Raw genomic sequence first — 71,736 nt, 5'->3', positions numbered from 1 at the left:
ATTTCTTAAAGTTGAGATAATACTGCTAGCAAGACTAAGGCTAGGTAACTTTCCAACTAGCTAGTTGTCTGATGTTGTATTGCACAACCATGACAAGTGTTTACATAAAACCTTCTCTTACTGGCACATAGTTGGTAAGAGGTTGTCCAAGGTGCTTGCTGCCATGGTAACTTGATCTATTCGTTTCTTTAGTCACAAAATGCCGTCTTCAGGAAGACATTGTACGCCAACACAACCATCTTCATGACATGTAAGTAATGAACCTTGGACGACGACAAAACGAAGATCATTTGCTTAAAAGGCCCAAAAATATTTGATTTGACGGCTGTAGTTAAACAGGGTTTTCCTGTTACTCCTGTCGTGCAACTGACTTTACTCGTGGGCTTAGTCTGAAATGGCACCCTGTTCCTTATCCGCTCCCTAGTCAAAAATAGTGCACTATTACTGTATAGGGAATATAGCCCCCCCCCCCACACACCTCTCTTTCCCTGTGTTTCTGCCATTGACTCTCCTCTCCTCCTCCAGTCCAGGGCGACTTGGCTCTATGTGATTCCACCCTGGCCTTCAACATCAGTTGGTACCTCCGTTCCTCGATCTGCTACAATGAAGTCTTTAATACTCCAGTGAGTACAATCCCTTCTTCTTCTCCCCATTCTCACAGGCAGACTCGTCATAAACCCTGCACACAAACCACACATAGCACACAGAGAAACAGTACGACATATCCAACTGTGCCATCACATTAATGTTGTAATAGCGGAACCACAAAATAGTGTGTTGCCTGTAATGTATTAGACACCATCATTTCTACATTAGAAGAGACATACTCCTTCCTGTTTCTGTTTCTACTTCCTGTAGGACAACAAGGCACTGACTATGTTTGGTCTGGATCACATGCTGAAGGAGGACTGGAGTGGCTTCTACAGCCAGGGATACATGTACTTCGACAACTGCTCGACTCTTTTACTACCCAAGGTCGGCTCTTCTGTTGTTGTTGTTGTTGGGGTTGGGGTTGTTGGGGTGTGTGAGGGGGGGGGGGGGGGGGGTTGCCATACACTGACTTATAATTCTTGGTTGATGTATTATATCTCTGTCCCCCCCCCCTCCCCCGCCTCCAGTCCTCCGTCCAGGTGTACTACACAGACGTCAGCCCCTATCAACCCCTCATCAGCCCACAGGTATTATATTATTGTATTCAGACACCTTTTGATTTTAAAAGAAAAGTGTTGTTACGTTACAGCCTTATTCTAAAATAAAATAACACATGGTACCCCATAATGACAAAGCAAAAACTGTTGTAATAACAAAGCAACAACATTTTTTTTTAAATTTACTTAAGTATTCAGACTCTTCACTCAGTACTTTGTTGAAGCACCTTTGGCAGCGATTACAGCCTTGTGTCTTCTTGGGTATGACGCTACAACCTTGGCACACCTGTATTTGGGGAGTTTCTCCCATTCTTCTCTGCACATCCTCTCAAGGTGTCAGGTTGGATGGGGAGTGTCGCTGAACAGCTATTTTCAGGTCTCTCCAGAGATGTTTGATCGGTTTCAAGTCCGGGCTCTGGCTGGCCCACTCCGTTACATTCAGAGACTTGTCCTGAAGCCACTCCTGTGGTGTCTTGGTTGTGTGCTTAGGGTTATTGTCCTGTTGGAAGGTGAACCTTCACCCCAGTCTGAGGTCCTGGGCGCTCTGGAGCAGGTTTTCATCAAGCATTTCTCTGTACTTTGCTTCGTTCATCTTTCCCTTGATCCTGACTAGTCTCCCAGTCCCTGCCACTGAAAAACATCCCCACAGCATGATGCTGCCACCACCAGGCTTCACCGTAGGGATGGTGCCACCACCATGCTTCACCGTAGGGATGGTGCCAGGTTTCCTCCAGACGTGACGCTTGGCATTCAGGTCAAATAGTTACATCTTGGTACCTCCGTTCCTTTATCTGCTACAATGAAGTCTTTAAATATTTTAATCTTATGGTCTGAGAGTACTTTAGGTGCCTTTTGGTAAACTCCAAGCAGGCTGTCATGTGCCTTTTACTGAGGAGTGGTTTCCATTTGGCCACTCTACCATAAAGGCCTGATTGGTGGAGTGCTGCAGAGATTGTTGTCCTTCTGGAAGGTTCTCCCATCTCCACAGAGGAACTCTGGAGCTCTGTCAGAGTGATCATCAGGTTCTTGGTCAAGGCCCTTCTCCCCTGATTGCTCAGTTTGGCTGGGCAACCACCTCTAGGAAGAGTCTTGGTGGTTCCAAACTTCTTCCACTTAAGAATGATGGAGGCCACTGTGTTCTTTGGGACCTTCGATGCTGCAGAAATGTTTTGGTACCCTTCCCCAGATCTGTGCCTCGACACAATCCTGTCTCGGAGCTCTACGGACAATTCCTTTGACCTCATGGCTTGGTTGTTGCTCTGAAATGCACTGTCAACTGTGGGACCTTATATAGACAGGTGTGTGCCTTTCCAAATCCACAGGTGGACACCAATCAGGTTGTAGAAACACCTCAAGGATGATCAATGGAAACAGGATGCACCTGAGCTCAATGTCGAGTCTCACAGCAAAATGTCTGAATACTTATGTAAATAAGGTGTTGCTGTCCGTGGGCAAATATGTAGAGAATGTTTTGTTCAGATCAAGAGGTTCGGTCAAAAAGTGATTGAAATCAAATGGATCCAAACCCATCTGTATACTCACTGTTACTCTGTTGTTTAGAGCGAGGAAGGCAGGCCTTCCAATCAGAGTGCTCCGCAGGGGTGGCTGGAAAAGCCGGTAAGCCAATCAGAACTCTGTTTTATAAGATATCTGTAAACAGGTTGTACATAGTCATGCCTGTTTCTAAATGTGTTTTGCATTGAAAGTGTGTTTCTGAAATGGCAGCATATGGACCCTGGTCAAAAGTAGTGGACTAAGTACTAAGTACACAGGTGTAAAGTATTTAAGTCAAAAATACTTGAAAGTACTACGTAAGTAGTTTTTTGAGGTATTTGTACTTTTATCATTTTATATTTTTGACAACTTATTTTTATGTCACTGCATTCCTAAATAAAATAATAATGTACTTTTTTTTACCCCGTACATTTTCCCTGAAACCTTAAAAAGTACTCGTAACATTTTGCATGCTTTTAGTAGGACAGGAAAATGGTCTAATTCACACTCCTATCAAGAGAACATCTCTGGTCCTACTGCATCTAATCTGGTGGACTCAACTAAACACACACGTCTGAGTGTTGGCGCGTGTCCCTTCTTATCCATATATTAAACAAAACAAGAACATGGTGCCATCTGCTTTGCTTAATTTAAGGAATTTAAAATCATTTATACTTTTGATACTTCAGTATATTTGAGCAATTACCTTTTCTTTTGATACTTAAAAGAAATTCGTTTTTTAAAATATATTTAACTCCACACTCGACTCTCAATTGGGCGACGTCATCCATTTGGGTTCCAGGCGTGTCCGTCCGTATGGTGACTCACTTTGACTTGAGTCATTCTATATTAAGGTGTCTTTTACTTTTACTCAAGTATGACAATCGGGTACTCCCCCCCCCCCCCCACCACTGTCTAAAATAGGGAACAGCGTGCTATTTGGGATGCGTTCGAAGTGTCTTGTCATGTGTCCCCTTGAAGGATATAGGTGCGGTGGCCAAGGCTTGGTCCGACAGCCCCTACCTGTTTATAGTGAAGGTACAGCCGCAGCAGCGTGGAGATGCCAGTGGGGGGCGCCCTGGAGCAGAGGAGGAGGAGCCTAATGATGTCCAGGGAAACTTGGCCTTTATCAGTCAGTATTACCGTAACTGACACTCTCTAATATGAACATAGGCCCTTTTGACTGAGTGCTTCGTCATTGAAGATCCCTTCTGTCTGCAGAGCGATGAGAAATCTGACTGCCTGTGTCTGACTGCCTGTCTCTGACTGCCCTGCCTGTCTCTGACTGCCCTGCCTGTCTCTGACTGCCCTGCCTGTCTCTGACTGCTTGTGTCTGACTGCCTGTCTCTGACTGCCTGTCTCTGACTGCCCTGCCTGTCTCTGCCTGTCTCTGACTGTCTCTGCCTGTCTCTGCCTGTCTCTGACTGCCCTGCCTGTCTCTGACTGTCTCTGCCTGTCTCTGCCTGTCTCTGACTGCCTGTCTCTGACTGCCCTGCCTGTCTCTGACTGTCTCTGCCTGTCTCTGCCTGTCTCTGACTGCCTGTCTCTGACTGCCTGTCTGTGACTGCCCTGCCTGTCTCTGTCTGTCTCTGCCTGTCTCTGCCTGTCTCTGACTGCCTGTCTCTGACTGCCTGTCTGTGTATTTACAGTGACCGTGGAGATGAAGGGGCCTCGTGAATACTCCTCTCCTGCAGACTGGCCTCTTATGATGGTGTGTTTCAGCCCGCCCCAACAGTACAGTATTCAATATCAAAATAGTGTAACTGGAAAAAAGTACACAAGAAATAAGAGAAACAGGTCTAGGGTCAGGTCTAGGGTCAGGCCTAGGGTCAGTGTCAGGTCTAGTGTCAGGTCTAGGGTCAGTGTCAGGTCTAGGGTCAGTGTCAGGCCTAGGGTCAGTGTCAGGTCTAGGGTCAGGTCTAGGGTCAGTGTCAGGTCTAGGGTCAGTGCCAGGTCTAGGGTCAGTGCCAGGTCTAGGGTCAGTGCCAGGTCTAGCGTCAGTGTCAGGTCTAGGGTCAGTGTCAGGTCTAGGGTCAGTGCCAGGTCTAGGGTCAGTGCCAGGTCTAGGGTCAGTGCCAGGTCTAGGGTCAGTGCCAGGTCTAGGGTCAGTGCCAGGTCTAGGGTCAGTGCCAGGTCTAGCGTCAGTGTCAGGTCTAGGGTCAGGGTCAGGTCTAGGGTCCCCAGTTCTACATGGTGATGTGTTTGTTCTTCCCCAGTTCTACATGGTGATGTGTATAGTGTATGTGTTCTTCGGGGCGCTCTGGCTCTTCTGGTCGGCCTGTTACTGGAAAGATCTGTTGAGGATCCAGTTCTGGATCGGAGGAGTGATCATCCTGGGCATGCTGGAGAAGGCCGTCTTCTACTCCGAGTACCAGAGCATCCGCTACAGAGGAGACTATGGTCGGTTAGATTCACGCTCTTATTTTGAAATGCACATGCAAATGTCATTTTTTTGTTGTTGTTGGGGTATGTCGATTTGGTTGATTTGATGGAGAGTTGCATCATGGTCATTCTCTTTTTGTAAATCTGTAAATTTACTTCAACTCACATCTACTTTAAAACAATAATAATAATAATAATATTTTTGAATGTTTTCCCTCCACAGTCCAAGGTGCTGTCATCTTTGCCGAGTTGCTGTCTGCTCTGAAGAGATCTCTGGCTCGCATCCTGGTGCTCATAGTCAGTCTGGGCTACGGCATCGTCAAGTGAGTTCATCCTGTCATACTTATTCCCCTTTTTAATAGTGAACTAGGGTCCACGGTCAAAAGTAGTGCACTATGTTTTAAAGGAATAGAGTGTCATTTGGAAAGCGTACAATATGAAGACTGACTGTGATTACACTATTCTATGGGTTCAGAACTGAACTGTTGTCATTGTCCATCACCTACTGACTGTATGGTGTGAGGATTCACCTAGCGCTCATGATTTGGGGCGGTACAGATGTTTGATGTATTTTAATAATTGATTATGCTTATGTTATATAAACAGAAGGAGAGGTTATAAGACTTACATTTATAGGGTCCTAGACTATAGATTAACATATATATATATATATATATATATATATATATATATATATATATATATATATATATATATATATATATATATATATATATATTCATTAATTATATATTCATTAATTATATAGTTTTGGAATTGTTCCACAGTTTCTCTCGCTCTCTCTCATAATGTGCGACTGAGACAGAACTCTGCAGGGGAGTGTGGGAGAGAAGACCAGTTAGACATTCAACAATAAATCAACGTTCTGGGGAGGGGGACATTTTATTGCCTAGCTTTTAAATAAACATTTAAAACTCTATGTTTGTATCGCCATGGATACAGGGTTTTGGTCTCAGGAGTAAAAAGGTAACGGCGTGGTCAGTGACATCACGAAGGCGGGACTATTGGGTTTTAATAAAAAATAACTTGAGACTTTTTTTTTTGTTTGACGCAGAACTTACTCAGCAACATGCGTGCTCTGTTCCTGTTCCTGTTGTCAACTTCTGTCTGCAATTGCATTAAATAAAGGGTTTTGAATGATTTAATTCAATATATTGTCATAATGCTAATTTCACCAATGAGCCAAAGATGGTACGAAATAAACTAACCCTAACATTAATGGAGGATTCCCTCACACTACAATCTTGTACAGTGTTTACATGTACAAGGAGTTGTGACACACACACACAGCGCAGGTTTTACTATCCTTGTGGGGACTTCTGGGGATTTCCCATACCCATGAGGATACTAATACACACACACACACACACACATCAACGCCCTGGTTTTATGGCCTAGCTTTGACCACACATCTGGGCACGTATTCACGAAGCGTCTCCGAGTAAAAGCGCTGATCGAGGATCAGACCCCCATTTTTTTCCAGTGTGATCTAAAAAAAAAAGGGGGGGGGGGGGGGCTGATCCTAGATCTGTACTCTGAGACTGTTTTGTGAGTTCAGGCCCTGATTTTCCCTGTTTTCCTGCTCTGTCTCTCGCAGACCCAGGCTGGGCACCACAGTCCACCGGCTAGCAGCAGTAGGCCTGCTCTACCTGCTCTTCTCTTCCGTGGAGGGAGTGCTGCGCGTCACAGGAGTGAGTAGCTACAGTTTGGATTAATCACTACACTTCTCATCGAGTGCAATCACTACACTTCTCATCGAGTGCAATCACTACACTTCTCATCTAGTGTAATCACTACACTTCTCATCGAGTGCAATCACTACACTTCTCATCGAGTGCAATCACTACACTTCTCATCGAGTGCAATCACTACACTTCTCATCGAGTGCAATCACTACACTTCTCATCGAGTGCAATCACTACACTTCTCATCTAGTGTCATCACTACACTTCTCATCTAGTGTCATCACTACACTTCTCATCTAGATCACTTTGAGACACCTTGTGAAGTTTGGATGCACCTGTCTCGTTCTTTGAACTGTCCCTCTGTCCTCAATATTTTTATTTCTCTTTCTCTCTCTTTCTACCTTTCTCTCTCTCCCTCTCTGTCTCTCTTTCTGTCTCTGTCTCTTTCTCTCGCTCTCTTTCTCTTTCTCTGTCCTGTTAATCTCTCTCTCTCTCTCTCTCTTTCTCTCTCTCTTTCTCTCTCTCTCTGTCTCTCTCTCTTTCTCTCTCTCTCTTTCTCTGTCTCTCTCTCTCTTTCTCTGTCTCTCTCTGTCTCTCTCTGTCTCTCTCTGTCTCTCTCTTTCTCTGTCTCTCTCTTTCTCTGTCTCTCTGTCTCTGTCTCTCTGTCTCTCTCTGTCTCTCTCTCTCTCTTTCTCTGTCTCTCTGTCTCTGTCTCTCTCTGTCTCTCTCTTTCTCTCTCTCTCTCTCTCTCTCTCTCTCTCTCTCTCTCTCTCTCTCTCTCTCTCTCTCTCTCTCTCTCTCTCTCTCTCTCTCTCTCTTTCTCTCTCTGTCTTTCTCTCTCTCTCTCTCTTTTCAGGGTTTCTATGGGACCGTAGCCCTGGTGGCTAACCTGAGTCTCTCTCTCATTGACTCCTGTGTGATGTGGTGGATCTTCATAAGCTTGTCCCAGACCACTCGTCTTCTGAAGCTGCGTAGGAACGTGGTGAAGCTGTCTCTGTATCAGCATTTCACCAACACACTCATCTTCTCTGTTCTGGGTGAGTTGAAGGGAATTATTTATGGATGCTTTTAATGTCACAGTGGTATGAAAGGCACAGCTTTTCAATTTGATATGAATTTTGTTGTACTCGGGTACTTAATGAAAAAAAGTTTCTGTAATCTCAATATTGACTTATTGAATAAATGATAAGTTATTTATTTTATCTTTTCACTTTGTTTTGTTCCCGTAGCTTCTATTATCTTCATCATCTGGACGACCAAAGTGTTTAAGCTGGTCGACTGCCAGACGGTGAGTTGGTAGATTTTACACTGAACAAAAAACAAAGTCCCATGTTTCCCAGGAACAGGAAATAAAAGATCCCAGAAAATGTTCCATATGTTCCAAAAACTCTTATTTCTCTAAAACAAATGTTGTCTACAAATTAGTTTTATATCCCTGTTAGTGAGCATATCCTCCTTTACCAAGATAATACGTCCGTCCACCTGACAGGTGTAGAATGTCAAGAAGCTGATTAAACAACATGATCATTACATAGGTGCACCTTGTGCTGGGGGACAATAAAAAGTCACTCTAAAACGTGAAGTTTTGTCACACAACACAATGCCACAAATGTCTCAAGTTTTGAGGGAGCGTGAGATGGCGTGCAATTGGCATGTTGACTGAAGGAATGTCCACCAGAGCTGTTGCCAGAATGTACATTTTTCTAACATAAGCCGCCTCCCAACATATTTTTTAGAGAATTTGGCAGTACGTCCAACTGGCCTGTGTATGGCGTTGTTTGGGCGAGCGGTTTGCTGATGTCAATGTTGTGAACAGAGTGCCCCATGGTGGTGGTGGGGTTATGGTATGGGCAGGCGTAAGCTACGGACAACGAACACAATTGCATTTTATCAATGTCAATTTGAATACACAGAGATACTGTGACGAGATCCTAAGGCCCGTTGTCGTGCCATTCATCTGCCACCATCACCTCATGTTTCAGCATGATAATGCAAGGCCCCATGTCGCAAGGATCTGTACACAATTCCTAGAAGCTGAAAATGTCCCAGTTCTTCCATGGCCTGCATACCCACCAGACATGTCACCCACTGAGCATGTTTGGGATGCTCTGGATCGAGGTGTACGACAGCGTGTTCCCGTTCTCACCAATATCCAGCAACTTCCCACAGCCATTGAAGAGGAGTGGGACAACATTCCAACAGGCCACAATCAACAGCCTGATCAACTCTGTGAGAAGGAGATGTGTCGCGCTGCATGAGGCAAATTGTGGTAACACCAGATACTGACTGGGTTTCTGATCCACGCCCCAAGCTCTGAGACCAACAGATGCACATCTGTATTCCCAGTCATGTGAAATCCATAGATTAGGGCCTAATGAATTTTTTTAAATTTACAGATTTTCCTTATGAACTTCAAATCTTTTGAAATTGTTGCAGTTTGCGTGTTTTTTTTAAAATTATTTTTGCTCAGTGTATAGCTACATATTCTAAACAAATGATACTTGATTATGCTGTTGTCTTGTGTTTTTAATAGACCGTGTCTCTGTCTCTGTATCTGCCACTGTGTGTCTCAGGGTTGGAGGGATTTGTGGGTAGACGATGCCTTCTGGCGCCTCCTCTTTTCCACCATCCTCCTGGTCATCATGGTGTTGCTACGACCCTCCGCCAACAGCCAGAGGTCAGAGGTCAACATTTTTTTTTTTAACAGACTAATGTTTTCATAGAGGACAGAGGTCATTTGTAATAACACTTCTAATATATACATATCTAATAGGAAGTGTATACATTACAATAGTAACAGTGTAGTAATATACAATAGTATATAGCACCTGTCTGAGGCTGTGTTGTGTTCTCGCAGGTTCTCCCATTCCCCTCTGATCGATGAAGACGATGAGGAGGATGACGCCAAGGAACCCATGCTGAATGAAGCCTTTGGTGAAAGACTTTAACCAGTTTAACGTTAGGATTTCCTGCTGTATTGATATAATATATGACAATAGGGATCTCTAGCGGGGTTGGGGTCAACTCCAGTCTAGCAGGGTTGGGGGTCAACTCCAGTCTAGCGGGGTTGGGGGTCAACTCCAGTCTAGCGGGGTTGGGGGTCAATTCCGAAAGTAAACCCAATTCCACATTTTCCTATTTGAAAAGCATTGAGGAGAATTGGAATTTCAGTGTACTTCCTGAAATGACCCCGAATCTGGTCTCTCCGGTGCCTTCAGAAAGTGTTGTGTTACAGCCTGAATTCAAAATGAATTATATATATATATATTTTTTTTAAAATTACATTGGTGAGAAAAAAATTGATTTAAACCATTTGAATTCAGGTTGTAACACAACAAAATGTGTAATAAGTCAAGGAGTATGAAGACTTTCTGAAGGCCCTGCATCTAACTCCACATTTCTGTTCCAGAGGGGATGAAGATGAGAGGCACCAAGGCTGAGACTAATGGATCCCAGTCACAGAAACTACTCAGTAAAGAGGTCAGTCCATTCAATTCAATTCAAAACTACTCAGTGAGGCGGCGAGTCCAATTCAATATAAACATATATATATATATATAATATCCCAGAGGGGTAATTACTTTGGGCATGTCTGCAGCAACAAAATCAACAGTGTCTAGGGCTCCAAGGGCTCAGGTCCTCCGAGAGAAAGAATTAGAGGGAGCAGACACCGGATAGGACAGGAGAAATACTCCAGATATAACAGACTGACCCTCGCCCCCCGACACATAAATTACTGCAGCATAAATACTAGAGGCTGAGACAGGAGGGGTCAGGAGACACTGTGGCCCCATCCGACTATACCCCCGGACAGGGCCAACCAGGCAGGATATAACCCCACCCACTTTTTCAAGGCACAGCCCCCACACCACTAGAGGGATATCTTCAACCACCAACTTACAAGGCTGAGTATAGCCCACGAAGATCTCCCCCATGGCACGAACCCGAGGGGGGCGCCAACCCGGACAGGAAGATCACATCAGTGACTCAACCCACTCAAGTGATGCACCCCTCCTAGGGACGGCATGGAAGAGCACCAGTAAGCCAGTGACTCAGCCCCTGTGATAGGGTTAGAGGCAGAGAATCCCAGTGGAACGAGGGGTACCGGCCAGGCAGAGACAGCAAGGGCGGTTCGTTGCTCCAGAGCCTTTCGTTCACCTTCACACTCCTGGGCCAGACTACACTCAATCATATGACCCACTGAAGAGATGAGTCTTCAATAAAGACTTAAAGGTTGAGACCGAGTTTGCGTCTCTCACATGGGTAAGCAGACCATTCCATAAAAATGGAGCTCTATAGGAGAAAGCCCTGCCTCCAGCTGTTTGCTTAGAAATTCTAGGGACAATTAGGAGGCCTGCGTCTTGTGTAGGTATGTACGGCAGGACCAAATCAGAGAGATAAGTAGGAGCAAGCCCATGTAACGCTTTGTAGGTTAGCAGTAAAACCTTACTGTCTTTCCAAGCTAGTCGGAAGACTTCCAGTTTGGTGTGGCACCATTTCCGTTCCAATTTTCTGGAAGCTTGCTTCAGAGCTCGGGTATTTTCTGTGTACCAGGGATCCTAGTTTATGACAATTGTTTTTTGTTTTTAGGGGTGCGAATGCATCTAGGGTATTACGCAAAGTTCAATTTAGTTCTTCAGTTAGGTGGTTAACCGATTTTTGTACTCAGACATCCTTGGGTAGGTGGAGGGAGTCTGGAAGGGCATCTAGGAATCTTTGGGTTGTCCGAGAATTTATAGCACTGCTTTTTGATGATCCTTGGTTGGGGTCCGATGACTTAACTTAGTCATCTTTTCACAGTCCAATCTGATTCAAGACACTGTTTTGCGTATATCCCAATAAATGAATGTATCCTTTCTCTTGTTCTCAGGACGAAGACCTGAAATGGGTTGAGGAGAACATTCCCACGACTGTTGCTGATGTGTGAGTAGGAAAGAAATGAAAATGTTGAAGATGTATTGGCCCAAGTTACTGCTATGTTCATAATTATATACAGTACCAGTCAAATGTCTGGACACACCTGCTCATTCAAGGGTTTTTCTTTATTTGTACTATTTTCTACATTGTAGAATAACAGTGAAGACATCACAACTATGAAGTAACACGTATGGAGTCATGTAGTAACCAAAAAAGTGTTTAACAAATCAAAATATATTTGAGATTCTTCAAAGTAGCCACCCTTTGCCAAGAGTATGCAAAGCTGTCATCAAGGCATTCTTTCAACCAGCTTCAATTAACAGGTGTGCCTTGTTAAAAGTTCATTTGTGGAATTTATTTCCTTCTTAATGTGTTTGAGGCAATTAGTTGTGTTGTGACCAGGTAGGGGTGGGTGTCTATATTATTCTCTCTGGTATGCAATCTGGTTTCTGCTCAGGTTATGGACGTGTCACTGCAACCTTAAAAGGTCCTCAATGATGTCACCATGGCCCTTGATTCTAAGTAATGTTGTGCTGCTATTTTTATTGACTTGGCCAAAGCTTTTGATACAGTAGACCATTCCATTCTTGTGGGCCGGCTAAGGAGTATTTGGTGTCTCTGAGGGGTCTTTGGCTTGGTTTGCTAACTACCTCTCTCAAAGAGTGCAGTGTATAAAGTCAGAACATCTGCTGTCAGCCACTGCCTGTCACCAAGGGAGTACCCCAGGGCTCGATCCTAGGCCCCACGCTCTTCTCAATTTACATCAACAACATAGCTCAGGCAGATGATACAGTTTTATAGTCAGCTGGCTCCTCCCTGGATTTTGTGTTAATTGCTCTACAACAAAGCTTTCTGTGTCCAACAAGCTTTCTCTGCCCTTAACCTTGTTCTGAACACCTCCAAAACAAAGGTCATGTGGTTTGGTAAGAAGAATACCCCTCTCCCCTACAGGTGTGATTACTACCTCTGAGGGTTTAGAGCTTGAGGTAGTCACCTCATACAAGTACGTGGGAGTATGGCTAGACGGTACACTGCTCTTCTCTCAGCACATATCCAAGCTGCAGGCTAAGGTTAAATCTAGACTTGGCTACTTCTATAGTAATCACTCCTCTTTCACCCCAGCTGCCAAACTAACCCTCATTCAGATGACCATCCTACCCATGCTAGATTACGGAGACGTAATTTATAGATCGTCAGGTAAGGGTGCTCTCGAGAGGCTAGATGTTCTTTACCATTCGGCCATCAGATTTGCCACCAATGCTCCTTATAGGACACATCACTGCACTCTATACTCCTCTGTAAACTGGTCATCTCTGTATAGCTGACGCAAGATCCACTGGTTGATGCTTATTTATAAAACCTTCTTAAGCCTCACTCCCCCCTATCTGAGATAAATAGGACCAAGTCCATATTATGACAAGAACAGCTCGAATAAGCAAAGAGAAATGACAGTCCATCATTACTTCAAGACATGAAGGTCAGTCAATCTGGAAAATTAAGAACTTTGAACGTTTTCTTCAAGTTCAGTCGCAAAAAACCATCAATGCTGAATTTGTCTCTCATGAGGACCGCCACAGGAAAGGGAGACCCTGAGTTTTGATTTGATTTAACTAGGCAAGTCCAGTTAAGAACAAATTCTTATTTACAATGACGTCCCCAACGACCCGGACGACGCTGGTCCTATTGTGCGCCGCCCTGTGGGGCTGTAGTATCGAATCAGTGTCTGTAGCTATGCAGTGCCTTAGACCGCTGCGCCACTCGGGAACCCTTACCTCTGCTGCAGAGGATACGTTCATTAGAGTTCACTGATGCACCTCCGATGATTGCAGCCCGAATAAATACAGACACAGACACATCTCAACATCAACTGTGTGAATCAGGCCTTCATGCTCATATTGCTGCAAAGGAACCACTACTAAAGGACACCACTAAGAAGAAGAGACTTACTTGGGCCAAGAAACACGAGCAATGGACATTAGACCAGATGGAAATCTGTGCTTTGGTCTGATGAGTCCAAACTGGAGATTTTTGGTTCCAACCGCCGTGTCTTTGTGAGACGCAGAGTAGGCGAACGCATGATCTCTGCATGGTTCCCACCGTGAAGCATGGAGGAGGTGGTGTGATGGTGTGGGGGTGCTTTGCTGGTGACAGTCAGTGATTTATTTAGAATTCAAGGCACACTTAACCAGCATGCTCAGCATATGTGGAAACTTATTCAAGACTGTTGTAAAAGCATTCCAGGTGAAGCTGGTTGAGAGAATACCAAGTGTGCAAAGCTGTCATCAAGGCAAAGGGTGGCTACTTTGATGAATCTCAAATATAAAATATTTTGATTTGGTTTAAAACTTCTGGTTACTACATGATTCCATATGTGTCATAGTTTTGATGACTTCACTATTATTGTGCAATGTAAAATTTAAAAAAATTAAAAAAATAAACCTTGAATGAGGTGTTCTAAAACTTTTGACTGGTACTGTACATTTAAAAAAATCATACATGAACAAATAAGCAATTATCTCTGTCTTCCTCTCTCTCTGTCTCTGTCTCCCTCTCTCTCGGTCTCTGTCTCCCTCTCTCTCGGTCTCCCTCTACAGAGCCCTCCCAGTAATGCTTGACGAAGAGGAGGTAAATAAGGAACTTCTCTCTTTTTTAAAATGTTTACCTTTATTTAACTAGGCAAGTCAGTTAAGAACAAATTCTTATTTTCAATGACGGCCTGGGAACTGCCTTGTTCAGGGGCAGAACGACAGATTTGTACCTTGTCAGCTTGGGGATTTGAACTTGCAACCTTTCGATTACTAGCCAAATGCTCTAACCACTAGGCTACCTGCTGGTTGCTAGTCCAACGCTCTAACCACTAGGCTACCCTGCCGCCTCTAACCACTAGGCTACCTGCCACCCCTACACTCTAACCACTAGGCTACCTGCCCCCCCTACACTCTAACCACTAGTCTACCTGCCCCCCTACAGTCTAACCACTAGGCTACCTGCCACCTCTACACTCTAGCCACTAGGCTACCTGCCGCCTCTACACTCTAACCACTAGGCTACCTGCCACCCCTACACTCTAACCACTAGGCTACCTGCCACCTCTACACTCTAACCACTAGGCTACCTGCCTCCCCTACACTCTAACCACTAGGCTACCTGCCACCCCTACCTGCCACCCCTACACTCTAACCACTAGGCTACCTGCCGCCTCTACACTCTAACCACTAGGCTACCTTCCGCCCCTACACTCTAACCACTAGACTACCTGCCTCCTCTACACTCTAACCACTAGGCTACCTGCCACCCCTACCTGCCACCCCTACACTCTAACCACTAGGCTACCTGCCACCTCTACACTCTAACCACTAGGCTACCTGCCACCCCTACACTCTAACCACTAGGCTACCTGTCTCCTCTACACTCTAACCACTAGGCTACCTGCCACCTCTACACTCTAACCACTAGTCTACCTGCCGCCTCTACACTCTAACCACTAGGCTACCTTCCGCCCCTACACTCTAACCACTAGGCTACCTTCCGCCCCTACACTCTAACCACTAGTCTACCTGCCGCCTCTACACTCTAACCACTAGGCTACCTTCCGCCCCAATGTCTCTAATGACTGCCGGTCACATTTTTTGTCTATTTTTTTTAAAAAATACAAAAAAATAAAGCTCAGTCAAAAGTTATATTTTGTGTTACTATCATTCAACAGAGACACATGTTTCTCTCGCTTTTTGTCCCCAGGAAATTCTGAAAACCAAGATGGAGAGATCCAAAATGGAATGACCGAGGGGAGGGGTTTCACTGAGGGGAGGGGTTTCACTGAGGGGAGGGGTTTCACTGAGGGGAGGGGTTTCACCGAGGGGAGGGGTTTCACCGAGGCAGCCATTGATGGAGTCAAATGAAGTGATCCATCAGATCCTATATTTATGTACAACACTTTTATGTTCCTTCATTTTGAGCACCGCCATGCAGCCGCTAATAAACTCTACGGCTTTGCCAAATGGCCCCATATTCCCTCTGTAGTGCACTACTGTTGACCAGGGCCCATAGGGTAGTGCCCTACTGTTGACCAGGGCCCATAAGGTATGTGTACTACCCTATGGGCCCTGGTCAACAGTAGTGTACTCCATTTGGGATGTCACTTGGCCCAGTGAGTCAGTCAGTCTGCCATTGACACCTATCTATAATAGTATTGACACAGGGGCAGTCTGATAATTTGTCAGATTTGCTAAATGCATTATTATGTGTCACTGTGAGGCTTTTTATGTTAGTTTCTGCCACCACCTCCCAAGATAATTAATTTGACACCCCCCCCCCCCCCCCCCCCCCCCTCCCTCCCAAACACTGACACAGTGCAAGTTAAACACAGCCTGTGAGGCCAGACTAGGCCCACTCCCTCCCCCCCCCCCCCCCCCCCCCCTCTCCCCAACACTGACACAGTGCAAGTTAAACACAGCCTGTGAGGCCAGACTAGGCCCACTCCCCCCCCCCCCCCCCCCCCCCCTCTCCCCAACACTGACACAGTGCAAGTTAAACACAGCCTGTGAGGCCAGACTAGGCCCACTCCCTCCCCCCCCCTCTCCCCAACACTGACACAGTGCAAGTTAAACACAGCCTGTGAGGCCAGACTAGGCCCACTCCCTCCCCCCCCCCCCCCCCCCCCCCCGCTCCCCAACACTGACACAGTGCAAGTTAAACACAGCCTGTGAGGCCAGACTAGGCCCACTCCCCCCCCCCCCCCCCCCCCCCCCCCCTCTCCCCAACACTGACACAGTGCAAGTTAAACACAGCCTGTGAGGCCAGACTAGGCCCACTCCCTCCCCCCCCCCCCCCCCCCCCCCCCCTCTCCCCAACACTGACACAGTGCAAGTTAAACACAGCCTGTGAGGCCAGACTAGGCCCACTCCCTCCCCCCCCCCCCCCCCTCTCCCCAACACTGACACAGTGCAAGTTAAACACAGCCTGTGAGGCCAGACTAGGCCCACTCCCTCCCCCCCCCCCCCCCCCTCTCCCCAACACTGACACAGTGCAAGTTAAACACAGCCTGTGAGGCCAGACTAGGCCCACTCCCCCCCCCCTCTCCCCAACACTGACACAGTGCAAGTTAAACACAGCCTGTGAGGCCAGACTAGGCCCACTCCCTTCCCCCCCCCCCCCCCCCCCCCCCCCCCCCCCTCTCCCCAACACTGACACAGTGCAAGTTAAACACAGCCTGTGAGGCCAGACTAGGCCCACTCCCCCCCCTCTCCCCAACACTGACACAGTGCAAGTTAAACACAGCCTGTGAGGCCAGACTAGGCCCACTCCCTCCCCCCCCCCCCCCCCCCCCTCTCCCCAACACTGACACAGTGCAAGTTAAACACAGCCTGTGAGGCCAGACTAGGCCCACTCCCTCCCCCCCCCCCCCCCCCTCTCCCCAACACTGACACAGTGCAAGTTAAACACAGCCTGTGAGGCCAGACTAGGCCCACTCCCTCCCCCCCCCCCCCCCCCCTCTCCCCAACACTGACACAGTGCAAGTTAAACACAGCCTGTGAGGCCAGACTAGGCCCACTCCCTCCCCCCCCCCCCCCCCCCCCCTCTCCCCAACACTGACACAGTGCAAGTTAAACACAGCCTGTGAGGCCAGACTAGGCCCACTCCCTCCCCCCCCCCCCCCCCCTCTCCCCAACACTGACACAGTGCAAGTTAAACACAGCCTGTGAGGCCAGACTAGGCCCACTCCCTCCCCCCCCCCCCCCCCCCCCTCTCCCCAACACTGACACAGTGCAAGTTAAACACAGCCTGTGAGGCCAGACTAGGCCCACTCCCTCCCCCCTCTCCCCAACACTGACACAGTGCAAGTTAAACACAGCCTGTGAGGCCAGACTAGGCCCACTCCCTCCCCCCCCCCCCCCCCCCCCCCCCCTCTCCCCAACACTGACACAGTGCAAGTTAAACACAGCCTGTGAGGCCAGACTAGGCCCACTCCCCCCCCCCCCCCCCCCCCTCTCCCCAACACTGACACAGTGCAAGTTAAACACAGCCTGTGAGGCCAGACTAGGCCCACTCCCTCCCCCCCCCCCCCCCCCCCCCCTCTCCCCAACACTGACACAGTGCAAGTTAAACACAGCCTGTGAGGCCAGACTAGGCCCACTCACTCCCCCCCCCCCCCCCCCCCCCCCCCCTCTCCCCAACACTGACACAGTGCAAGTTAAACACAGCCTGTGAGGCCAGACTAGGCCCACTCCCCCCCCCCCCCCCCCCCTCTCCCCAACACTGACACAGTGCAAGTTAAACACAGCCTGTGAGGCCAGACTAGGCCCACTCCCTCCCCCCCCCCCCCCCCCCCCTCTCCCCAACACTGACACAGTGCAAGTTAAACACAGCCTGTGAGGCCAGACTAGGCCCACTCCCTCCCCCCCCCCCCCCTCTCCCCAACACTGACACAGTGCAAGTTAAACACAGCCTGTGAGGCCAGACTAGGCCCACTCCCCCCCCCCCCCCCCCCCCCCCCCTCTCCCCAACACTGACACAGTGCAAGTTAAACACAGCCTGTGAGGCCAGACTAGGCCCACTCCCCCCCCCCCCCCCCCCCCCCCCCCTCTCCCCAACACTGACACAGTGCAAGTTAAACACAGCCTGTGAGGCCAGACTAGGCCCACTCCCCCCCCCCCCCCCCCCCCCCCCCCCTCTCCCCAACACTAACACAGTGCAAGTTAAACACAGCCTGTGAGGCCAGACTAGGCCCACTCCCTCCCCCCCCCCCCCCCCTCTCCCCAACACTGACACAGTGCAAGTTAAACACAGCCTGTGAGGCCAGACTAGGCCCACTCCCTCCCCCCCCCCCCCCCCCCCCCCCCCTCTCCCCAACACTGACACAGTGCAAGTTAAACACAGCCTGTGAGGCCAGACTAGGCCCACTCCCCCCCCTCTCCCCAACACTGACACAGTGCAAGTTAAACACAGCCTGTGAGGCCAGACTAGGCCCACTCCCCCCCCCCCCCCCCCCCCCCCCCCTCTCCCCAACACTGACACAGTGCAAGTTAAACACAGCCTGTGAGGCCAGACTAGGCCCACTCCCTCCCCCCCCCTCTCCCCAACACTGACACAGTGCAAGTTAAACACAGCCTGTGAGGCCAGACTAGGCCCACTCCCTCCCCCCCCCCCCCCCCCCCCCCCTCTCCCCAACACTGACACAGTGCAAGTTAAACACAGCCTGTGAGGCCAGACTAGGCCCACTCCCCCCCCCCCCCCCCCCCTCTCCCCAACACTGACACAGTGCAAGTTAAACACAGCCTGTGAGGCCAGACTAGGCCCACTCCCCCCCCCCCCCCCCCCCCCCCCCCCTCTCCCCAACACTAACACAGTGCAAGTTAAACACAGCCTGTGAGGCCAGACTAGGCCCACTCCCCCCCCCCCCCCCCCCCCCCCCCCTCTCCCCAACACTAACACAGTGCAAGTTAAACACAGCCTGTGAGGCCAGACTAGGCCCACTCCCCCCCCCCCCCCCCCCCCCCCCCCCTCTCCCCAACACTGACACAGTGCAAGTTAAACACAGCCTGTGAGGCCAGACTAGGCCCACTCACCCAGTAATTTATTCTACAGACAACATATCTTTTTGTATTGTTAAATTATCCTGCATTGCATATTATTAGTTTTTTGTTTAGCAGGAAATAAGGACAGCATCTAATGTACAGTAAAGTGGGTCTGTGTTGTAATTTCTTTGTTACATTATTGTATGCATTTTTTTGCTGTTTATTCTGGGATTAAAGTTTATATTAAAACCTTGTCACCGTGCAAATTAATACAAGATGTGTATAGTATTGTGATTTTTTTTTTTTTTTTTTTTTTAGGGTCACAAGAGACTCATTATTCTCTACAACGACCCGGTACTAGAACGCTGGTTAAGGTTCGCCTTGTTCTAATTCATCCCTCATGATTGTGCTCACATATTATCCATTATATTGACCAGATTTTCGAGTGGCCGCTCTGACAATGGAAATACACGTCCTTTAACGCACAACTTCGATATAAATGTTGTTGTTTTTTATGTTAATCAATGTTGGCGGTGTGTCACGTGTCCCATTTATATCAGTACACTCGTAACAACCTAAGCAACTTATATTCGATCAAATAAACTTCACGCAGCAAATAAGCCATTACATATATATTTTTTTTTTTTAGTTGACCAAACTCGACATCCCAATACAAAAACCCTCCTCGCTTGGTGTGCGGGAAGAAAACGGCAACTTCCGGAGGAGACAGATTGTTGGGCGGAGTTTCCCCTCTCGCTCCGCTTCTTCCTCTCTGATGTACTGATCACGTGACGTGTCAGTAAGGAGCAGACACTGTGTATTAGCAGTTTTCTTTATATATATCTCTCTCTTGTGTTAGCTTATTGACTAGCAGAACATTTTTATAGGAGAAGTATTTAGCTACTTATTTCAGATTTCTTTGTCAATTAAGTTGTATTATTAATTAAGAGGTTCGGTCAAGACCTACATGGGGATAATAGGGCATTTTGTTAACGCGTTATCCATGTTGGTGTCCTCTCGCTAATAAAGCAAAGTTCGTTCGCCAATCAATTTGCTCGCTATTTGTTTTGGATGTCATGGCTTCAACGAATGACAGAGGAATTATGTTAAGGTTACCTGCACCGATTAAAGACACGGTTTAATCGACGGGGGTTGGACTTGACATTTCCAGACGTACCTTTTTTTTTGTAACGTTGCCTAAAAATGTTTTGTTATTGTCACTAACGTTACTAGATTATTTATAGGGGGAACTAAACTACCGGTAACTACCGAGACTCCCACAATGCATGACGCCTACGAACCGGTCCCTATCCTGGAGAAACTGCCTCTGCAGATTGACTGTCTTGCTGCTTGGGGTAAGTTGATAATGTCAGCTAACTAACATTAGCAAATTATTGTTGCCATAAACTACCTAACTAGTTAACTAGGTAGGTACTAAGTTAGCTGACTGGTTTGTTTACCAGATAACCAGCAGATAACTCTTGTCTGCTAGTTGTAGCAATGTTACCTTGATGAGTTTTGAGGTGACCCGACATTTGTAAACAAAGCAACCCTGTCTTGCACATGGTCGAGGACGTGGAGAATTTAATACCGTTGTTATAATTTTGCTCTGTGATGTGTGTTCCCTATGTAGTGCACTACTTTTGACGAGAGTCCTAGTGCACTACATTTGGGATGTATCCATACTTACTGATCATGGCCTTCTCTCCTCCTATCACATAACAGAGGACTGGCTTCTGGTCGGCACTAAACCAGGCCATCTCCTGCTCTACAGGATAAAAAATAATGCAGGTGAATAAGAGAGAGACTGCTGTCAGTGTCCTGTGTCCCTGTCTATTTGTGTGTGTCTGTCCCAGGGCCCTGTCTATTTGTATGTGTCTCCCCCAGGGCCCTGTCTATTAGTATGTGTCTGTCCCAGGGCCCTGTCTATTTGTATGTGTCTCCCCCAGGGCCCTGTCTATTTGTGTGTGTCTCCCCCAGGGCCCTGTCTATTTGTGTGTGTCTCCCCCAGGGCCCTGTCTATTTGTGTGTGTCTCCCCCAGGGCCCTGTCTATTTGTGTGTGTCTCCCCCAGGGCCCTGTCTATTTGTGTGTGTCTGTCCCAGGGCCCTGTCTATTTGTGTGTGTCTGTCCCAGGGCCCTGTCTATTTGTGTGTGTCTGTCCCAGGGCCCTGTCTATTTGTGTGTGTCTGTCCCAGGGCCCTGTCTATTTGTGTGTGTCTGTCCCAGGGCCCTGTCTATTTGTGTGTGTCTGTCCCAGGGCCCTGTCTATTTGTGTGTGTCTGTCCCAGGGCCCTGTCTATTTGTGTGTGTCTGTCCCAGGGCCCTGTCTATTTGTGTGTGTCTCCCCCAGGGCCCTGTCTATTTGTGTGTGTCTGTCCCAGGGCCCTGTCTATTTGTGTGTGTCTGTCCCAGGGCCCTGTCTATTTGTGTGTGTCTGTCCCAGGGCCCTGTCTATTTTTGTGTGTCTGTCCCAGGGCCCTGTCTATTTGTGTGTGTCTGTCCCAGGGCCCTGTCTATTTGTGTGTGTCTGTCCCAGGGCCCTGTCTATTTGTGTGTGTCTGTCCCAGGGCCCTGTCTATTTGTGTGTGTCTGTCCCAGGGCCCTGTCTATTTGTGTGTGTCTGTCCCAGGGCCCTGTCTATTTGTGTGTGTCTGTCCCAGGGCCCTGTCTATTTGTGTGTGTCTGTCCCAGGGCCCTGTCTATTTGTGTGTGTCTGTCCCAGGGCCCTGTCTATTTGTGTGTGTCTGTCCCAGGGCCCTGTCTATTTGTGTGTGTCTGTCCCAGGGCCCTGTCTATTTGTGTGTGTCTGTCCCAGGGCCCTGTCTATTTGTGTGTGTCTGTCCCAGGGCCCTGTCTATTTGTGTGTGTCTGTCCCAGGGCCCTGTCTATTTGTGTGTGTCTGTCCCAGGGCCCTGTCTATTTGTGTGTGTCTGTCCCAGGGCCCTGTCTATTTGTGTGTGTCTGTCCCAGGGCCCTGTCTATTTGTGTGTGTCTGTCCCAGGGCCCTGTCTATTTGTGTGTGTCTGTCCCAGGGCCCTGTCTATTTGTGTGTGTCTGTCCCAGGGCCCTGTCTATTTGTGTGTGTCTGTCCCAGGGCCCTGTCTATTTGTGTGTGTCTGTCCCAGGGCCCTGTCTATTTGTGTGTGTCTGTCCCAGGGCCCTGTCTATTTGTGTGTGTCTGTCCCAGGGCCCTGTCTATTTGTGTGTGTCTCCCCCAGGGCCCTGTCTATTTGTGTGTGTCTCCCCCAGGGCCCTGTCTATTTGTGTGTGTCTCCCCCAGGGCCCTGTCTATTTGTGTGTGTCTCCCCCAGGGCCCTGTCTATTTGTGTGTGAATGTTTGACGTCTGCAAGCATAGTTTCCAGCGTCATTGTGTTTTTTATTTTGTTCCTCATTCCGTAGCAGGTGTTTAAAACAAGGAAACATATCCTATCTCTCTCTCTCTTCCTCGTAGGTACCAACAGGTTTGAGGTAACTCTGGAGAAGTCCAACAAGAACTTCTCAAAGAAGATCCAGCAGGTATATTAGTCAGAGTGTCTGTCATAGTTGAAGTGTACGTACCTATGATGAAAATTACAGGCCTCTCTCATCTTTTTAAGTGGGAGAACTTGCACAATTGGTGGCTGACTAAATACTTTTTTTGCCCCACTGTATATTAGTCAGAGTGAGACTTCACATTCTGTTGATGTGACGGTCATTTAATTATTATAATTTTTTTTAAATGAGGGATGTCAGATTAAAGAAATATAGTAGACATTCCATTGTCCTAGCCTTGTTCAGTTGCTGCCATTTGTCAAGCCAAACGTGGTATGACAATGACTGACAAGGATTTGGTGTGTGTTTCGCATCATGTGCTAGCTTAGCCCCCATTAGCTTCCCCCCTCTCTGTATGCGTACAATACAGTTCATACCACAGCTCCAACACGTGACCACTCAAATGACGACAACAACAAGGATCCTCCTTGATAGCGCAATTGGCATTTCAAGTCCTGGAAAGAGTTTACGGGCCTGTCCTTATGTCCGGCACTTATTCTACCGTTGTCCTGCTGTGAACATAGACTTGAAGTCACTGGCCACTTTAATAAATGGATCACTGGTCCCTTTAATAATGGAACACTGGTCCCTTTAATAATGGAACACTGGCCACTTTAATAAATGGATCACTGGCCACTTTAATAAATGGATCACTGGTCCCTTTAATAATGGAACACTGGTCCCTTTAATAATGGAACACTGGTCCCTTTAATAATGGAACACTGGTCCCTTTAATAATGGAACACTGGTCCCTTTAATAATGGAACACTGGTCCCTTTAATAATGGAACACTGGTCCCTTTAATAATGGAACACTGGTCCCTTTAATAATGGAACACTGGTCCCTTTAATAATGGAACACTGGTCCCTTTAATAATGGAACACTGGTCCCTTTAATAATGGAACACTGGTCCCTTTAATAATGGAACACTGGTCCCTTTAATAATGGAACACTGGTCCCTTTAATAATGGAACACTGGTCCCTTTAATAATGGAACACTGGTCCCTTTAATAATGGAACACTGGTCACTTTAATAATGGAACACTGGTCCCTTTAATAATGGAACACTGGTCACTTTAATAATGAAACACTGGTCCCTTTAATAATGGAACACTGGTCACTTTAATAATGGAACACTGGTCACTTTAATAATGGAACACTGGTCACTTTAATAATGGAACACTGGTCACTTTAATAATGGAACACTGGTCACTTTAATAATGGAACACTGGTCCCTTAAATAATGGAACACTGGTCCCTTAAATAATGGAACACTGGTCCCTTAAATAATGGAACACTGGTCCCTTAAATAATGGAACACTGGTCCCTTAAATAATGGAACACTGGTCCCTTTAATAATGGAACACTGGTCACTACTTTAATGGAACACTGGTCACTTTAATAATGGAACACTGGTCACTTTAATAATGGAACACTGGTCCCTTTAATAATGGAACACTGGTCCCTTTAATAATGGAACACTGGTCCCTTTAATAATGGAACACTGGTCACTACTTTAATGGAACACTGGTCACTTTAATAATGGAACACTGGTCACTTTAATAATGGAACACTGGTCACTTTAATAATGGAACACTGGTCCCTTTAATAATGGAACACTGGTCCCTTTAATAATGGAACACTGGTCCCTTTAATAATGGAACACTGGTCACTACTTTAATGGAACACTGGTCACTTTAATAATGGAACACTGGTCCCTTTAATAATGGAACACTGGTCACTACTTTAATGGAACACTGGTCCCTTTAATAATGGAACACTGGTCACTTTAATAATGGAACACTGGTCACTTTAATAATGGAACACTGGTCACTTTAATAATGGAACACTGGTCACTTTAATAATGGAACACTGGTCCCTTTAATAATGGAACACTGGTCCCTTTAATAATGGAACACTGGTCCCTTTAATAATGGAACACTGGTCCCTTTAATAATGGAACACTGGTCACTTTAATAATGGAACACTGGTCACTTTAATAATTGAACACTGGTCCCTTAAATAATGGAACACTGGTCCCTTAAATAATGGAACACTGGTCACTTTAATAATGGAACACTGGTCACTTTAATAATGGAACACTGGTCACTTTAATAATGGAACACTGGTCCCTTAAATAATGGAACACTGGTCCCTTAAATAATGGAACACTGGTCCCTTTAATAATGGAACACTGGTCCCTTTAATAATGGAACACTGGTCCCTTAAATAATGGAACACTGGTCCCTTAAATAATGGAACACTGGTCCCTTAAATAATGGAACACTGGTCACTTTAATAATGGAACACTGGTCCCTTTAATAATGGAACACTGGTCACTACTTTAATGGAACACTGGTCACTTGAATAATGGAACACTGGTCACTTTAATAATGGAACACTGGTCCCTTTAATAATGGAACACTGGTCCCTTTAATAATGGAACACTGGTCCCTTTAATAATGGAACACTGGTCACTACTTTAATGGAACACTGGTCCCTTTAATAATGGAACACTGGTCCCTTTAATAATGGCACACTGGTCCCTTTAATAATGGAACACTGGTCACTACTTTAATGGAACACTGGTCCCTTTAATAATGGAACACTGGTCACTTTAATAATGGAACACTGGTCACTTTAATAATGGAACACTGGTCACTTTAATAATGGAACACTGGTCACTTTAATAATGGAACACTGGTCCCTTTAATAATGGAACACTGGTCCCTTTAATAATGGAACACTGGTCCCTTTAATAATGGAACACTGGTCACTACTTTAATGGAACACTGGTCACTTTAATAATGGAACACTGGTCACTTTAATAATGGAACACTGGTCACTTTAATAATGGAACACTGGTCACTTTAATAATGGAACACTGGTCACTTTAATAATGGAACACTGGTCACTTTAATAATGGAACACTGGTCCCTTAAATAATGGAACACTGGTCCCTTAAATAATGGAACACTGGTCCCTTTAATAATGGAACACTGGTCACTACTTTAATGGAACACTGGTCACTTTAATAATGGAACACTGGTCACTTTAATAATGGAACACTGGTCCCTTAAATAATGGAACACTGGTCCCTTAAATAATGGAACACTGGTCCCTTAAATAATGGAACACTGGTCCCTTTAATAATGGAACACTGGTCACTACTTTAATGGAACACTGGTCACTTTAATAATGGAACACTGGTCACTTTAATAATGGAACACTGGTCCCTTAAATAATGGAACACTGGTCCCTTAAATAATGGAACACTGGTCCCTTAAATAATGGAACACTGGTCCCTTAAATAATGGAACACTGGTCCCTTTAATAATGGAACACTGGTCACTACTTTAATGGAACACTGGTCACTTTAATAATGGAACACTGGTCCCTTTAATAATGGAACACTGGTCCCTTTAATAATGGAACACTGGTCCCTTTAATAATGGAACACTGGTCCCTTTAATAATGGAACACTGGTCACTTTAATAATGGAACACTGGTCACTTTAATAATGGAACACTGGTCCCTTTAATAATGGAACACTGGTCCCTTTAATAATGGAACACTGGTCACTACTTTAATGGAACACTGGTCACTTTAATAATGGAACACTGGTCCCTTTAATAATGGAACACTGGTCCCTTTAATAATGGAACACTGGTCACTACTTTAATGGAACACTGGTCCCTTTAATAATGGAACACTGGTCCCTTTAATAATGGAACACTGGTCACTTTAATAATGGAACACTGGTCACTTTAATAATGGAACACTGGTCACTTTAATAATGGAACACTGGTCACTTTAATAATGGAACACTGGTCCCTTTAATAATGGAACACTGGTCCCTTTAATAATGGAACACTGGTCCCTTTAATAATGGAACACTGGTCACTTTAATAATGGAACACTGGTCCCTTTAATAATGGAACACTGGTCACTACTTTAATGGAACACTGGTCCCTTTAATAATGGCACACTGGTCCCTTTAATAATGGAACACTGGTCACTTTAATAATGGAACACTGGTCCCTTTAATAATGGAACACTGGTCCCTTTAATAATGGCACACTGGTCCCTTTAATAATGGAACACTGATCCCTTTAATAATGGAACACTGGTCCCTTTAATAATGTTTACATATATATGCTTTACTCATCTCATATGTATATACTGTATTCTGTTCTACTGTATTTTAGTCTATGCCACTCAGACGTTGCTCGATCTAATATTTATATATTTCTTAATTCCGTTCTTCTACTTTTAGATTTGTGTGTATTGTTAGATATTACTGCACTGGTGGGAGCTAGGAACACAAGCATTTCACTACGCCCGCAAATAACATCTGTTAAACGTGTGTATGTGACCAATAACATCTGTTAACATGTGTATGTGACCAATAACATCTGTTAAACGTGTGTATGTGACCAATAACATCTGTTAACATGTGTATGTGACCAATAACATCTGTTAACATGTGTATGTGACCAATAACATCTGTTAAACGTGTGTATGTGACCAATAACATCTGTTAAACGTGTGTATGTGACCAATAACATCTGTTAAACATGTGTATGTGACCAATAACATCTGTTAACATGTGTATGTGACCAATAACATCTGTTAACATGTGTATGTGACCAATAACATCTGTTAACATGTGTATGTGACCAATAACATCTGTTAACATGTGTATGTGACCAATAACATCTGTTAAACGTGTGTATGTGACCAATAACATCTGTTAACATGTGTATGTGACCAATAACATCTGTTAACATGTGTATGTGACCAATAACATCTGTTAACATGTGTATGTGACCAATAACATCTGTTAACATGTGTATGTGACCAATAACATCTGTTAACATGTGTATGTGACCAATAACATCTGTTAACATGTGTATGTGACCAATAACATCTGTTAACATGTGTATGTGACCAATAACATCTGTTAAACATGTGCATGTGACCAATAAGATTTGATTTTGAAGTTCAAACCTTCCTTGTCTCTTCTTCTCACAGCTGTTTGTTGTGTCACAGTACAAGATCCTCGTCAGTCTGTTAGGTAGGAGAAACATGTACTATCTTCAGTAAACAAGCTTGTTATTGTTTACTTGAACATGTGGGTTGTTAATCTCAGTAAATCCATAGCTCCTGTGTTTTTTCAAATAGTGTTTTTGTTGTGTGTGTGTGTGTGTGTGTGTGTGTGTGTGTGTGTGCGCACATATACCGGTTTCTCCCCACCTACAGAGAACAACATCCATGTCCACGACCTCTTGACCTTCCAGCAGATTACTGTGGTCTCCAAGGCCAGAGGGGCAACGCTCTTCGCCTGTGACCTGCAGGTGAGATGACGACATAGTTTGTAAATGTCTTTTTGATGTGAACCAGTGGTGTCTATTTTATCTGTAGCTCCTGTAAAATCTGTTTCCAAAATTATCTTCTTCTTCGTTGCAGCAGTCCCCCTCGGGAGAAGCCCAGCTGAGGATGTGTGTTGCTGTGAAGAAGAAGCTTCAGCTGTACTACTGGAAGGACAGGGAGTTCTATGAGCTGCAGGTGAGACGGGGAGTTCTGTGAGCTACAGGTGAGATGGGGAGTTCTATGAGCTACAGGTGAGACAGGGAGTTCTATGAGCTACAGGTGAGACATGGAGTTTTATGAGCTACAGGTGAGACAGGGAGTTCTATGAGCTACAGGTGAGACAGGGAGTTCTATGAGCTACAGGTGAGACAGGGAGTTCTGTGAGCTACAGGTGACACGGGGAGTTCTGTGAGCTACAGGTGACACGGGGAGTTCTGTGAGCTACAGGTGACACGGGGAGTTCTGTGAGCTACAGGTGACACGGGGAGTTCTGTGAGCTACAGGTGACACGGGGAGTTCTGTGAGCTACAGGTGACACGGGGAGTTCTGTGAGCTACAGGTGACACGGGGAGTTCTGTGAGCTACAGGTGACACGGGGAGTTCTGTGAGCTACAGGTGACACGGGGAGTTCTGTGAGCTACAGGTGACACGGGGAGTTCTGTGAGCTACAGGTGACACGGGGAGTTCTGTGAGCTACAGGTGACACGGGGAGTTCTGTGAGCTACAGGTGACACGGGGAGTTCTGTGAGCTACAGGTGACACGGGGAGTTCTGTGAGCTACAGGTGACACGGGGAGTTCTGTGAGCTACAGGTGACACGGGGAGTTCTGTGAGCTACAGGTGACACGGGGAGTTCTGTGAGCTACAGGTGACACGGGGAGTTCTGTGAGCTACAGGTGACACGGGGAGTTCTGTGAGCTACAGGTGACACGGGGAGTTCTGTGAGCTACAGGTGACACGGGGAGTTCTGTGAGCTACAGGTGACACGGGGAGTTCTGTGAGCTACAGGTGACACGGGGAGTTCTGTGAGCTACAGGTGACACGGGGAGTTCTGTGAGCTACAGGTGACACGGGGAGTTCTGTGAGCTACAGGTGACACGGGGAGTTCTGTGAGCTACAGGTGACACGGGGAGTTCTGTGAGCTACAGGTGACACGGGGAGTTCTGTGAGCTACAGGTGACACGGGGAGTTCTGTGAGCTACAGGTGACACGGGGAGTTCTGTGAGCTACAGGTGACACGGGGAGGTTCTGTGAGCTACAGGTGACACGGGGAGGTTCTGTGAGCTACAGGTGACACGGGGAGGTTCTGTGAGCTACAGGTGACACGGGGAGGTTCTGTGAGCTACAGGTGAGACGGGGTGGTTCTGTGAGCTACAGGTGAGACGGGGAGGTTCTGTGAGCTACAGGTGAGACGGGGAGGTTCTGTGAGCTACAGGTGAGACGGGGAGGTTCTGTGAGCTACAGGTGAGACGGGGAGTTCTGTGAGCTACAGGTGAGACGGGGAGTTCTGTGAGCTACAGGTGAGACGGGGAGTTCTGTGAGCTACAGGTGAGACGGGGAGTTCTGTGAGCTACAGGTGAGACGGGGAGTTCTGTGAGCTACAGGTGAGACGGGGAGTTCTGTGAGCTACAGGTGACACGGGGAGTTCTGTGAGCTACAGGTGACACGGGGAGTTCTGTGAGCTACAGGTGACACGGGGAGTTCTGTGAGCTACAGGTGACACGGGGAGTTCTGTGAGCTACAGGTGACACGGGGAGTTCTGTGAGCTACAGGTGACACGGGGAGTTCTGTGAGCTACAGGTGAGACGGGGAGTTCTGTGAGCTACAGGTGAGACGGGGAGTTCTGTGAGCTACAGGTGAGACGGGGAGTTCTGTGAGCTACAGGTGAGACGGGGAGTTCTGTGAGCTACAGGTGAGACGGGGAGTTCTGTGAGCTACAGGTGACACGGGGAGTTCTGTGAGCTACAGGTGACACGGGGAGTTCTGTGAGCTACAGGTGACAAGGAGTTTACAGGTGAGACGGGGAGTTCTGTGAGCTACAGGTGAGACGGGGAGGGAGGTGACATGGGGGGGTGGACTGCTATAATGGCAGGATAAACAAACCTTGTTTAGAGGGATATTGTTAACCAAAAGCAATTAACCGTATTAGTGTGTTGTTTGTTTGTCTGTCAGGGGGACTTTGCTGCTCCAGACATCCCGAAGTCCATGGCCTGGTGTCAGAACTCCATCTGTGTAGGCTTCAAGAGAGACTACTACCTCATCCGGGTCAGTGGGGCACAAAACAGGAAACACTGTGTGGATTTCATGTTTTACTGCAGACGTGACAGAATGAAGTGCGATGAAGATGAAGCACCAATGTTCCTTGTTTTCCTTCAGACTCTCCTGGGTTGTGTTCAGTAGGGCACACTGTAGAAAAACGGTTTTGAAACATAAAACCAAAATGAGTGTTTTTTTGTTGTTTTTTTTGTCCTTTTTATACCATTTTGTGCCTTATGATCCCTCTCTGTGTCTCTCTGTGTCTCTCTCTGTGTCTCTCTCTGTGTCTCTCTCTGTGTCTCTCTCTGTGTCTCTCTCTGTGTCTCTCTATCTGTCTCTCTATCTGTCTCTCTCTCTCTCTGTCTCTCTCTCGCTCTCTGTCCTCCAGATGGATGGCCGTGGCTCCATCAAGGAGCTCTTCCCCACGGGGAAGCAGCTGGAGCCCCTGGTGGCCCCCCTGGCTGATGGGAAGGTGGCGGTGGGCCAGGATGACCTCACGGTGGTGCTCAACGAGGAGGGGGTCTGCACTCAGAAGTATGCTCTCAACTGGACCGACATCCCCATCGCAATGGGTACGAACACGAGCTCCTTTTTGTTTGTGTAATATCCTGTCCCAAATGGCACCCTATTCCCTAAATATGGGCCTATGTGGCCTGGTCAAAAGTAGGGCACTACCCTATGTGGCCTGGTCAAAAGTAGGGCACTACATCAAATCAAAGTTTATTTGTCATGTATGAATTCAACAGGTGTAGTAGACCTTACAGTGAAATGCTGAATACAACAGGTGTAGTAGACCTTACAGTGAAATGCTGAATACAACAGGTGTAGTAGACCTTACAGTGAAATGCTGAATACAGCAGGTGTAGTAGATCTTACAGTGAAATGCTGAATACAACAGGTGTTGACCTCACAGTGAAATGCTGAATACAACAGGTGTAGTAGACCTTACAGTGAAATGCTGAATACAACAGGTGTAGTAGACCTTACAGTGAAATAGGGCCCTGGGGGAGACACATACAAATAGACAGGGCCCTGGGGGGAGACACATACAAATAGACAGGGCCCTGGGGGGAGACACATACAAATAGACAGGGCCCTGGGGGGAGACACATACAAATAGACAGGGCCCTGGGGGGAGACACATACAAATAGACAGGGCCCTGGGGGGAGACACATACAAATAGACAGGGCCCTGGGGGGAGACACATACAAATAGACAGGGCCCTGGGGGGAGACACATACAAATAGACAGGGCCCTGGGGCAGACACATACAAATCGACAGGGCCCTGGGGGGAGAGACACATACAGTGGGGCAAAAAAGTATTTAGTCAGCCGCTAATTGTGCAAGTTCTCCCACTTAAAAAGATGAGAGAGGCCTGTAATTTTCATCATAGGTACACTTCAACTATGACAGACAAAATGAGAAAAAAATCCAGAAAATCACATTGTAGGATTTTTAATGAATTTATTTGTAAATTATGGTGGAAAATAAGTATTTGGTCAATAACAAAAGTTTATCTCAATACTTTGTTATATACCCTTGGCAATGACAGAGGTCAAATGTTTTCTGTAAGTCTTCACAAGGTTTTCACACACTGTTGCTGGTATTTTGGCCCATTCCTCCATGCAGATCTCCTCTAGAGCAGTGATGTTTTGGGGCTGTTGCTGGGCAACACGGACATTCAACTCCCTCCAAAGATTTTCTATGGGGTTTAGATCTTGAGACTGGCTAGGCCACTCCAGGACCTTGAAATGCTTCTTACGAAGCCACTCCTTCGTTGCCCGGGCGGTGTGTTTGGGATCATTGTCATGCTGAAAGACCCAGCTACGTTTCATCTTCAATGCCCTTGCTGATGGAAGGAGGTTTTCACTCAATCTCACGATACATGGCCCCATTCATTCTTTCCTTTACACGGATCAGTCGTCCTGGTCCCTTTGCAGAAAAACAGCCCCAAAGCATGATGTTTCCACCCCCATGCTTCACAGTAGGTATGGTGTTCTTTGGATGCAACTCAGCATTCTTTGTCCTCCAAACACGACGAGTTGAGTTTTTACCAAAAAGTTATATTTTGGTTTCATCTGACCATATGACATTCTCCCAATCTTCTTCTGGATCATCCAAATGCTCGCTAGCAAACTTCAGACGGGCCTGGACATGTACTGGCTTAAGCAGAGGGACACGTCTGGCACTGCAGGATTTTTGGCAATTTTAACCGCACCCTTGTTTGTGTACATGGATTTTATAATGTCATATATTTTCCCCCCTTCACCACTTTCCATCAATTTGTACAGCAGACCCTCATGCCAAATTGAGTCTAAATCAACAAAGCATAAGAAGACTTTGCCTTTGGTTTGTTTGTTTGTCATTTAGGGTGTGTAGGGTGAATATGTGGTCTGTTGTACGGAAATTTGTTAAAAAGCCAATTTGACATTTGCTCAGTACATTTTCACTGAGAATGAATGCGTCTCTCTCTCTCTCAGAGCAACAGCACCTCTACATCATGTCTCTCTCTGTCTCTCTGTGTCTCTCTGTCTGTCTGTCTCTCTCTGTCTCTCTCAGAACATCAGTCCCCCTACATCATGTCTCTCTGTCTCTCTCTCAGAACATCAGTCCCCCTACATCATAGCTGTCCTGCCTCGCTATGTGGAGATCAGGACCTTTGAACCCAGACTGCTGGTCCAGAGTGTGGAGCTGCAGAGACCACGATTCATCACATCAGCTGGGTGATTATGCAATCACACTATACAGATCAGAGCGTCTCAGAGTAGGATAGATCATCTAGGATCTATTCATATAGTCTGACTCAATATGATCTGGGATCAACACATAGTCTGACTCAATATGATCTGGGATCTATACATATAGTCTGACTCAATATGATCTGGGATCAACACAGTCTGACTCAATATGATCTGGGATCTATACATATAGTCTGACTCAATATGATCTGGGATCTATACATATAGCCTGACTCGATATGATCTGGGATCTATACATATAGCCTGACTCGATATGATCTGGGATCTATACATATAGCCTGACTCAATATCATCTGGGATCTATACATATAGCCTGACTCAATATCATCTGGGATCTATACATATAGCCTGACTCAATATCATCTGGGATCTATACATATAGTCTGACTCAATATGATCTGGGATATATACATATAGCCTGACTCAATATCATCTGGGATCTATACATATAGCCTGACTCAATATCATCTGGGATCTATACATATAGTCTGACTCGATATCATCTGGGATCTATACATATAGTCTGACTCGATATCATCTGGGATCTATACATATAGCCTGACTCAATATCATCTGGGATCTATACATATAGTCTGACTCGATATCATCTGGGATCTATACATATAGTCTGACTCAATATGATCTGGGATCTATTCATATAGTCTGACTCAATATGATCTGGGATCTATACATATAGTCTGACTCAATATGATCTGGGATCTATACATATAGTCTGACTCGATATGATCTGGGATCAATACATATAGTCTGACTCAATATGATCTGGGATCTATACATATAGCCTGACTCGATATGATCTAAAGGGCAAAACTGATCCTAGATCAGCACTCTGAGACTCTGTGGATCTATACATATAGCCTGACTCGATATGATCTAAAGGGCAAAACTGATCCTAGATCAGCACTCTGAGACTCTGTGGATCTATACATATAGTCTGACTCGATATGATCTAAAGGGCAAAACTGATCCTAGATCAGCACTCTGAGACTCTGTGGATCTATACATATAGTCTGACTCGATATGATCTGGGATCTATACATATAGTCTGACTCGATATGATCTAAAGGGCAAAACTGATCCTAGATCAGCACTCTGAGACTCTGTGGATCTATACACATAGCCTGACTCGATATGATCTAAAGGGCAAAACTGATCCTAGATCAGCACTCTGAGACTCTGTGGATCTATACATATAGTCTGACTCGATATGATCTAAAGGGCAAAACTGATCCTAGATCAGCACTCTGAGACTCTGTGGATCTCAGCCCAGATATTGCCCTGTAATACTACCCCTATGATCACCCTACCGGGTTAGCAGAATCCTCTCCGGGTGATGTTTTGAAACGAGGAACACAAGCCAGCTGGTTTTTTTCCCAGTGAACCAACTGAAATGGAAACCAGAATTACTCAGAACAGATGTCCCGCTGTGATTAGTTTTAGTTCTGGTTGAAATAAAGAACTATCATTAAATATAGCTTCAATTAAACAGAGTCTGTGACGTATTCCACAGAGAACACTGTCAACCATCACACACTGTTGTAATGAATAACTATCTCTCCCTTGTTGTTCTCTCTCCTCTCTGTCCGTCCCAGGCCCAATATAGTGTACGTTGCCAGCAACCATTTTGTCTGGCGCCTGGTGCCTGTGCCCATCGCCAGTCAGATCAGACAGTTACTACAGGACAAGCAGTTTGAACTGGCCCTGCAGCTGGCCGTGAGTAGGATGAACTACCGCTGACAAAGACGCGCGGATACATCTAGGATAACACAACGTTTTATAACTGGTGCACCCGTTCTCTGCCAGTCACATCCTGTTAAAGGTTCCCAAAGCGCACAAACACATCCCTGGGCCGCTGCTCTTTTCAGTTTCGCTGCAGTTAGCGACTGGAACGAGCTGCAACAAACACACTCAAACTGGACAGTTTGTGTCTACATCTCTTCATTCAAAGACTCAATCGTGGACTCTGTCTTACTGACAGTTGTGTCTACATCTCTTCATTCAAAGACTCAATCGTGGACTCTCTCTTACTGACAGTTGTGTCTACATCTCTTCATTTAAAGACTCAATCGTGGACTCTCTCTTACTGACAGTTGTGTCTACATCTCTTCATTCAAAGACTCAATCGTGGACTCTCTCTTACTGACAGTTGTGTCTACATCTCTTCATTCAAAGACTCAATCGTGGACTCTGTCTTACTGACAGTTGTGTCTACATCTCTTCATTCAAAGACTCAATCGTGGACTCTCTCTTACTGACAGTTGTGTCTACATCTCTTCATTTAAAGACTCAATCGTGGACTCTCTCTTACTGACAGTTGTGTCTACATCTCTTCATTCAAAGACTCAATCGTGGACTCTCTCTTACTGACAGTTGTGTCTACATCTCTTCATTCAAAGACTCAATCGTGGACTCTCTCTTACTGACAGTTGTGTCTACATCTCTTCATTCAAAGACTCAATCGTGGACTCTCTCTTACTGACAGTTTGTGTCTACATCTCTTCATTCAAAGACTCAATCGTGGACTCTCTCTTACTGACAGTTGTGTCTACATCTCTTCATTCAAAGACTCAATCGTGGACTCTCTCTTACTGACAGTTGTGTCTACATCTCTTCATTCAAAGACTCAATCGTGGACTCTCTCTTACTGACAGTTGTGTCTACATCTCTTCATTCAAAGACTCAATCGTGGACTCTCTCTTACTGACAGTTGTCTACATCTCTTCATTCAAAGACTCAATCGTGGACTCTCTCTTACTGACAGTTGTGTCTACATCTCTTCATTCAAATACTAAATCGTGGACTCTCTCTTACTGACAGTTTTGTCTCAATCTCTTACTTTGATTTGCAGAATATGAAGGATGACGTGGAAGGAGATAAGAGACAGCAGATTCACCACATCCAGAATCTCTATGCCTTCAATCTGTTCTGTCAGAAGAGGTTCGATGACTCCATGCAGGTGTTTGCTAAGCTCGGCACAGGTGAGGTTTTTTACGGCCGTCGTCTGAGAGGGGAGGGGTTTGGCCGCGGTGTGAAGTGAAATTGATGATCAGGCCAATCAGAACCTTTAGGGTCCTGGTCAGCAGTAGTGTACTATATAGGAAATAGGGCCCTGGTCTAAAGTAGTATATAGGGCACTAACGTAACCATAGTAACGCTGTACCTCCCTCCAACAGATCCGACCCATGTGATTGGTCTGTATCCCGACCTGCTCCCCGCTGACTACCGTAAACAGCTGCACTACCCCAACCCCCTGCCCAGTCTGTCTGGAGCAGAACTGGAGAAGGCTCACCTGGCGCTCATAGACTACCTGACACAGGTGGGTGGGGGGGGTTATAAACCAGCATGTAGTACTACCTGACACAGGTGGGTGGGGGGGGGGGGTTATAAACCAGCATGTAGTACTACCTGACACAGGTGGGTGGGGGGGTTGTAAACCAGCGTGTAGTACTATCTGACACAGGTGGGTGGGGGGGGTTGTAAACCAGCATGTAGTACTACCTGACACAGGTGGGTGGGGGGGTTGTAAACCAGCGTGTAGTACTATCTGACACAGGTGGGTGGGGGGGGTTGTAAACCAGCATGTAGTACTACCTGACACAGGTGGGTGGGGGGGTTGTAAACCAGCATGTAGTACTACCTGACACAGGTGGGTGGGGGGGTTGTAAACCAGCATGTAGTACTACCTGACACAGGTGGGTGGGGTTGTTGTGTAATGTACCAGTAGTATAGTACCCTGCTGGCTTGTCTCTTTGCTGTCTCAGGTGAATGTTTATCCAGTAGCATGGTACCCTGCTGGCTTGTCTCTGTGCTGTCTCAGGTGAATGTTTATCCAGTAGTATAGTACCCTGCTGGCTTGTCTCTGTGCTGTCTCAGGTGAATGTTTATCCAGTAGCATGGTACCCTGCTGGCTTGTCTCTGTGCTGTCTCAGGTGAATGTTTATCCAGTAGTATAGTACCCTGCTGGCTTGTCTCTGTGCTGTCTCAGGTGAATGTTTATCCAGTAGTATAGTACCCTGCTGGCTTGTCTCTGTGCTGTCTCAGGTGAATGTTTATCCAGTAGTATAGTACCCTGCTGGCTTGTCTCTGTGCTGTCTCAGGTGAATGTTTATCCAGTAGCATGTCACCCTGCTGGCTTGTCTCTGTGCTGTCTCAGGTGAATGTTTATCCAGTAGTATAGTACCCTGCTGGCTTGTCTCTGTGCTGTCTCAGGTGAATGTTTATCCAGTAGTATAGTACCCTGCTGGCTTGTCTCTGTGCTGTCTCAGGTGAATGTTTATCCAGTAGCATGGTACCCTGCTGGCTTGTCTCTGTGCTGTCTCAGGTGAATGTTTATCCAGTAGCATGGTACCCTGCTGGCTTGTCTCTGTGCTGTCTCAGTTGAATGTTTATCCAGTAGTATAGTACCCTGCTGGCTTGTCTCTGTGCTGTCTCAGGTGAATGTTTATCCAGTAGTATAGTACCCCTTTGGCTTGTCTCTGTGCTGTCTCAGGTGAATGTTTATCCAGTAGCATGGTACCCTGCTGGCTTGTCTCTGTGCTGTCTCAGGTGAATGTTTATCCAGTAGTATAGTACCCTTTTGGCTTGTCTCTGTGCTGTCTCAGGTGAATGTTTATCCAGCAGTATAGTACCCTGCTGGCTTGTCTCTGTGCTGTCTCAGGTGAATGTTTATCCAGTAGCATGGTACCCTGCTGGCTTGTCTCTGTGCTGTCTCAGTTGAATGTTTATCCAGTAGTATAGTACCCTGCTGGCTTGTCTCTGTGCTGTCTCAGGTGAATGTTTATCCAGTAGTATAGTACCCCTTTGGCTTGTCTCTGTGCTGTCTCAGGTGAATGTTTATCCAGTAGCATGGTACCCTGCTGGCTTGTCTCTGTGCTGTCTCAGGTGAATGTTTATCCAGTAGTATAGTACCCTTTTGGCTTGTCTCTGTGCTGTCTCAGGTGAATGTTTATCCAGCAGTATAGTACCCTGCTGGCTTGTCTCTGTGCTGTCTCAGGTGAATGTTTATCCAGTAGTATAGTACCCTGCTGGCTTGTCTCTGTGCTGTCTCAGGTGAATGTTTATCCAGCAGCATAGTACCCTGCTGGCTTGACTCTGTGCTGTCTCAGGTGAATGTTTATCCAGCAGCATAGTACCCTGCTGGCTTGACTCTGTGCTGTCTCAGGTGAATGTTTATCCAGCAGCATAGTACCCTGCAGTCCACTGCTGGCTTGATTCATATCTAGATAATATTGTAGTTAGTTGCAGGGTGTTGTGCTGATGGACAGGGATTTGTCTGCCGTTTGTAATCCTTTTGGTGGGCCGCCTAAGCACTTTTTTTTGGGGGGGGGGGGTCGTCGAAGTCCGAACAGTGTAAAAAAATAATGGGCCCTGACAGTAAATCTCAGTAAGACCAAAATAATGGTGTTCCAAAAAAGGTCCAGTCACCAGGACCACAAATACAAATTCCATCTAGACACCGTTGCCCAAGAGCACACAAAAAACTATACATACCTCGGCCTAAACATCAGCGCCACAGGTAACTTCCACAAAGCTGTGAACGATCTGAGAGACAAGGCAAGAAGGGCATTCTATGCCATCAAAAGGAACATAAAATTCAACATACCAATTAGGATTTGGCTAAAAATACTTGAATCAGTTATAGAGCCCATTGCCCTTTATGGTTGTGAGGTCTGGGGTCCGCTCACCAACCAAGACTTCACAAAATGGGACAAACACCAAATTGAGACTCTGCACGCAGAATTCTGCAAAAAATATCCTCCGTGTACAACGTAGAACACCAAATAATGCATGCAGAGCAGAATTAGGCCGATACCCACTAATTATCAAAATCCAGAAAAGAGCCGTTAAATTCTATAACCACCTAAAAGGAAGCGATTCACAAACCTTCCATAACAAAGCCATCACCTACAGAGAGATGAACCTGGAGAAGGGTCCCCTAAGCAAACTGGTCCTGGGGCTCTGTTCACAAACACGAACAGACCCCACAGAGCCTCAGGACAGCAACACAATTAGACCCAACCAAATCATGAGAAAACAAAAAGATAATTACTTGACACATTGGAAATAATTAACAAAAAAACAGAGCAAACTAGAATGCTATTTGGCCCTACACAGAGAGTACACAGCGGCAGAATACCTGACCACTGTGACTGACCCAATTTAAGGAAAGCTTTGACTATGTACAGACTCAGTGAGCATAGCCTTGCTATTGAGAAAGGCCGCCGTAGACAGATCTGGCTCTCAAGAGAAGACAGGCTATGTGCTCACTGCCCACAAAATGAGGTGGAAACTGAGCTGCACTTCCTAACCTCCTGCCCAATGTATGACCATATTAGAGAGACATATTTCCCTCAGATTACACAGATCCACAAAGAATTCGAAAACAAATCCAATTTTGAAAAACTCCCATATCTACTGGGTGAAATTCCACAGTGTGCCATCACAGCAGCAAGATTTGTGACCTGTTGCCACGAGAAAAGGGCAACCAGTGAAGAACAAACACCATTGTAAATACAAACCATATTTATGCTTATTTATTTTATCTTGTGTCCTTTAACCATTTGTACATTGTTAAAACACTGTATATATATATAATATGACATTTGTAATGTCTTTATTGTTTTGAAACTTCTGTATGTGTAATGTTCACTGTTAATTTTTATTGTTTATTTCACTTTATATATTCACTTTATATTTCATCTACCTCACTTGCTTTGGCAATGTTAACACATGTTTCCCATGCCAATAAAGCCCTTGAATTGAATTGAATTGATAACACAGAATTATCCTTGGCAAAATGCACTGAATTTCAGGAAATGACCTTAAAAATGCTCAGATTTATCTTCACTGCCAAGATTAGGGACCTCTAAAATTGTCTCCTAAATATTCATGTTTCCCCCCACCACCACCACCTCAGCCCCCCCCCCCCCACCACCACCACCTCAGCCCCCCACCACCACCACCTCAGCCCCCCCACCTCAGCCCCCCCCCACACCCACACCTCAGCACCCCCACCACCACCTCAGCCCCCCCACCTCAGCCCCCCCCCACACCCACACCTCAGCACCCCCACCACCTCCTCAGCCCCCCCCCCCCCCCCCCCACCACCACCTCAGCCCCCCCACCTCAGCCCCCCCCCCACACCCACACCTCAGCACCCCCACCACCACCTCAGCCCCCCCACCTCAGCCCCCCCCCCCACACCCACACCTCAGCACCCCCACCACCTCCTCAGCCCCCCCCCCCCCCCCCCCCCCACACCACCACCTCAGCCCCCCCCCCCCCCCCCCCCCCACCACCTCCTCAGCCCCTTCACGGTCCAGAGGAAACCCCAATGACAGTGATGTGTGTATTCCAGAAACGCAGTCACCTGGTGAAGCACCTGAACGACTCCGAGCCGTCCACCCCGTCTCCCCTCATTGAGGGAATTCCAACCATCAAGAGCAGGAAGAAACTCCTGCAGATCATCGACACCACGCTGCTCAAATGCTACCTGCATGTACGTATGGATACCTCAGACGTACTGCCCCATTCCATTGTAATGCTACCTGCATGTACGTATGGATACCTCAGACGTACTGCCCCATTCCATTGTAATGCTACCTGCAGGTACGTATGGATACCTCAGACGTACTGCCCCATTCCATTGTAATGCTACCTGCATGTACGTATGGATACCTCAGACGTACTCCCCCATGTACCTCTGTGTCCCTTTACCCTGTTTATGCGCATGGCCTCAAAGGGTCAGTTTCCTGGACACTGATTGAAGACTCGTCCTGGACTGAGAAACTGTCTAGATAAAAGGTTGTCCATTGAGTGCTTCTCAGTCCAGGACGAGTCTTCATCTGTGTCCCCTGTGTTAATCTAGTGTCTCTCTCCTCTCCCCAGACTAACGTGGCCCTGGTGTCCCCTGTGTTAATCTAGTGTCTCTCTCCTCTCCCCAGACTAACGTGGCCCTGGTGTCCCCTGTGTTAATCTAGGGTCTCTCTCCTCTCCCCAGACTAACATGGCCCTGGTGTCCCCTGTGTTAATCTAGGGTCTCTCTCCTCTCCCCAGACTAACGTGTCCCCTGTGTTAATCTAGTGTCTCTCTCCTCTCCCCAGACTAACGTGTCCCCTGTGTTAATCTAGTGTCTCTCTCCTCTCTCCAGACCAACGTGTCCCCTGTGTTAATCTAGTGTCTCTCTCCTCTCCCCAGACTAACGTGGCCCTGGTGTCCCCTGTGTTAATCTAGTGTCTCTCTCCTCTCTCCAGACTAACGTGGCCCTGGTGTCCCCTGTGTTAATCTAGTGTCTCTCTCCAGACCAACGTGTCCCCTGTGTTAATCTAGTGTCTCTCTCCAGACCAACGTGTCCCATGTGTTAATCTAGTGTCTCTCTCCAGACCAACGTGTCCCCTGTGTTAATCTAGTGTCTCTCTCCTCTCTCCAGACCAACGTGTCCCCTGTGTTAATCTAGTGTCTCTCTCCTCTCCCCAGACTAACGTGGCCCTGGTGTCCCCTGTGTTAATCTAGTGTCTCTCTCCAGACCAACGTGTCCCCTGTGTTAATCTAGGGTCTCTCTCCTCTCTCCAGACCAACGTGTCCCCTGTGTTAATCTAGTGTCTCTCTCCTCTCTCCAGACCAACGTGTCCCCTGTGTTAATCTAGTGTTTCTCTCCTCTCCCCAGACTAACGTGGCCCTGGTGTCCCCTGTGTTAATCTAGTGTCTCTCTCCAGACCAACGTGTCCCCTGTGTTAATCTAGTGTCTCTCTCCTCTCCCCAGACTAACGTGGCCCTGGTGTCCCCTGTGTTAATCTAGTGTCTCTCTCCTCTCCCCAGACTAACGTGGCCCTGGTGTCCCCTGTGTTAATCTAGTGTCTCTCTCCTCTCCCCAGACTAACGTGGCCCTGGTGTCCCCTGTGTTAATCTAGTGTCTCTCTCCAGACCAACGTGTCCCCTGTGTTAGTCTAGTGTCTCTCTCCTCTCTCCAGACCAACGTGGCCCCTGTGTTAATCTAGTGTCTCTCTCCTCTCTCCAGACCAACGTGGCCCCTGTGTTAATCTAGTGTCTCTCTCCTCTCTCCAGACTAACGTGGCCCTGGTGTCCCCTGTGTTAATCTAGTGTCTCTCTCCAGACCAACGTGTCCCCTGTGTTAATCTAGTGTCTCTCTCCTCTCTCCAGACTAACGTGGCCCTGGTGTCCCCTGTGTTAATCTAGTGTCTCTCTCCAGACCAACGTGTCCCCTGTGTTAATCTAGGGTCTCTCTCCTCTCTCCAGACCAACGTGGCCCCTGTGTTAATCTAGTGTCTCTCTCCTCTCTCCAGACCAACGTGGCCCTGGTGTCCCCTCTGTTGCGTCTGGATAATAACCACTGTCACATTGAGGAGAGTGAGTACATCCTGAAGAAGGCCCACAAGTACAGCGAGCTCATCATCCTCTATGAGAAGAAGGGCCTGCATCAGAAAGGTAATGAGCACCATCACACCACCACCTCCATGCTTCAAAGGAAATGAGCATTGTCGCTGTGGCGTGTAGACGGCGTTGTCACTGTGGCGTGTAGACGGCGTTGTCACCCTGGCGTGTGGTCGCCGTGGCGTGTAGACGGCGTGGTCGCCGTGGCGTGTAGACGGCGTGGTCGCCGTGGCGTGTAGACGGCGTGGTCGCCGTGGCGTGTAGACGGCGTGGTCGCCGTGGCGTGTAGACGGCGTGGTCGCCCTGGCGTGTAGACGGCGTCGTCGCCCTGGCGTGTAGACGGCGTGGTCGCCCTGGCGTGTAGACGGCGTGGTCGCCGTGGCGTGTAGACGGCGTGGTCGCCGTGGCGTGTAGACGGCGTGGTCGCCGTGGCGTGTAGACGGCGTGGTCGCCGTGGCGTGTAGACGGCCTCGTCGCCCTGGCGTGTAGACGGCGTCGTCGCCCTGGCGTGTAGACGGCGTCGTCGCCCTGGCGTGTAGACGGCGTCGTCGCCGTGGCGTGTAGACGGCGTCGTCGCCGTGGCGTGTAGACGGCGTCGTCGCCCTGGCGTGTAGACGGCGTCGGCGCCGTGGCGGTGTCTGGAGAATACTAACACTACCAGTCTAAAGTTTGGACACCTGCTCATTTTTCTTTATTTTATTATTACTATTTTCTACATTGTAGAATAATAATGACGACCACGAAACTATGAAATATGAAACAACACATATGGAATCATGTAGTAACCAAAAATGTTAAACGAAGGTGTTAAACAAATCAAAATATATTTGATATTCTTCAAAGTAGCCATCTTATTGGTGTCCGTTGGTAGTGGTTTCTTTGCAGTATCAGACACTTCTATACAGGCTATTGTTAAAAAGAAGAGGGTAGTTGTAAGTTTGGATCAGTGCTGAGGTTTTTTATTTGACCTTCATTTAACTAGACAAGTCCGTTAAGAACAAATTCTTTTTTTCAATGACGGCCTACCCGGGCAACAGTGGGTTAAACTGCCTTGTTGATTTAGTAGCCTGGTTGCTGTTTCATGGCCTGTTGCTCCAGACTGATTTAGAGTTAGTATGCTGTTTAATGGCCTGTTGCTCCAGACTGATTTAGTAGCCTGGTTGCTGTTTCATGGCCTGTTGCTCCAGACTGATTTAGAGTTAGAATGCTGTTTAATGGCCTGTTGCTCCAGACTGATTTAGAGTTAGTATGCTGTTTCATGGCCTGTTGCTCCAGACTGATTTAGTAGCCTGGTTGCTGTTTCATGGCCTGTTGCTCCAGACTGATTTAGTAGCCTGGTTGCTGTTTAATGGCCTGTTGCTCCAGACTGATTTAGTAGCCTGGTTGCTGTTTCATGGCCTGTTGCTCCAGACTGATTTAGAGTTAGTATGCTGTTTAATGGCCTGTTGCTCCAGACTGATTTAGTAGCCTGGTTGCTGTTTAATGGCCTGTTGCTCCAGACTGATTTAGAGTTAGTATGCTGTTTAATGGCCTGTTGCTCCAGACTGATTTAGTAGCCTGGTTGCTGTTTCATGGCCTGTTGCTCCAGACTGATTTAGTAGCCTGGTTGCTGTTTAATGGCCTGTTGCTCCAGACTGATTTAGAGTTAGTATGCTGTTTAATGGCCTGTTGCTCCAGACTGATTTAGTAGCCTGGTTGCTGTTTCATGGCCTGTTGCTCCAGACTGATTTAGTAGCCTGGTTGCTGTTTAATGGCCTGTTGCTCCAGACTGATTTAGTAGCCTGGTTGCTGTTTCATGGCCTGTTGATCCAGACTGATTTAGAGTTAGTATGCTGTTTCATGGCCTGTTGCTCCAGACTGATTTAGAGTTAGTATGCTGTTTCATGGCCTGTTGCTCCAGACTGATTTAGAGTTAGTATGCTGTTTAATGGCCTTTTGCTCCAGACTGATTTAGTAGCCTGGTTGCTGTTTCATGGCCTGTTGCTCCAGACTGATTTAGTAGCCTGGTTGCTGTTTCATGGCCTGTTGCTCCAGACTGATTGGGAATACACTGGGCTGCAAATGATTTCATGAAAATGTTTTCTGATCAATTCTAAATAAAATTATATTAAGGCCTAATTACCACATAAATTCCATAGTCTATAGGTAGGTAGCCTAAATCAACATGTAGCCTATAGGTAGGTAGCCTAAATCAACATATAGCCTATAGGTAGGTAGCCTAAATCAACATATAGCCTATAGGTAGGTAGCCTAAATCATATATAGCCTATAGGTAGGTAGGTAGCCTAAATCAACATATAGCCTATAGGTAGGTAGCCTAAATCATATATAGCCTATAGGTAGGTAGGTAGCCTAAATCAACATATAGCCTATAGGTAGGTAGCCTAAATCAACATATAGCCTATAGGTAGGTAGGTAGCCTAAATCAACATGGAGCCAGCCTATAGGTAGGTAGCCTAAATCAACATATAGCCAATAGGTAGGTAGGTAGCCTAAATCAACATATAGCCTATAGGTAGGTAGGTAGCCTAAATCAACATATAGCCTATAGGTAGGTAGCCTAAATCATATATAGCCTATAGGTAGGTAGGTAGCCTAAATCAACATATAGCCTATAGGTAGGTAGCCTAAATCATATATAGCCTATAGGTAGGTAGGTAGCCTAAATCAACATATAGCCTATAGGTAGGTAGCCTAAATCAACATATAGCCTATAGGTAGGTAGGTAGCCTAAATCAACATGTAGCCAGCCTATAGGTAGGTAGCCTAAATCAACATATAGCCTATAGGTAGGTAGGTAGCCTAAATCAACATGTAGCCAGCCTATAGGTAGGTAGCCTAAATCAACATGTAGCCTATAGGTAGGTAGCCTAAATCAACATATAGCCAATAGGTAGGTAGCCTAAATCAACATATAGCCTATAGGTAGGTAGCCTAAATCAACATATAGCCTATAGGTAGGTAGCCTAAATCAACATGTAGCCAGCCTATAGGTAGGTAGCCTAAATCAACATATAACCTATAGGTAGGTAGCCTAAATCAACATGTAGCCAGCCTATAGGTAGGTAGCCTAAATCAACATATAGCCAGCCTATAGGTAGGTAGCCTAAATCAACATATAGCCTATAGGTAGGTAGCCTAAATCAACATATAGCCTATAGGTAGGTAGCCTAAATCAACATATAGCCAATAGGTAGGTAGCCTAAATCAACATATAGCCTATAGGTAGGTAGCCTAAATCAACATATAGCCTATAGGTAGGTAGCCTAAATCAACATATAGCCTATAGGTAGGTAGCCTAAATCAACATATAGCCAATAGGTAGGTAGCCTAAATCAACATATAGCCTATAGGTAGGTAGCCTAAATCAACATATAGCCAATAGGTAGGTAGGTAGCCTAAATCAACATGTAGCCAGCCTATAGGTAGGTAGCCTAAATCAACATATAGCCTATAGGTAGGTAGCCTAAATCAACATATAGCCTATAGGTAGGTAGGTAGCCTAAATCAACATATAGCCAATAGGTAGGTAGGTAGCCTAAATCAACATGTAGCCAGCCTATAGGTAGGTAGCCTAAATCAACATATAGCCTATAGGTAGGTAGGTAGCCTAAATCAACATATAGCCTATAGGTAGGTAGGTAGCCTAAATCAACATGTAGCCAGCCTATAGGTAGGTAGCCTAAATCAACATATAGCCTATAGGTAGGTAGGTAGCCTAAATCAACATGTAGCCAGCCTATAGGTAGGTAGCCTAAATCAACATGTAGCCAGCCTATAGGTAGGTAGCCTAAATCAACATATAGCCAGCCTATAGGTAGGTAGCCTAAATCAACATATAGCCTATAGGTAGGTAGCCTAAATCAACATATAGCCAGCCAATAGGTAGGTAGCCTAAATCAACATATAGCCTATAGGTAGGTAGCCTAAATCAACATATAGCCTATAGGTAGGTAGCCTAAATCAACATATAGCCAGCCAATAGGTAGGTAGCCTAAATCAACATGTAGCCAATAGGTAGGTAGCCTAAATCAACATATAGCCTATAGGTAGGTAGCCTAAATCAACATATAGCCTATAGGTAGGTAGCCTAAATCAACATATAGCCTATAGGTAGGTAGCCTAAATCAACATATAGCCTATAGGTAGGTAGCCTAAATCAACATATAACCTATAAGTAGGTAGCCTAAATCAACATATAGCCAATAGGTAGGTAGCCTAAATCAACATATAACCTATAGGTAGGTAGCCTAAATCAACATGTAGGCTGTAGCATGATTCATTGACGAAGGAGTAGTGAACTCTTGGACCCTTGTTCTGCAGAGAAGTCGTTAACCAAAGAAGTTGTGCAATCCGATTTGATGAGCTTGTCGTCCCCGCAAACCTTAACATTTGCCGATTTTATTTTTTATTTTTTAAATAAAAAAAAAATAAATAAATGTATTGTCCAATCAGACGACCTAAATCTATACTATTCTTGTCTGAATTGTATTATGTACTCGCGTACAAGTGACACGTCCTTTTGTTCTGCATTCTCTCCCTCGTTTCTCTTCCTTCACACCTCTCCTTCACCTCTTCCTGACCCTGTTTGTGCTCCTCTCTTCCTCCCCTACAGGTGTTGTTGGCTCAGTCCCACCAAGGCTAACATTCCTCTATTCCTCCCCCAGCCCTACAGGTGTTGTTGGATCAGTTCCACCAAGGCTAACGTTCCTCTCTTCCTCCCCCAGCCCTACAGGTGTTGTTGGATCAGTTCCACCAAGGCTAACGTTCCTCTCTTCCTCCCCTACAGGTGTTGTTGGATCAGTTCCACCAAGGCTAACGTTCCTCTCTTCCTCCCCCAGCCCTACAGGTGTTGTTGGATCAGTTCCACCAAGGCTAACGTTCCTCTCTTCCTCCCCCAGCCCTACAGGTGTTGTTGGATCAGTTCCACCAAGGCTAACTCTCCTCCCCCAGCCCTGCAGGTGTTGTTGGATCAGTCCCACCAAGGCTAACGTTCCTCTCTTCCTCGCCTACAGGTGTTGTTGGATCAGTCCCACCAAGGCTAACGTTCCTCTCTTCCTCCCCCAGCCCTACAGGTGTTGTTGGATCAGTCCCACCAAGGCTAACGTTCCTCTCTTCCTCCCCCAGCCCTACAGGTGTTGTTGGTTCAGTTCCACCAAGGCTAACTCGCCTCTCTTCCTCCCCTGCAGGTGTTGTTGGATCAGTTCCACCAAGGCTAACGTTCCTCTCTTCCTCGCCTACAGGTGTTGTTGGATCAGTTCCACCTAGGCTAACGTTCCTCTCTTCCTCCCCCAGCCCTACAGGTGTTGTTGGATCAGTTCCACCAAGGCTAACTCTCCTCCCCCAGCCCTACAGATGTTGTTGGATCAGTTCCACCAAGGCTAACTCTCCCCTCTTCCTCCCCCAGCCCTACAGGTGTTGTTGGATCAGTTCCACCAAGGCTAACTCTCCCCTCTTCCTCCCCCAGCCCTACAGATGTTGTTGGATCAGTTCCACCAAGGCTAACTCTCCTCTCTTCCTCCCCCAGCCCTACGGATGTTGTTGGATCAGTTCCACCAAGGCTAACTCTCCCCTCTTCCTCCCCCAGCCCTGCAGGTTTTGTTGGATCAGTTCCACCAAGGCTAACTCTCCCCTCTTCCTCCCCCAGCCCTGCAGGTGTTGTTGGATCAGTTCCACCAAGGCTAACGTTCCTCTCTTCCTCCCCTGCAGGTTTTGTTGGATCAGTTCCACCAAGGCTAACTCTCCTCTCTTCCTCCCCCAGCCCTACAGGTGTTGTTGGATCAGTTCCACCAAGGCTAACGTTCCTCTCTTCCTCCCCTGCAGGTTTTGTTGGATCAGTTCCACCAAGGCTAACTCTCCTCTCTTCCTCCCCCAGCCCTACAGGTGTTGTTAGACCAGTCCACCAAGGCTAACTCTCCTCTAAAGGGACATGAGAGGACGGTGCAGTACCTCCAGAGACTGGGTGAGTTAACCTCCCAACATCAACTTAACACCGATGTTTTGTTAATGATATTGGATTAAACATCCAAGTAAATGAACACGGATTTAAACATACAATCGGCTTTCCACACAGCAGAGTTGATGTGTGTATGACGGCACTAACGAAGAGAACGCCACAGTCGATATAGCTCCACAAACAAACACCATATGAGTTAACCTTTAACCTTTCCACCATTCTCACACGTCCAACCCTGTCCTCTCTGAGCGTACCATTAATCATCTCTTATCATTTATCTTGTCAGGGATGGAGAATCTGGTCATTATCTTTGAGTTCTCTCCCTGGGTTCTGAAGATCTGTCCCGAGGACGGACTCAAGGTGAGACAGGATTGTCAGGAGTTGGAACCGTCTTTGCCTACCCTAGTTGACTGCACTGTTTGTTGGGACGTTGCTGCGGGGACTTGCTTCCATTCAGCCACGAGCATTAATGATGTCGGGCGATTAGGCCTGGATCACAGACGGTGCTCCAATTCATCCCGAAGGTGTTCGATGGGGTTGAGGTCAGGGCTCTGTGCAGGCCAGTCAAGTTCTTCCACACCGATATTGACAAACCACTTATTTTTATAGACCTCGCTTTGTGTACTGGGGCATTGTCATACTGAAACAGGAAAGGGCCTCCCCCCAAAATGTTGGATGCACAGAACCATCTAGAATGTCATTGTATGCTGTAGGGTTAAGATTTCCCTTCACTGGAACTAAGGACCAAATCATGAAAAACACCCCCAGACCATTACTACTCCTCCACCAAACTTTACAGTTGGCAGGTAGCGTTCTCCTGGCATCTTCCAAACTCAGATTCGTCTGTCGGACTGTCAGATGGTGAAGTTTGATTCGGCATCCCAGAGAATGCGTTTCCTCTACTCAAATCAAATCAGATGTTATTGGTCACATGGTCAGCAGATGTTATTGGTCACATGGTCAGCAGATGTTATTGGTCACATGGTCAGCAGATGTTATTGGTCACATGGTCAGCAGATGTTATTGGTCACATGGTCAGCAGATGTTATTGGTCACATGGTTAGCAGATGTTATTGGTCACATGGTTAGCAGATGTTAATGTGAGTGTAGTGAAATGCTTGTGCTTCTAGTTCCGACCATGCAGTAATATCTAGAAAGTAATCTAACAATTCTCCAACAACTACCTAATACACACAAATCTAAAGGGGTGAATGAGAATATGTACATATAAATATATGGATGAGCGATGGCCGAACGGCAGGCAAGATGTAATAGATGATATAAAATACAGTATATACATATGAGATGAGTAATGTTTGGTATGTAAACATTATATGAAGTGGCATTATTTAAAGTGACTAGTGATACATTTTTACATCCAATTTTTCCATTATTTAAGTGGCTGGAGTTGAGTCAGTGTCAGTGTGTTGGCAGCAGCCACTCAATGTTAGTGGTGGCTGTTTAACAGTCTGATGGCCTTGAGATAGAAGCTGTTTTTCAGTCTCTTGGTCCCAGCTTTGATGCACCTGTACTGACCTCACCTTCTGGATGATAGCGGGGTGAACAGGCAGTGGCTCGGGTGGTTGTTGTCCTTGATGATCTTTTTGGCCTAACTGTGACGTAGGTGTCATGGAGGGCAGGAAGTTTCCCCCGGTGATGAGTTGTGCAGACCTCACTACCCTCTGGAGAGCCTTACGGTTGTGGGCGGAGCAGTTGCCGTACCAGGCGGTGATACAGCCCGACAGGATGCTCTCGATTGTGCATCTGTAGAAGTTTGTGAGTGTTTTTGGTGACAAGCTAAATTTATTTTGAGTCAAATGGCGGTGTGCTTTACACCACTCCAGCCAACGCTTGGCATTGTGCGTGGTGATCTAAGGCTTGTGTGCGGCTGCTCAGCCATGGAAACCCATTTCATGGAGCTTCCGACAAACAGTTCTTGTTCTGATGTTGCTTCCAGAGGCAGTTTGGAACTCGGTAGTGAGGGTTGCAATCGAGGACATATGGCTTTTACGTGCTTCAGCACTCGGCGGTCCCGTTCTGTGAGCTGGTGTGGCCTACCACTTCGCGACTGAGCCGCTGTTGCTTCTAGACGTTTCCACTTCACAATAACAGCACTTACAGTTGACCAGGGCAGCTCTAGCAGGGCAGAAATCTTAAGAACTGACTTGTTGGAAAGGTGGCATCCTATGACGCTGCCACGTTGAAAGTCACTGAGCTCTTCAGTAAGGGCCATTCTACTGACAATGTTTGTCTATGGAGATTGCATGGATGTGTGTTCGATTGTATACACCGGTCAACAACGGGTATGGCTGAAATAGCCAAATACACTCATTTAAAGGCGTGTTCACATACTTTTGAACATGTAGTGTACATACTAAGATACATTGATTCTCCATTGGGGAAAATGTAAATTCAGTATCACTATAGGTCATATACATATTGTTTCTGTCCCAGATCTTCACTGAGGACCTGACGGAGGTAGAGACCCTGCCCAGAGACAAGGTCCTGAACTTCCTGAAGGAGGGCTTTAAGGAGCTGACTATCCCCTACTTGGAGCACATCATACACGTCTGGGAGGAGACGGAGCCAGAGTTCCATAACGTCCTCATTCAGCTGTACCTGGAGAGGGTCCAGGGGCTCATGAAGCAGTACCTCAACTCCCTGCCCGAGGGTAAGACCTACTACAACATTTTTGGGGGGTGGGGTGGCCTAAGGAATATCTAGTATCATTGATCTATAACAGAAAAATAAGTAGTCCCAGCACACTGCCCTGTGGTACTCCACAGCCCCCAGCACACTGCCCTGAGGTACTCCACAGCTGGGATCTGTCTGTTCTGTCTTCCTTGTCCTGTAGGGGTTCCTGCAGTGGCTGCTGGGAAGGAGGAGGGGGACCTGGGAGAGTTTAGGAACAAGCTTCTATGTTTCCTGGAGGTCTCTACCAGCTACGAGCCTGGACGTCTTATCAGTGACTTCCCCTTTGACGGTAAGAATGGGATAGTTAGGTGGGGAAATATTAGATGAAGTTACATATTGCAATATTATTTTGGACGATATATTGATATGTTGACTCTCAAAGTATCGATTTGTACTTGCTAGGTAGCATTAGCTAGCGCTAGTTGTCTGTACATGCACCGAAACGGCAGTATTGTTCATCCTATAGCTTATTCTTCATCTTCTTTTGAAAAAGTGAGCCAACATGTTTTCAGCACTTATTTCCATGACTCTTGTCGCTCTGCAGGAGACATACACTGAGTCTACAAAACATTATGAACACCTTCCTAATATTGAGTTGTACCCCCCCTAATGTCTGCAGAACAGCCTGAATTCGTCGGGACATGCACTCTACAAGGTGTTGAAAGCGTTCCACAGGGATGCTGGTCCATGTTGACTCTACAAGGTGTTGAAAGCGTTCCACAGGGATGCTGGTCCATGTTGACTCTACAAGGTGTCTAAAGCGTTCCACAGGGATGCTGGCCCATGTTGACTCTACAAGATGTAGAAAGCGTTCCACAGGGATGCTGGTCCATGTAGAATGCCACCCCTCAGAGCCTGGTTCCTCTCTAGGTTTCTTCCTAGGTTCCTGCCTTTCTAGGGAGTTTTTCCTAGCCAATGTGCTTCTACACCTGCATTGCTTGCTGTTTGGGGTTTTAGGCTGGGTTTCTGTACAGCACTTTGAGATATCAGCTGATGTAAGATATTTTATATTTGATTGATACACAATCCATGTCTCAAGGCTTACAAATCCTTCTTTAACCTGTCTCCTCTTCATCTACACTGATTGAAGTGGATTTAACAGGTGACATCAATAAGAAATCATATCTTTCATCTGGATTCACCTGGTCAGTCTCATGGAAAGAGCAGCTGTTCCTAATGTTTTGTACACTGTGTTTTGTACACTGAACAATATGTTTGAAACATCGAATCGCAGTATCGAATCGCAGTATCGAATCGCAGTATCGAATCGCAGTATCGAATCGCAGTATCGAATCGCATACATACATACAGAATCATGAGAATCACAATACATTGAGAATCATGAGAATCACAATACATCGAGAATCACAATATATATATATATATATATATATATATAGAATCACAATACATAGAGAATCATGAGAATCACAATACATAGAGAATCATGAGAATCACAATGCATAGAGAATCATGAGAATCACAATGCATAGAGAATCGATACTGGCCATCCATTCCCAGCCCTAGTGGTCATGGTAGAGGCGGTTGGTCTTGTCCTCTCTGACTGCTCTTAGTGATCGCATGCGGTCCTTTGGACGCAATGATTGTAAGTCGCTCTGGAGTGTTTGCTAAATAACTAAATGTATGCCATCTATGTCTATGCTGGTCCCAGATCTGTTTGGGCTGTCTTGTCAACTCCTATGGTCATTAACTAGCCTGGTCCCAGATCTGTTTGTGTTGTCCTGTCAACTCCTATGGTCGTTACCTAGCCTGGTCCCAGATCTGTTTGTGCTGTCTTGTCAACTCCTATGGTCATTACCTAGCCTGGTCCCAGATCTGTTTGTGCTGTCTTCTCAACTCCTATGGTCGTTACCTAGCCTGGTCCCAGATCTGTTTGTGCTGTCTTGTCAACTCATATGGTCGTTACCTAGTCTGGTCCCAGATCATACTATTATATTATAATTAAGTCTATGATTTGTTAGAGCAGTCTGACTGAGCGGTGGTAGGCAGCAGCAGGCTCGTAAGCATTCATTCAAACTTTACAGCGTTTGCCAGCAGCTCTTTGCAATGCTTGAAGCACAGCGCTGTTTATGACTTCAAGCCTATCAACTCCCGAGATTAGGCTGGTGTAACCGATGTGAAATGGCTAGCTAGTTAGCGGGGTGCGCGCTAACAGCGTTTCAAACGTCACTCGCTCTGAGACTTGGAATATTTATTCCCCTTGCTCTGCAAGTGCCGCGGCTTTTGTGGAGCGATGGGTAACGATGCTTCGAGGGTGGCTGTTGTCGATGTGTTCCTGGTTCGAGCCCAGGTAGGGGCGAGGAGAGGGACGGAAGCCATAACTGTTACACTGGCAATACTAAAGTGCCTATAAGAACATCCAATTGTCAAAGGTATATGAAATACAAATGGTATAGAGGGAAATAGTCCTATAATTCCTATAATAACTACAACCTAAAACTTCTTACCTGGGAATATTGAAGACTCATGTTAAAAGGAACCACCAGCTTTCATATGTTCTCATGTTCTGAGCAAGGAACTGAAACGTTAGCTTTCTTACATGGCACATATTGCACTTTTACTTTCTTCTCCAACACTTTGGTTTTGCATTATTTAAACCAAATTGAACAGATTTCATTATTTACTTGAGACTAAATTGATTTTATTTATGTATTACTTCAAATAAAAATGTTCATTGTTCATTCAGTATTGTTGTAATTGTCATTATATATATATATATTTTTTTTTTTTTTTTTTCAAAAAAAATCGACCGGCTCATCGGTGTCTGCTTTTTTTGGTCCTCCAATAATCGGTATCGCCGTTGAAAAATCATTATCAGTCGACCTCTAGTTCTAATATCCCATAAACCTTTGCTTAAATGAGAAAGAATTCTAAGCAATGGCACCAGCTATGCTAGTTGGCAACGACGCTGGTCCCATGACGCAACCGCACCCTGGGTGTCTTCAATCTAACCGTGCCATTTTGTCTGTGTCAGGTCTTCTGGAGGAGAGGGCCGTGCTGCTGGGTCGGATGGGGAAACACGAACAGGCCCTCTACATCTACGTACACGTCCTGAAGGACACACACATGGCAGAGGAGTGAGTACTACTGCCTAGACACACACACTGACTCGCACACGGTTGGTTAGCCTTTATTCCCCTCTGAAGTCCACTGAGACGCTTGTGCCAACAGGGAAAGGAGGCTTTTTTTTTCACCCGACTTGGCGACTTGGCTGTGGAAAGGGGAGGAGATTTAACACTTGCTCTTGTATCATGTGACCCCCCCCCGAAATAATCCTTGGACCAGTGTACATTTATGCAGATGGACTTGGAACACGACCACCAAGCCGCGCTTTTTAACACCTGGTTGCCAGCTGCACCAATGTGTCAGAGGAAACATTGTTAAACTGACGACTGAGGTCAGCCTGCAGGCGCCCGGCCCACCACAAGGAGTCGCTAGAGCGCCATGAGACAAGTACAGCCCACCCGGCCAAACCCTATTGGACTCCCGGTCACGAACCCCAGGCTGTAGTGATGCTGCAACACTGCGATGCAGTGCCTTAAACGGCTGCGCCGCTCGGGAGGCCTGACAATGACACGTTTAAATCTGTTTCCCACACAACTTTCAGGTTAAAAAGATGACCTTTTTTGTCTGAGTTCTTCAGAAGCAAAGAGTTGGAGCTGATGCCTCGTTCCCCTTCCGAGCCAAATGCCACCTCCAGAATTGCTGTTGAGGAATAGGTATAATTATTTCAGTTCAGTTTAATAATTATTGAGGTATAATTATTTCAGTTTCTCCATCATAGAGATCCACCCCCCCCCCCACCCCACCCGAACAAGGACACCCCTGTCAACCCAGGCCTTCCATAGAAATGGTTTCTTATCTATATTGAGCTTAGGATTCAGCCAGATTCCAGCTGAAAGATTTAAGTAGGGGTTGACCTTGAACCTAAGAGGTTCTTTTCCAAACCCACTGCATATGTGATGAGTCTGTGCCTCCTTTTGACAGCCGATATATCGTGAAGAGAAATGTTCTGACAGAGGAAGTTTTTAATTGAAAAACCAAGGTGGGACACGTTCTGGAGTTGGGGACAAGTGGGCCAAGTGCCTCGGGCTTAAAGCCTGATGGTATAACAGCGGATTTGGAATGCCAAGCCCACCCTGATCCACTTGCCTCTAACTTGCACAAGTTAAGCCTAGTGCATTTGTCATTCCAAATAAATAAAAAAAATTCTGAGATTATCAAACTGTTTTAAAAGTATATAAGGGGAGTTTTAATTGTCTGTGCTTAGACTCCAGAATTTAGACTGGAGATTACCTGTCCTATTGGCCCCATAATGAAAGAAACAGGTAGTCTCCAGTCCTATTGGCCCCATAATGAAAGAAACAGGTCGTCTCCAGTCCTATTGGCCCCATAATGAAAGAAACAGGACATCTCCAGTCCTATTGGTCCCATAATGAAAGAAACAGGTAGTCTCCAGTCCTATTGGCCCCATAATGAAAGAAACAGGTCGTCTCCAGTCCTATTGGCCCCATAATGAAAGAAACAGGTCATCTCCAGTCCTATTGGTCCCATAATGAAAGAAACAGGTAGTCTCCAGTCCTATTGGCCCCATAATGAAAGAAACAGGTCATCTCCAGTCCTATTGGTCCCATAATGAAAGAAACAGGTAGTCTCCAGTCCTATTGGTCCCAACGTTTTACTGAGGAAGGGAGTAGGACTACAGAAAGTCTCCCACTAAAACATCCAACCAGCCATTAACAACAACATGCTGATTCAAAACTCTTGTTGTGAATCGTCACGTGTTGTTATCTCACTCCAAGCTGATTTTGTGTTGCTCTCCCCTCAGGTACTGTCATAGGCATTATGACAAAGAGACGGACAGAAGCCAAGATGTGAGTAACCCCTTATGACTGACGCATACCTACATACCTGCCTCGTTAACCCTCTATATATGTTAACCCAGTGGTACTATGATACAGGTGTACCTGTCTGTTAACCCAGTGGTATTATGATACAGGTGTACCTGTCTGCTAACCCAGTGGTACTATGATACAGGTGTACCTGTCTGTTAACCCAGTGGTACTATGATACAGGTGTACCTGTCTGTTAACCCAGTGGTACTATGATACAGGTGTACCTGTCTGCTAACCCAGTGGTACTATGATACAGGTGTACCTGTCTGTTAACCCAGTGGTACTATGATACAGGTGTACCTGTCTGCTAACCCAGTGGTACTATGATACAGGTGTACCTGTCTGTTAACCCAGTGGTATTATGATACAGGTGTACCTGTCTGTTAACCCAGTGGTACTATGATACAGGTGTACCTGTCTGCTAACCCAGTGGTATTATGATACAGGTGTACCTGTCTGCTAACCCAGTGGTATTATGATACAGGTGTACCTGTCTGTTAACCCAGTGGTACTATGATACAGGTGTACCTGTCTGTTAACCCAGTGGTACTATGATACAGGTGTACCTGTCTGTTAACCCAGTGGTATTATGATACAGGTGTACCTGTCTGTTAACCCAGTGGTACTATGATACAGGTGTACCTGTCTGTTAACCCAGTGGTACTATGATACAGGTGTACCTGTCTGTTAACCCAGTGGTACTATGATACAGGTGTACCTGTCTGTTAACCCTCTATCTGTTAACCCAGTGGTACTATGATACAGGTGTACCTGTCTGCTAACCCAGTGGTATTATGATACAGGTGTACCTGTCTGTTAACCCAGTGGTATTATGATACAGGTGTACCTGTCTGTTAACCCAGTGGTACTATGATACAGGTGTACCTGTCTGTTAACCCAGTGGTACTATGATACAGGTGTACCTGTCTGTTAACCCAGTGGTACTATGATACAGGTGTACCTGTCTGTTAACCCAGTGGTACTATGATACAGGTGTACCTGTCTGTTAACCCAGTGGTACTATGATACAGGTGTACCTGTCTGTTAACCCAGTGGTACTATGATACAGGTGTACCTGTCTGTTAACCCAGTGGTACTATGATACAGGTGTACCTGTCTGTTAACCCAGTGGTACTATGATACAGGTGTACCTGTCTGCTAACCCAGTGGTACTATGATACAGGTGTACCTGTCTGTTAACCCAGTGGTACTATGATACAGGTGTACCTGTCTGTTAACCCAGTGGTACTATGATACAGGTGTACCTGTCTGTTAACCCAGTGGTACTATGATACAGGTGTACCTGTCTGTTACCCAGTGGTATTATGATACAGGTGTACCTGTCTGTTAACCCAGTGGTACTGTGATACAGGTGTACCTGTCTGTTAACCCAGTGGTACTATGATACAGGTGTACCTGTCTGTTAACCCAGTGGTACTATGATACAGGTGTACCTGTCTGCTAACCCAGTGGTACTATGATACAGGTGTACCTGTCTGTTAACCCAGTGGTACTATGATACAGGTGTACCTGTCTGTTAACCCAGTGGTACTATGATACAGGTGTACCTGTCTGTTAACCCAGTGGTACTATGATACAGGTGTACCTGTCTGCTAACCCAGTGGTACTATGATACAGGTGTACCTGTCTGTTAACCCAGTGGTACTATGATACAGGTGTACCTGTCTGCTAACCCAGTGGTACTATGATACAGGTGTACCTGTCTGTTAACCCAGTGGTATTATGATACAGGTGTACCTGTCTGTTAACCCAGTGGTACTATGATACAGGTGTACCTGTCTGCTAACCCAGTGGTATTATGATACAGGTGTACCTGTCTGCTAACCCAGTGGTATTATGATACAGGTGTACCTGTCTGTTAACCCAGTGGTACTATGATACAGGTGTACCTGTCTGTTAACCCAGTGGTACTATGATACAGGTGTACCTGTCTGTTAACCCAGTGGTACTATGATACAGGTGTACCTGTCTGTTAACCCAGTGGTACTATGATACAGGTGTACCTGTCTGTTAACCCAGTGGTACTATGATACAGGTGTACCTGTCTGTTAACCCAGTGGTACTATGATACAGGTGTACCTGTCTGTTAACCCTCTATCTGTTAACCCAGTGGTGTTATGATACAGGTGTACCTGTCTGTTAACCCAGTGGTACTATGATACAGGTGTACCTGTCTGTTAACCCAGTGGTACTATGATACAGGTGTACCTGTCTGTTAACCCAGTGGTACTATGATACAGGTGTACCTGTCTGTTAACCCAGTGGTACTATGATACAGGTGTACCTGTCTGTTAACCCAGTGGTATTATGATACAGGTGTACCTGTCTGTTAACCCAGTGGTACTATGATACAGGTGTACCTGTCTGCTAACCCAGTGGTACTATGATACAGGTGTACCTGTCTGTTAACCCAGTGGTACTATGATACAGGTGTACCTGTCTGTTAACCCAGTGGTACTATGATACAGGTGTACCTGTCTGTTAACCCAGTGGTACTATGATACAGGTGTACCTGTCTGTTAACCCAGTGGTACTATGATACAGGTGTACCTGTCTGTTAACCCAGTGGTACTATGATACAGGTGTACCTGTCTGTTAACCCAGTGGTACTATGATACAGGTGTACCTGTCTGTTAACCCAGTGGTACTATGATACAGGTGTACCTGTCTGCTAACCCAGTGGTACTATGATACAGGTGTACCTGTCTGTTAACCCAGTGGTACTATGATACAGGTGTACCTGTCTGTTAACCCAGTGGTACTATGATACAGGTGTACCTGTCTGTTAACCCAGTGGTACTATGATACAGGTGTACCTGTCTGTTAACCCAGTGGTATTATGATACAGGTGTACCTGTCTGTTAACCCAGTGGTACTGTGATACAGGTGTACCTGTCTGTTAACCCAGTGGTACTATGATACAGGTGTACCTGTCTGTCTGTTAACCCAGTGGTACTATGATACAGGTGTACCTGTCTGTTAACCCAGTGGTACTGTGATACAGGTGTACCTGTCTGTTAACCCAGTGGTACTATGATACAGGTGTACCTGTCTGTTAACCCAGTGGTACTATGATACAGGTGTACCTGTCTGTTAACCCAGTGGTACTATGATACAGGTGTACCTGTCTGTTAACCCAGTGGTACTATGATACAGGTGTACCTGTCTGTTAACCCAGTGGTACTGTGATACAGGTGTACCTGTCTGTTAACCCAGTGGTACTATGATACAGGTGTACCTGTCTGTTAACCCAGTGGTACTATGATACAGGTGTACCTGTCTGCTAACCCAGTGGTACTATGATACAGGTGTACCTGTCTGTTAACCCAGTGGTACTATGATACAGGTGTACCTGTCTGTTAACCCAGTGGTACTATGATACAGGTGTACCTGTCTGTTAACCCAGTGGTACTATGATACAGGTGTACCTGTCTGTTAACCCAGTGGTACTATGATACAGGTGTACCTGTCTGTTAACCCAGTGGTATTATGATACAGGTGTACCTGTCTGTTAACCCAGTGGTACTATGATACAGGTGTACCTGTCTGCTAACCCAGTGGTACTATGATACAGGTGTACCTGTCTGTTAACCCAGTGGTACTATGATACAGGTGTACCTGTCTGTTAACCCAGTGGTACTATGATACAGGTGTACCTGTCTGTTAACCCAGTGGTACTATGATACAGGTGTACCTGTCTGTTAACCCAGTGGTACTATGATACAGGTGTACCTGTCTGTTAACCCAGTGGTACTATGATACAGGTGTACCTGTCTGTTAACCCAGTGGTACTATGATACAGGTGTACCTGTCTGTTAACCCAGTGGTACTATGATACAGGTGTACCTGTCTGCTAACCCAGTGGTACTATGATACAGGTGTACCTGTCTGTTAACCCAGTGGTACTATGATACAGGTGTACCTGTCTGTTAACCCAGTGGTACTATGATACAGGTGTACCTGTCTGTTAACCCAGTGGTACTATGATACAGGTGTACCTGTCTGTTAACCCAGTGGTACTATGATACAGTTAACCCAGTGTACCAGGTGTCTGTCTTAACCCAGTGGTACTATGATACAGGTGTACCTGTCTGTTAACCCAGTGGTACTATGATACAGGTGTACCTGTCTGTTAACCCAGTGGTACTATGATACAGGTGTACCTGTCTGTTAACCCAGTGGTACCCTATGATACAGGTGTACCTGTCTGTTAACCCAGTGGTACTATGATACAGGTGTACCTGTCTGCTAACCCAGTGGTACTATGATACAGGTGTACCTGTCTGTTAACCCAGTGGTAGTGGTTATGATACAGGTGTACCTGTCTGTTAACCCAGTGGTACTATGATACAGGTGTACCTGTCTGTTAACCCAGTGGTACTATGATACAGGTGTACCTGTCTGTTAACCCAGTGGTACTATGATACAGGTGTACCTGTCTGTTAACCCAGTGGTACTATGATACAGGTGTACCTGTCTGTTAACCCAGTGGTACTATGATACAGGTGTACCTGTCTGTTAACCCAGTGGTACTATGATACAGGTGTACCTGTCTGTTAACCCTATGATACAGTTAACCCAGTGGTACCAGGTGTCTGTTAACCCAGTGGTACTATGATACAGGTGTACCTGTCTGTTAACCCAGTGGTACTATGATACAGGTGTACCTGTCTGTTAACCCAGTGGTACCAGGTGTACCTGTCTGTTAACCCTATGATACAGGTGTACCTGTCTGTTAACCCAGTGGTACTATGATACAGGTGTACCTGTCTGCTAACCCAGTGGTACTATGATACAGGTGTACCTGTCTGTTAACCCAGTGGTACCCTATGATACAGGTGTACCTGTCTGTTAACCCAGTGGTACTATGATACAGGTGTACCTGTCTGTTAACCCCCAGTGGTACCCAGTGGTACTATGATACAGGTGTACCTGTCTGTTAACCCAGTGGTAGTGGTTATGATACAGGTGTACCTGTCTGTTAACCCCCAGGTGTACCTGTCTGTAACCCTGTGATACAGGTGTACCTGTCTGTTAACCCAGTGGTACTATGATACAGGTGTACCTGTCTGCTAACCCAGTGGTACTATGATACAGGTGTACCTGTCTGTTAACCCAGTGGTACTATGATACAGGTGTACCTGTCTGTTAACCCAGTGGTACTATGATACAGGTGTACCTGTCTGTTAACCCAGTGGTACTATGATACAGGTGTACCTGTCTGTTAACCCAGTGGTACCAGGTGTACCTGTTAACCCAGTGGTACTATGATACAGGTGTACCTGTCTGTTAACCCAGTGGTACTATGATACAGGTGTACCTGTCTGTTAACCCAGTGGTACTATGATACAGGTGTACCTGTCTGTTAACCCAGTGGTACTATGATACAGGTGTACCTGTCTGTTAACCCAGTGGTATTATGATACAGGTGTACCTGTCTGTTAACCCAGTGGTACTGTGATACAGGTGTACCTGTCTGTTAACCCAGTGGTACTATGATACAGGTGTACCTGTCTGTTAACCCAGTGGTACTATGATACAGGTGTACCTGTCTGCTAACCCAGTGGTACTATGATACAGGTGTACCTGTCTGTTAACCCAGTGGTACTATGATACAGGTGTACCTGTCTGTTAACCCAGTGGTACTATGATACAGGTGTACCTGTCTGTTAACCCAGTGGTACTATGATACAGGTGTACCTGTCTGCTAACCCAGTGGTACTATGATACAGGTGTACCTGTCTGTTAACCCAGTGGTACTATGATACAGGTGTACCTGTCTGCTAACCCAGTGGTACTATGATACAGGTGTACCTGTCTGTTAACCCAGTGGTATTATGATACAGGTGTACCTGTCTGTTAACCCAGTGGTACTATGATACAGGTGTACCTGTCTGCTAACCCAGTGGTATTATGATACAGGTGTACCTGTCTGCTAACCCAGTGGTATTATGATACAGGTGTACCTGTCTGTTAACCCAGTGGTACTATGATACAGGTGTACCTGTCTGTTAACCCAGTGGTACTATGATACAGGTGTACCTGTCTGTTAACCCAGTGGTACTATGATACAGGTGTACCTGTCTGTTAACCCAGTGGTATTATGATACAGGTGTACCTGTCTGTTAACCCAGTGGTACTATGATACAGGTGTACCTGTACCTGTCTGTTAACCCAGTGGTACTATGATACAGGTGTACCTGTCTGTTAACCCTCTATCTGTTAACCCAGTGGTGTTATGATACAGGTGTACCTGTCTGTTAACCCAGTGGTACTATGATACAGGTGTACCTGTCTGTTAACCCAGTGGTACTATGATACAGGTGTACCTGTCTGTTAACCCAGTGGTACTATGATACAGGTGTACCTGTCTGTTATCCCAGTGGTACTATGATACAGGTGTACCTGTCTGCTAACCCAGTGGTACTATGATACAGGTGTACCTGTCTGTTAACCCAGTGGTACTATGATACAGGTGTACCTGTCTGCTAACCCAGTGGTACTATGATACAGGTGTACCTGTCTGTTAACCCAGTGGTACTATGATACAGGTGTACCTGTCTGTTAACCCAGTGGTACTATGATACAGGTGTACCTGTCTGTTAACCCAGTGGTACTATGATACAGGTGTACCTGTCTGTTAACCCAGTGGTACTATGATACAGGTGTACCTGTCTGTTAACCCAGTGGTACTATGATACAGGTGTACCTGTCTGTTAACCCAGTGGTGTTATGATACAGGTGTACCTGTCTGCTAACCCAGTGGTATTGTGATACAGGTGTACCTGTCTGTTAACCCAGTGGTACTGTGATACAGGTGTACCTGTCTGTTAACCCAGTGGTACTATGATACAGGTGTACCTGTCTGCTAACCCAGTGGTACTATGATACAGGTGTACCTGTCTGTTAACCCAGTGGTACTGTGATACAGGTGTACCTGTCTGTTAACCCAGTGGTACTGTGATACAGGTGTACCTGTCTGTTAACCCAGTGGTACTATGATACAGGTGTACCTGTCTGTTAACCCAGTGGTACTATGATACAGGTGTACCTGTCTGTTAACCCAGTGGTACTATGATACAGGTGTACCTGTCTGTTAACCCAGTGGTACTATGATACAGGTGTACCTGTCTGTTAACCCAGTGGTACTATGATACAGGTGTACGTCTGTTAACCCAGTGGTACTATGATACAGGTGTACCTGTCTGTTAACCCAGTGGTACTGTGATACAGGTGTACCTGTCTGCTAACCCAGTGGTACTATGATACAGGTGTACCTGTCTGTTAACCCAGTGGTACTATGATACAGGTGTACCTGTCTGTTAACCCAGTGGTACTATGATACAGGTGTACCTGTCTGTTAACCCAGTGGTACTATGATACAGGTGTACCTGTCTGTTAACCCAGTGGTACTATGATACAGGTGTACCTGTCTGTTAACCCAGTGGTACTATGATACAGGTGTACCTGTCTGTTAACCCAGTGTTATTGTGATACAGGTGTACCTGTCTCTACTGCGCATGTACCTGTCCCCTCCTGACGTCCACTGTCTTGGGCCAATCAAAATGGAGCTGTTGGACCCACAGGCCAATCTAATGGCAGCTCTACATGTCCTGGAGCTGCACCACAGCAAGCTGAATACAACTAAGGTAGGTTGCACCACAGCAAGCTGAATACAACTACGGTAGGTTGCACCACAGCAAGCTGAATACAACTACGGTAGGTTGCACCACAGCAAGCTGAATACAACTACGGTAGGTTGCACCACAGCAAGCTGAATACAACTAAGGTAGGTTGCACCACAGCAAGCTGAATACAACTACGGTAGGTTGCACCACAGCAAGCTGAATACAACTAAGGTAGGTTGCACCACAGCAAGCTGAATACAACTACGGTAGGTTGCACCACAGCAAGCTGAATACAACTACGGTAGGTTGCACCACAGCAAGCTGAATACAACTACGGTAGGTTGCACCACAGCAAGCTGAATACAACTAAGGTAGGTTGCACCACAGCAAGCTGAATACAACTAAGGTAGGTTGACTCAAATGATGTCAATTAGCCTATCAGAAGCTTCTAAAGCCATGACATCTTTTTCTGGAATTCTCCAAGCTGTTTAAAGGCACAGTCAACTTAGTGTATGTAAACTTCTGACCCACTGGAATTGTGATACAGTGAATTAGAAGTGGAATAATCTGTCTGTAAACAATTGTTGGAAAAATTATAAAAAAACTATAGTTTGTTAACAAGAAATTTGTGGAGTGGTTGAAAAACTAGTTTTAATGACTCCAACCTAAGTGTATGTAAACTTCCAACTTCAACTGTATCTATATTATATATATATATTATATCTCTCCACCAGGCCATCGACCTGCTGCCAGCCAACACTCAGATCAGAGAGATCCGTGTGTTCCTGGAGAGTGTTCTGGAGGAGAAGGCTCAGAGGAAACGCTTTGACCAGGTCCTCAAGAGTCTGCTGCAGGCCGAGTTCCTACGGGTGAGAGAGAGAGAGAGAGAGACGCTCTGTGTGTTGGTGTCGTGTCCTATGTTACTGTCCTCTACCAGGACCTCTTTCAAAAACTTCAGAAGGAAGGGAGGAAGCTCTTGAGTTTGAAGGTAGACCTTGAAATACATCCACAGGTACACCTCCAATTGACTCAAATGATGTCAATTAACCTATCAGAAGCTTCTAAAGCCATGACATCATTTTCAGAGCTTCCTCCCTTCTGATGTTTGAGGAGAAGGTTGAAGGAAAGAGCAACAAGGAACTACCTTTGGAGATTCAACCCTGATGTCTGTTTGTGGTCTGTCTGATGTGTGTGATGTTTTTGGTGTGTGTGATGTTTTTGGTCTGTCTGACGTGTGGGATGTTTTTGGTCTGTCTGACGTGTGTGATGTTTTTGGTCTGTCTGGCGTGTGGGATGTTTTTGGTCTGTCTGGCGTGTGGGATGTTTTTGGTCTGTCTGATGTGTGTGATGTTTGTGGTCTGTCTGACGTGTGTGATGTTTGTGGTCTGTCTGACGTGTGTGATGTTTGTGGTCTGTCTGACGTGTGATGTTTTTGGTCTGTCTGACGTGTGTGATGTTTTTGTTCTGTCTGACGTGTGGGATGTTTTTGGTCTGTCTGACGTGTGGGATGTTTTTGGTCTGTCTGACGTGTGTGATGTTTGTGGTCTGTCTGACGTGTGATGTTTTTGGTCTGTTTGACGTGTGTGATGTTTGTGGTCTGTCTGACGTGTGTGATGTTTTTGGTCTGTTTGACGTGTGTGATGTTTGTGGTCTGTCTGACGTGTGTGATGTTTTTGGTCTGTCTGACGTGTGTGATGTTTTTGGTCTGTCTGGTGTGTGTGATGTTTTTGGTCTGTCTGACGTGTGTGATGTTTTTGGTCTGTCTGGCGTGTGGGATGTTTTTGGTCTGTCTGGCGTGTGGGATGTTTTTGGTCTGTCTGACGTGTGTGATGTTTGTGGTCTGTCTGACGTGTGTGATGTTTGTGGTCTGTCTGACGTGTGTGATGTTTGTGGTCTGTCTGACGTGTGTGATGTTTTTGGTCTGTCTGACGTGTGGGATGTTTTTGTTCTGTCTGACGTGTGGGATGTTTTTGGTCTGTCTGACGTTGTGGGATGTTTGTGGTCTGTTTGACGTGTGTGATGTTTTTGGTCTGTCTGACGTGTGTGATGTTTTTGGTCTGTCTGACGTGTGTGATGTTTTTGGTCTGTCTGACGTTGTGTGATGTTTTTGGTCTGTCTGACGTGTGTGTTTAGGTCCAGGAGGAACGTATCTTCCACCAACAGGTGAAGTGCATCATCACAGAGGAAAAGACCTGCAGGGTCTGTAAGAAGAAGATCGGAAACAGGTAAACTTTTTTTAATTTTACCCGGTAAATTGACTGAGAACACATTCTCATTTCCAGCAATGACCTGGGGAATAGTTACTGGGATGAATGAGTCAATTGTAAACTGGGGATGATCAGGTGGCCATGATGGTATGAGGGCCAGATTGGGGCTTTAGCCTGGACACCAGGGTTAACCCCCCCTACTCTTATGATAAGTGCCATGGGATCTTTAGTGACCTCAGACAGTCAGGACACCTGTTTCACGTCCCACCCGAAAGACAGCACCCTACACAGGGCAGTGTCCCCAATCACTGCCCTGGGGCATTGGGATATTTATTTTAGACCAGAGGAAAGAGTGCCTCCTACTGGCCCTCCAACACCACTTCCAGCAGCATCTGGTCTCCCATCCAGGGACCGACCAGGACCAACCCTGCTTAGCTTCAGAAGCAAGCCAGCAGTGGTATGCAGGGTGGTATGCTGCTGGCTATTCTAATATCAATGCTTTATAAACACCTATAACTATGTCATACATCTTTAGTATGTGATAAAAACCTGTTGTAAATCTGTGGTAAAGGCTGTCTATGTACTAAAACACTCTGTCCTGTCCAGCGCCTTCGCCAGGTATCCCAACGGTGTTGTGGTTCATTACTTCTGCTGTAAGGACCGAGGGGTGTGTCCTACGGAGCAGTGACACCGCTACCCCCCCCCACCTGGACGCAAAGCACTCTGGGATACTAACAGACCATACCGCCGTGTACTGAAATGACAGAATAGTTCCCTCCTGTGGACTTCGTGTTCGTAGCAGCACCCTGGAAGGCTGGGTTGAAACGACATCACAGCAGCTGGGATATTCAGGAGGAGAGGAGGACTCCATCTCCGGAACTCTGGCTGCTTCTCTCCGGAACTCTGGCTGCTTCTCTCCGGAACTCTGGCTGCTTCTCTCCGGAACTCTGGCTGCTTCTTTCCGGAACGAACTCTGGCTGCTTCTCTCCGGAACGAACTCTGGCTGCTTCTCTCCGGAACGAACTCTGGCTGCTTCTCTCCGGAACGAACTCTGGCTGCTTCTCTCCGGAACGAACTCTGGCTGCTTCTCTCCGGAACGAACTCTGGCTGCTTCTCTCCGGAACAAACTCTGGCTGCTTCTCTCCGGAACAAACTCTGGCTGCTTCTCTCCGGAACGAACTCTGGCTGCTTCTCTCCGGAACGAACTCTGGCTGCTTCTCTCCGGAACGAACTCTGGCTGCTTCTCTCCGGAACGAACTCTGGCTGCTTCTCTCCGGAACGAACTCTGGCTGCTTCTCTCCGGAACGAACTCTGGCTGCTTCTCTCCGGAACGAACTCTGGCTGCTTCTCTCCGGAACTCTGGCTGCTTCTCTCCGGAACGAACTCTGTCTGCTTCTCTCCGGAACTCTGGCTGCTTCTCTCCGGAACGAACTCTGGCTGCTTCTCTCCGGAACGAACTCTGGCTGCTTCTCTCCGGAACGAACTCTGGCTGCTTCTCTCCGGAACGAACTCTGGCTGCTTCTCTCCGGAACGAACTCTGGCTGCTTCTCTCCGGAACGAACTCTGGCTGCTTCTCTCCGGAACGAACTCTGGCTGCTTCTCTCTGGAGCTGCTACCAGCTACCTATTCTGCCCCTGCTACCAGCTACCTATTCTGCCCCACATCCCCAGCTACCTATTCTGCCCCACAACCCCAGCTACCTGCTAAACTACAGTACCTGTAGCTATTCTACCAACTACTCTGCTACAGTGACTACTCTGCCCCCTCCCTCTCTCATCCTCAGAGTCTACTCAGTACGCTATAGAGACTATATAGACTAACTCTTATTCTCTGATGCCTTGTGACTTTTAAGAATGTCCTTAAAAGCAGCCATTTCTTTTCAGTTAGTGTGTGTTTCTGAGGGAATGGTTTTCATGTTTTCAGTTAGCGTGGGTTTCTGAGGGAATGGTTTTCAGTTAGCGTGTATTTCTGGGGGAATGGTTTTCATGTTTTCAGTTAGCGTGTGTTTCTGAAGGAATGGTTTTCAGTTAGCGTGTGTTTCTGAGGGAATGGTTTTCAGTTAGCGTGTGTTTCTGAGGGAATGGTTTTCAGTTAGCGTGTGTTTCTGAGGGAATGGTTTTCAGTTAGCGTGTGTTTCTGAGGGAATGGTTTTCAGTTAGCGTGTGTTTCTGAGGGAATGGGTTAAAAAAACAGATTCAAACATAACGACTCCATTTCTAGCATGGTCCATTTGCACAAACACATTTTTCAGATCCGCTGCAGCGATATAACCTCTCCTGAAAACTTTTTTTTTTTTAGATCAACCTGTATTTGGATGTAGATCCACAGTTTCAAAATGTGTCTTTTTTAGTGATTGATACAATATATTAATTCATTTTTGGGAAAAACCTGAAAGAAAAATGATGTCGGCAGCTCAGCCCATGTTTCCTTATTCCAGAAGTGATCGGTGAAATGAAATGGTTCTGTCTTTATCACGAGTGTACGTCAGATTGGGATGAATCCCAAAATGGCACCCTATTCCATTTTATAGTGCACTACTATATAGGGTTCTATATAGGGTTCTGGTGAAAAGTAGTGCACTATATAGGGAATAGGGTGCCATTTTGGGATGCATATGCATTATATATGTCGCAGTTGTATCCTCGCAACATTGTAAATAAATACGTGCAGCATCAACCAACCGTCCATCTGTTTATTGAAGGAGATGTAGCTAGCTACACTCAACCAACCGTTCATCTGGTTATTGAAGGAGATGTAGCTAGCTACACTCAACCAACCGTTCATCTGGTTATTGAAGGAGATGTAGCTAGCTACACTCAACCAACCGTTCATCTGTTTATTGAAGGAGATGTAGCTAGCTATACTCAACCAACCGTTCATCTAGTTATTGAAGGAGATGTAGCTAGCTACACTCAACCAACCGTTCATCTGGTTATTGAAGGAGATGTAGCTAGCTATACTCAACCAACCGTTCATCTGTTTATTGAAGGAGATGTAGCTAGCTACACTCAACCGACCGTTCATCTGTTTATTGAAGGAGATGTAGCTAGCTATACTCAACCAACCGTTCATCTGTTTATTGAAGGAGATGTAGCTAGCTACACTCAACCAACCGTTCATCTGTTTATTGAAGGAGATGTAGCTAGCTACACTCAACCGACCGTTCATCTGGTTATTGAAGGAGATGTAGCTAGCTATACTCAACCAACCGTTCATCTGTTTATTGAAGGAGATGTAGCTAGCTACACTCAACCAACCGTTCATCTGTTTATTGAAGGAGATGTAGCTAGCTACACTCAACCAACCGTTCATCTAGTTATTGAAGGAGATGTAGCTAGCTATACTCAACCAACCGTTCATCTGTTTATTGAAGGACATGTAGCTAGCTACACTCAACCAACCGTTCATCTGGTTATTGAAGGAGATGTAGCTAGCTACACTCAACCAACCATTAATCTGTTTATTGAAGGAGATGTAGCTAGCTACACTCAACCGACCGTTCATCTGGTTATTGAAGGAGATGTAGCTAGCTATACTCAACCAACCGTTCATCTGTTTATTGAAGGAGATGTAGCTAGCTACACTCAACCAACCGTTCATCTGTTTATTGAAGGAGATGTAGCTAGCTACACTCAACCAACCGTTCATCTAGTTATTGAAGGAGATGTAGCTAGCTATACTCAACCAACCGTTCATCTGTTTATTGAAGGACATGTAGCTAGCTACACTCAACCAACCGTTCATCTGGTTATTGAAGGAGATGTAGCTAGCTACACTCAACCAACCGTTCATCTGTTTATTGAAGGAGATGTAGCTAGCTATACTCAACCAACCGTTCATCTGGTTATTGAAGGAGATGTAGCTAGCTATACTCAACCAACTGTTCATCTGGTTATTGAAGGAGATGTAGCTAGCTACACTCAACCAACCGTCCATCTGTTTATTGAAGGAGATGTAGCTAGCTACACTCAACCGACCGTTCATCTGGTTATTGAAGGAGATGTAGCTAGCTACACTCAACCAACCGTTCATCTGTTTATTGAAGGACATGTAGCTAGCTACACTCAACCAACCGTTCATCTGTTTATTGAAGGAGATGTAGCTAGCTACACTCAACCAACCGTTCATCTAGTTATTGAAGGAGATGTAGCTAGCTATACTCAACCAACTGTTCATCTGGTTATTGAAGGAGATGTAGCTAGCTATACTCAACCAACCATTCATCTGGTTATTGAAGGAGATGTAGCTAGCTATACTCAACCAACCACCTGTTTGTTTTTGAGGAGTACATTTGTATGGAATGGCGTGAGTTTACGTTAGCTAGTTACACTCAACCAACCGGAATGGGGTGAGTTTACGTTAGCTGGTTAAGTAATGGGGTGAGTTTAAGTTAGCTAGTTACACTCAACCAACCGGAATGGAGTGAGTTTACGTTAGCTAGTTACACTCAACCAACCGGAATGGAGTGAGTTTACGTTAGCTAGTTACACTCAACCAACCGGAATGGGGTGAGTTTACGTTAGCTAGTTACACTCAACCAACCGGAATGGGGTGAGTTTCCCTCCTACCATGTCTATGTTGTAGAGAGGGGATCTCCCCTCCTACCATGTCTATGTTGTAGAGAGGGGATCTCCCCTCCTACCATGTCTATTTTGTAGAGGGATCTCCCCTACTGTCCCTCCTCCTGGATCTGTTCTCAGATCTGTTTCTCCTCCTCTTCAGGCTTCGGGTAACTTTCCTAAAATTCCCTTGTTTTCCAGAAGTCTGGTTCAGAATTTCCTGATTTATTGACTTTACAATCGTGTGAAATATTTCTGTTTTTTTTTTAAATCATCATCTGGATCATCATTAACAGTTAGATATTTGAGCAATCTTCAGTTTTAAATAATAAGAACGTTTATCCCTGCCACTGTTTTTGGAAATAGCTGAGGGTTGGCACTGAAGAAATGTAACCACTCTCAAATTCGTAGACAGAACTTTGGCTGGAACGACTGACCGTCTGTAAAATATCTAATGTGGTTATCTATAGTAGTTATCTAATGTGGTTATCTATAAATATCTATAGTTATAACCATGTTTTGAGGTCTATGATTATAATTACACTGTTTACAAACAATGGCGTAAAAAAAATGCTTATATTTTGGGTTCAGAGACCTATACTATCAATCAGGTTTGAGGAGTTAGCCAGGTACGTTTCTATGACAACGAATCGTTCAGAACTAACCTGCTAGGGGGCGGGTTAACTCAGAGGAGGGGGCGGGCTAACTCAGAGGAGGGGGCGGGCTAACTCAGAGGAGGGGGCGGGCTAACTCAGAGGAGGGGGCGGGCTAACTCAGAGGAGGGGGCGGGCTAACTCAGAGGAGGGGGCGGGCTAACTCAGAGGAGGGGGCGGGCTAACTCAGAGGAGGGGGCGGGCTAACTCAGAGGAGGGGGCGGGCTAACTCCATTTATCCTGAACGAGCTGTCTTGAGCAGCGAGTTGAGGACCAATGAAATCAGATGTCCTCCCTCTCGCAAAGATCGTGTCATCCCCTTCATTTGAGAGATATTTTAATCAGCAAATGTTTTTTGTGGGGGTAAAATACCTATCACATTCCACATTTAGTAATTACAGCATTTTGCTTTCTAAACTACGTTTTTCGCATGAGATTGTATTTCATAGACGCACAGTATAATCCGTAGAGAGCAGTTCCCGTTCAAGTCAAGACCGACAGCCAATAATAGCGTACCCGTGAGTTTACAGTCAAATTGCCAGGGTTAGAGGTTCCTAGACCCTTCTATGGGTTATACTGCATGTCTATGGGCAGCAAGCTATTCCAC

The 71,736-nt window shown here is 46.2% G+C and overlaps 2 protein-coding genes across 2 annotated transcripts in view; both read left to right on the top strand.

Moving 5' to 3' along the window:
• LOC139383994 (transmembrane protein 87A-like) overlaps window positions 1-15,975 on the top strand; it is a 16,622-nt gene extending 647 nt beyond the window's left edge. The window contains exons 2-20 of the mRNA XM_071128625.1: window positions 193-250; window positions 526-623; window positions 859-975; window positions 1,131-1,178; window positions 2,709-2,765; window positions 3,624-3,774; window positions 4,292-4,353; window positions 4,859-5,042; window positions 5,248-5,347; window positions 6,643-6,736; window positions 7,587-7,767; window positions 7,960-8,018; window positions 9,304-9,407; window positions 9,588-9,664; window positions 10,140-10,210; window positions 11,601-11,653; window positions 14,242-14,272; window positions 15,386-15,446; window positions 15,501-15,975. Of these exons, the coding sequence (XP_070984726.1) occupies window positions 193-250; window positions 526-623; window positions 859-975; window positions 1,131-1,178; window positions 2,709-2,765; window positions 3,624-3,774; window positions 4,292-4,353; window positions 4,859-5,042; window positions 5,248-5,347; window positions 6,643-6,736; window positions 7,587-7,767; window positions 7,960-8,018; window positions 9,304-9,407; window positions 9,588-9,664; window positions 10,140-10,210; window positions 11,601-11,653; window positions 14,242-14,272; window positions 15,386-15,427 (1,587 nt within the window). The 3' untranslated portion in view covers window positions 15,428-15,446; window positions 15,501-15,975. The remainder of the gene's footprint in view (window positions 1-192; window positions 251-525; window positions 624-858; window positions 976-1,130; window positions 1,179-2,708; window positions 2,766-3,623; window positions 3,775-4,291; window positions 4,354-4,858; window positions 5,043-5,247; window positions 5,348-6,642; window positions 6,737-7,586; window positions 7,768-7,959; window positions 8,019-9,303; window positions 9,408-9,587; window positions 9,665-10,139; window positions 10,211-11,600; window positions 11,654-14,241; window positions 14,273-15,385; window positions 15,447-15,500) is intronic.
• Window positions 15,976-19,952: 3,977 nt separating this feature from the next.
• On the top strand, window positions 19,953-66,813 carry LOC139383453 (vam6/Vps39-like protein). The gene is made up of 24 exons (XM_071128002.1): window positions 19,953-20,516; window positions 20,887-20,952; window positions 22,616-22,680; window positions 27,730-27,772; window positions 27,958-28,052; window positions 28,165-28,263; window positions 30,240-30,332; window positions 30,712-30,895; window positions 32,928-33,048; window positions 34,698-34,818; window positions 35,954-36,083; window positions 36,279-36,421; window positions 40,463-40,603; window positions 42,408-42,549; window positions 48,371-48,457; window positions 48,738-48,811; window positions 50,906-51,122; window positions 51,306-51,434; window positions 54,141-54,243; window positions 55,995-56,040; window positions 63,582-63,731; window positions 64,445-64,579; window positions 65,844-65,935; window positions 66,524-66,813. Exons 1-24 carry the CDS (start codon window positions 20,444-20,446, stop codon window positions 66,603-66,605), a joined length of 2,631 nt encoding a protein of 876 aa, XP_070984103.1. The 5' UTR covers window positions 19,953-20,443; the 3' UTR covers window positions 66,606-66,813.
• Window positions 66,814-71,736: the final 4,923 nt, after the last annotated feature.

The sequence above is a fragment of the Oncorhynchus clarkii genome, chromosome 25 (assembly GCF_045791955.1).
Source record: "Oncorhynchus clarkii lewisi isolate Uvic-CL-2024 chromosome 25, UVic_Ocla_1.0, whole genome shotgun sequence".
Taxonomy (NCBI): domain Eukaryota; kingdom Metazoa; phylum Chordata; class Actinopteri; order Salmoniformes; family Salmonidae; genus Oncorhynchus; species Oncorhynchus clarkii.
The sequence above is the reverse complement of the archived record's forward strand: the minus strand, read 5'-3'. Positions and strand labels throughout refer to the sequence as shown.

What these genes read in the sequence shown, in the direction of transcription:
- LOC139383453 (XM_071128002.1), top strand. Translation starts at nt 20,444, where the DNA reads ATGCATGACGCCTACGAACCGGTCCCTATCCTGGAGAAACTGCCTCTG. An exon ending in AACTGGCCCTGCAGCTGGCC is followed by an intron (nt 34,819 to 35,953) that starts GTGAGTAGGATG and finishes TTTGATTTGCAG; the next exon opens with AATATGAAGGATGACGTGGA. An exon ending in AGACGGACAGAAGCCAAGAT is followed by an intron (nt 56,041 to 63,581) that starts GTGAGTAACCCC and finishes ATTGTGATACAG; the next exon opens with GTGTACCTGTCTCTACTGCG.